Source organism: Rattus rattus, chromosome 4 (assembly GCF_011064425.1).
Source record: "Rattus rattus isolate New Zealand chromosome 4, Rrattus_CSIRO_v1, whole genome shotgun sequence".
NCBI lineage: Eukaryota > Metazoa > Chordata > Mammalia > Rodentia > Muridae > Rattus > Rattus rattus.
Window position 1 is genome coordinate 120,283,601 of NC_046157.1, and position 72,089 is coordinate 120,355,689.

Consider the following 72,089-nt stretch of genomic DNA (forward strand, 5'->3'; position numbering starts at 1 on the left):
TACCTTCCATGCTCATGGATTGGCAGGATTAACATAGTAAAAATGGCCATTTTGCCAAAAGCAATCTACAGATTCAATGCAATTCCCATCAAAATTCCTACTCAATTCTTTATAGAGATAGAAAGAACAATTTGCAAGTTCATTTGGAGTAACAAAAGCCCAGGATAGCGAAAAGTATACACATCAATAAAAGAACTTCTGTGAGAATTACTATCCTGACCTCAAGCAGTATTATGGAGCAATAGTCATAAAAACTGTATGGTATTGGTACAGAGACAGGCAGATAGACCAGTAGAATAGAATTGAAGACCCAGAAATGAACCCACACACCTATGGTCACTTGATTTCTGACTAAGGAGCCAAAACCATCCAATGGAAAAAAAGATAGCATTTTCAACAAATGGTGCTGGTTCAACTGGAGGTCAGTATCTAGAAGAATGCAAATCGATCCATTCTTATCACCCTGTACAAAGCTCAAGTTGAACTGGATCAAGGACCTCTACATCAAACCAGATGCACTGAAACTAATAGAAGAAAAAGTGGGGAAGAGTTTTGAACACACGGGCACTGGGGAAAATTTCCTGAACAAAACACCAATGGCTTATCCTCTAAGATCAAGAATTGACAAATGAGACCTCATAAAACTGCAAAGCTTCTGTAAGGCAAAGGACACTGTCATTAGGACAAAATGGCAACCAACAGATTGGGAAAACATCTTTACCAATCCTACAACAGATAGAGGGCTAATATCCAAAATATACAGAGAACTCAAGAAATTAGGTTCCAGAGAGCCAAATAACCCTATTAAAGAATGGGGTACAGAGGTAAACAAAAAATTCTCAGCTGAGGAATATCTAATGGCTGAGAAGTACCTAAGGAAATGTTCACCATCCTTAGTCATCAGGGAAATGCAAATCAAAACAACCCTGAGATTCCATCTCACACCAGTCAGAATGGCTAAAATTAAACACTCAGGGGATAACAGATGCTGGTGAGGATGTGGATAAAGAGGAATCCTCTTTCATTGCTGCTGGGTTTTCAAGCTGGTACAACCACTCTGAAAATTATTCTTGTGGTTCCTCAGAAAATTGGACATATTACTGCCTGAGGATGCAGCTATACCACTCCTAGGCATATACCCAAATGATGCACCAACATATAAATGGACATATTTATAATAGCCAGAAGCTAGAAACCACTCAGATATCCCTCAACAAAAAAAATGGATACAGAAAATGTATACTCATTTTTACCCAATGGAGTAATATTCACTGATTAAAACAATGACTTCATGAAATTTGCAGGCAAATGGATGGCACTAGAAAATATCCCCCTGAGTGAGTTCACCCAGTCACAAAAAACACAAATGGTATGTTGTAGTTTGATGTCTCTATGTAGATGAGGGCTGACACAAGTTAAAGCAAGGCCTGTGATTGGGCAGTGAAAAAGTAAGGTGGGCACAGAGTTTTGAAGGGAGGAGAGAAAGAGGAGAAGGATGAGAAGAATCAAGATGGAGGAGGAGAAGGATGACCAAGATCTGTGTGGCTTTATAGGGCCACAGCTGGTTATGAATATTACATGAGGGGTGGATTTTTATGGGACAATCTGTGTTATCTAGGTGGGCATTTTATATCATTATCAATTGGCTGTGAGTTCATTATGTGGATGCCGGATATGCGAGCAGAGTCTGCAGCAAGAAAGTTGTAAGAGGGCGGAGGCTGCAGGGCTCAGAGAGTGAAGCAGTGTGAGCTGCGGAGTTGGCTTGAGTCACTTTACTCTCTAAGATGAAAATACCCTGCAGATACCAGGTGGCCCAACAGAGCCAGCACTAGGGGGGATGGTAGATTTCTTTACATAATATTTACTGAAATAATATGTACTCACTGGTAAGTGTATATTAGGAAAAAAGCTTGGAATTCCCACAGTACAACTTACAGACCCTATGAAGCTCAAGAAGAAGGAAGACCAAAGTGTAGATGCTTCAGTTCTACTTAGAAGGGACAACAAAATAATCACAGGAGGTAGAAGGCAGGGAGGGATTTTGGAGGGAGAGAGGAGAGGAAAGGGTCAAAAAGGGGGGCAGTATCAGGTATGGGAGGAGATGGGGGAGATGTACAGAGGGTGAAGAAATTGGATAGAAGTGTGTAGCAATGGGAGATGGGGAACTGGGTGTAGCCACCAGAAAGTCCCAGATACCAGGAAAGCAAGAGGCTCCCAAGACCCAAGAGGAATGTTATTAGCTGAAATACCCAATAAAGGGGAGCAGGAACCTGTAGAGACTATATCCAGAGGTTAGGTATGGCCCCTGGTTGAGGAATGGGGCCCCCTACCTAGCTCGAAAATGTTAACTGAGAATTGCTCCTGTCTAAAGGAAATATAGGGACTAAGAGTGGCACACAGACTGAAGGAAAGGCCTTCCAGAGACTGCCCCACCTAGGGATCCATTCCATTTGAAGACACCAAACCCAAACACTATTGTTGATGACAAGGAGTACTTGCTGACAGGAGCCTGATACAGCATTGGACTGAGCATGTGGATCCCAATGGAGGAGTTAGCAGAAGGACTGAAGGAACCGAAGGGGTTTGTAATCCATAGGAGAATAACAATATTAACCAACCAGACTCCCCAGAGCTCCTGAGGACTAAACCACCAACCGAAGAGTATACATGGAGGAACCCATGTTGCATATGTAGCAGAGGATGGCCTTATCCGACATCAATGGAACGGGAGGCCCTTGGTCCTGTGAAGGCTCCAGGCCCTAACATAAGGGAATTCTAGGGAGGTAAGGAAGGAATGGGTTGGTGGGTAGTAGAATACCCTCATAGAAGCAATGTGGAGAGGGGATGTGATAGGGGGTTTGTGGAGGGGAAACCAGGAAACAGGATAACATTTGAAATGCAAATAAATAAAATAACCAATAAAACAAATAAAAAAAGACAATGCTGGCTATCAGGATGAAGGAGCTGGTGAAGATAGGATAGAGTCTGATGTGTGTCAGGGGGTGAGAGAGGGGATGTGAGTTGTAGTGTGTAAGGATATCCTGTGGTGTTTGAGACTGGTCTAGGCCCCTACGGGCCACAGCTCTAGCTGCCTTTTCAGATTATTTATTTCCCTTGGAAACAACAAAGTCCTCCGTCTGGTGGGATCTCTATTGGACCATTCCAATAGCTGTGGAGAGATGGGAGGCCTTTAGCATGGTCATAATTTGGTTTGCATTAATTTCTGATCCTCCTTTTGTCATAAATAACCTGTGCTCCTTCCAGATAGTGGTGTGGGACAGGAGGATGTGGAAAGCATTTTTGGTGTGGCTATAGACATTTAGGGATTGTTCCTGTGCTAATTGAAAGGCATAGGTAAGAGATTTTCGTTTAGCCTGTTATTTGGTGGTATGGGCAAAAAGGGCCCGTGCCTCAACCACCTATTTGTCTGACACTGTAGCATAGCCAACTCTTCTGGTTCCTTCTTGTAAGAAGGAGCTGTATACCAGGTACAGATGGCCTGAGGCAGTGTGCCCTCTGGTTTGTGTGAAGGATGAGGTAATAATTCCTCTCACGTTTCAGTGAATTAGGGAGTGATTGGTATTTGGACAAGGAAGAAGATTGTAAATGTTAAGAGGCACACATGATTAGAAAGTAAATGTGGTGCTTCTATTAGTGCAACCTGAAGGGAAAGAACCCTGGAGCGGGGTAGAGTTTGTAAGCCTTAAGTTAGGAGCTGTGATAGGTTATGAGAAGAGAAGACAATGATAGGTGACTCAAAAGTTAGTTCTATGGACTCTTGAGTAAGGAGTTCAGTGGCTGCTAAAATACATATACGAGGTGTCAATCCCTGGATGACTAGGTCTAGAACTCCAAGGGCAAATCTCTTTTTGGTTACATAGAAGGAGAAGGGTCCGGTCAGGTCAGAGAGGTGTAAGGCCAGGACCTGAAGGAGAGTCTGTTGGAGGCTTTGAAAAGGCTTTGTAACAGGTTTGAGAAGATTCCTGGTTGGGGCCTAACGCTGCTTCATATAAGGGACAGGAAAGGAGGGAAGAGGGAGGAACCCAGGACTTAAAAACCTAGCTATTCCAAGGAATTGTAAAATCTCTTCCTATGTAGAGGAAACTGTTAGAAATTGAATTAGATTCTAAGGTAATGGCCTTGTGTGTTGGAGTAATTGCTACTCCCAAATAGGTCATCTGAGAAGAGGACTGTTGGACTTTAGAAGGCAAGACTCTGTAGGCTTGACTGGACAGGACATTTAGTAGAGCAGAGGTGTCAATTTAGCTAACTTCTAGAGAGTGACTGCAGAGAAGATAATCATCTACAAAATGGACAATCTTAGACTTAGGAAGAGACAGAGAAAGTAAGTCAGAAGCCAGGGCCTGGACAAATAGGTATGGACTGCCTGGAATTTCTGAGGTAGAATAGTCCAGGTGAATTTGTGTAGAAAAGTGGGTGCTCAGGCCAGTTCTGGTAAAGGCAAAGATATTCTTTGACTGGGCATCTAGAGGGATAGGGAAGAATGCATCTTTAAAGTCTAGGACCAAGAAATGAGATGTTCCTGAGGAGTAGTGGAAGGAAGTATGTAAGGATTAGCCACAACAGGATGGAGAGGAGCCACTACAGAATTAATGAGCCTGAGATATTGAACTAGGCGATAGGTTTCATTAGGTTTCTTAACTGCTAGTATAGGGGCATTAAAGGGGGAAGAGGTAGGATAGAGGAGTGTTTTTCCTTAGGAGGCCAGAGATGATAGGCTTAAGTCCCCTGAGGCTTTGTAGGGAAAAGAGGAGAGGTGCGTCTCCAAAACTCCGTCAGGACCAAGTAAGTGGTTCAGTGTTCAAGAGGAAGAAGATGGGCTGCCCAGATACCATGATGAGTACCTGGGGCTCCCTGCTGGTGAAGAAAATGATTGGGTCAAGGGAGCTCAGGCCCCTTTAGTCATCCATAGCCAAGCCTAGATCAGCTGGAGGGTGACCTGAGAGTGATATCCTTCTGTCTTAAGAGGCATGAGGGCATTGACAGCTCTGATGGCTTGCAGTGGTCAGGACAAGCCTTTGTTCAGTAACCTGGTGGTTTCCAAACCTTGGAAAGCCAGGAAGCCCAGGCAGTGGGTATGGTATTTTTGTCTGAGGGCCTTTTCATATCTCTGACAGTACATTTTAAAGGCCAGCGCCAAGACTTCTGCCTATGAAGTTAGAGGCCCCCTGTCTAAGCATCTAAGTTTGGCCTTAATGTTGGGGCAACTTTGGAAAAAGAAGTAGGTCATCGGGAGTTGCCTACCTTCTGGATTTTCAGGGTCTAAATGAGTATATTGTAATAGGGCCTTTGTAAGGTGCTCTAAAAATCGAGATGGGTTTTCTTGTCTCAAAGTTTACTGGTTTTAGGGCAGCCCTATGGAGACCGGCCAGGAGGCATGTTGCGAATCAGTCTCTGGCTAGAATATCACATGAGGAATTATAATTCCATTGAGGATTCTGGTCAGGTACCATCTCAGACACGATCAGATATGCTGTTTGTCTGATGAGTCACATCTGCATCCTAGGCTGTTCCCCAACTCACCTGTGTTCATCAGGGAGTAAATTATCACTGAGAAACATACATGTATCACAGAAAGTCAAGTTAAAAGACTGAAAATTTTAAATAAAGGCGGAAGGGTTGGAGGTTTAAGATCCCAGTGTTTTTTCTATCTGAGAGAGTTCATTTAGTTGAGAACTCTAACTAGACCATTTGCTCCAGCAACTTCCCTTAAAGAAAGAGGCAATGCTGGGTTAGGTTGGATAGGGAAAGAAGTGCGGGAGTTGACTGCAGATTTATAACGAGTGATGGGAGTGCTGAAAGTAAATGCCAACATAGAGCCACTGGAGTGTCCTGTAGAGGAGCCCCTTCCCTTTAATAGACTTCTGGCAGTGGATATGAAGATTCTCTAGAATGGTAGAACCAAAAAGTACCATTAAGTGGTCACTTTGAGTTGTTATCTAATGGGTACTGAGGCCAGATCTGATTGCAAAGGTATATACGCTTGGACGCCTTTAAATCAGCACGAGTTTTAGAGGCTTGAGATTTTCCGAGAGGCATTCCAGCAGGTAGCCTGGAGGTACATCGGAAGATGAGATGCCGATTGGGTGGTAGACGTTATCAAAACATTCTTACCGGCATCCCGAGAGCAAATTAATGATAGATCAATCTTACCATGGCATCCAAGTGGCAGTAGATCAATGAAATATAATGAGCAGCCAAGCCTAGACTGAGTCGTCACGCTGAAGTTAGTGACTGAGGGCTGAAGGCCTAATGCCAGAATTGTGGGTACAGAGCCCAAAGGAGAATGGTTTACCAGCAGTGCGGCACAAGAAAGAAATCGAGAGAAAAAAAAAAAAAAAACAACAACAACAACAAAAAAACCACTTACGGACAGCGAGGGGGAGGTGGTTCACCCAAGGGTAGAAGTCCTAAAATGACGAGTCAACTAGAATGCCAGTCATAAAGTCCGTGGATAAATCCGTCCCTTAGACCGGTAGAAGGTAGCTAGTCTTTTCCTGGGACCGTGAGCCATGTCCACCAAATGGGGCAGAAAGCCTTCCAATCTGCCAGGGTTTGCATGTAGTTTTAGGGATCTGGTGGCCAGAAAGTGAGCTTATGTAGCAGGTGGACTGGAATGAATGACGTTCAGTCTACAGGGCTTAACCCACATGGCAGCGGCCACTCCACGTAGTAGCGGGCTCCTCGCCCCACACCGTGAACCTATCTGAACCTATATGGTGGGGGCCACAAACAGAACTTTAAAAAAATGCACATCTGGCACTTGGAACAGTCCCAGAGTGGTTCCTTAATGTAGACACAGTCAATAATGCTAATGTGTAGAGAAAAGAACATGCTTATAGTGTTCATAAATATTTCTTATGTTTTAACTTACTTTTATTTCATAAAAACTCTTTAATAACAGATCCACAATTGAAATAATTTTAAATATTTTGGATGACTCTGGTCCTCATGAACTCTCGATTGTCTCACAGAGTCAAAAGCCTCACCACAGGCTAAGAACAGAGAGGATCAGAGCTCATGGTTTTTAAAGCATGGCTGCTAAACTGGACAGTGTTTCTGTGTGCTACATTTTTTTTCTGTTGTTTTCTACTTTATCATTGTTTCTATTGTCTTACATATCTGAAGCTTTGAGACCAACATTAAAGAAAAGGAAAGGATTTCTACTGTTGAGTGCGTTCTCAAAATGTGTTCCCTCTGACTCAGACCCAGGCAAGAAAAAAAATATTCTTTCTTTTCAGTCCACAATCTGGCAGTTCAGGCAACTTAATCCCTGCCACCCACTATTGGTCCAAGGCAGACAGCAGGAGAGAACTTTATGCATGAATCATGGAAGAACATTGGGTGGTCTTAGGAAGTTAATACTAAAAAATTTCAAGGGTTCTTTTTTACTTTAAATAAATTAATGTGTTTGAAACGATAGAAAAACCAATTTATTATTTAGAATAAAGTAGTATATCTATATTTTGGTTAGGATTATGGCCATCATATACTGTTTTGGGTTGTCCTGAAGCAGTTTGTATTCTGATATTAATTCTGCTTCCTCAAGAAGGGTTGGCCCCGATGAGCAGTCCATCACATAATCAGATAATCTTATGTGAACCTTCTCCACATTTTAACTGGTCAATAAAGGTTAGAGCCCATGATTGAACAGTGAAGGGGAAATTTGGGACTGAAGGTTTGATAATAGGGGCAGACAGAGATGCCGAAGAGGGTGAAAGGGGAAGGAGAGAGGACTGAAGAAGAGGAAGAAGACACGATGGACCAGAACCATGTGGCCAGGAGGAAATCCCACAAGTAGCAAGGGGTCTTATAGCTAAGGAATAACTTAGTATCAGAATTACAACATAAAGAGAAATTAAAATTATAGAAACAGGGCCTAGAGCAGAAGATACAGGAATTTATAGAGCACATTGAACAGCAAAGAGAGAAATTTAAGACTTGGCAACATGGCCTAGAGGGAACAGTAGAACTAAAGGTACAGGAATTTATAGCTCATGATAAGTGACAGAGAGAGGAAATCAAGGTTGACCACAGGAGCTGGAGGAGACATTGGAGCAAAAGGTGCAGAATTTAATAGATGAGGCTGAGCCACAGAGAGATAAATTTAAGACACGGCAACACAGGCTAGAGGGAACACTGGAACGAAAGGTACAGGACTTTATAGGTCATGATAAGCAACAGAGAGAAGGAAATGAAGGTGGGAGACAGGAGCTGGAAAAGATATTAGAATAAAAAATGTAGAATTGCATAGATCAGACTGAACAGCAAAGGTTTAAAGAAATAATTCTATATCACTTGGCAACAAGCCAAGGAAATTGTAAGCCGATATCTTACTTTCTCATTATATAACCAAATTCCATTACCCACTGGAAGTAACCCTAAAGAAATGAAATGAAATTTGACAAATGAATGTGTTCCATTTTACAGAGTTTGATAAACTAAGATATGTGCATTACAGACTAGACCTCTATTCAGGATTTCAATGGGCAACTGCCTTCGTTTCAGAAAAGGCTGACTCTGTAATTTGTTGGAAGTTGTAATTTGTTACGGCCATTACGGATATACCTATACAAATATAAACAGACAATGGTCTGTCATATGTCTCCAAATAAAATGAAGCCGTTTTCTACATATTATAATGCAAAACATGCTACAGGTGTATTACATAATCCTACAGGACAAGAAATTGTGGAGAGATCTAATTGTACGTTAAAAGAGATGCTTAACAGACAAAAGGAGGGCAACAGAGACCCCCAGAGATAGATTACATAGTGCTTTATTAACCTTGTATATTTCTCAATGCTAGTAAACAAGAGAAAACTGTGGCTACTAAAAGACATTGGACTGTAGAAAAACACTGCTGAACTAAACCAACCTGTTTCAGGATCTTCTAACATCAGAATGGAAAACAGGAAATGTGTTACATTGGAGGAGAAGTTATCTGCATATTTCTATAGGAAAAGAAAAAATATGGGTTCCTTCTAAGTTGATAAAAATCAGACATGACAGAGAGTCCTTGAATATCTCCAAGGAGGAGATTGACAAGATCAACAAGATAGGTGAATCTGTACACAGAGACAGCTCTGGGACTAGCTAAGACTTAAATGTCTGTGTACAGCCAATAACTTTTATTGGGTACAAAATTCTCATGACTTAATATTACATGCCATTCTTTAAGATGACTTTATATTGTAGCTTGATTATGTGATCAAACTAACATCTAAGGAAAGGCAGTTGTCTTTCTTTATTGATCTTCCTTAATTAATCTGTGCACCCTGTATGTTCCATATTCATGTATTTATATAATAAATGTCTTTATTACATGTTGCTTGTAAGGTTTGCATACTACAGAATGGAAGATGAGAAAGACCGCCCTGACAGGATCCTAGCTCTGGGATGGTGAGATTCTGGGACCTTACATTCCAGCTTCCTGCTTAATCCTACCTCAATTACATCAAAGCTGTTTCTTCTAAAGGCTTGCTTTTAGGACATTTCCGGAATAGTTAGCTTGCCATTCAGCCTTTCAGACTGTTACAATCAGGACTTCAGCTAAGCCATGAATTGGAATAATGCCAGCTAGCCTTCCTTTGACAAAACCAATTTTCCTATTTCCCTTTGGAGCCACAGAAGGGAATTCTTCACCCCAAATCAGTAAGAAGCAAGCAAAAGAAGATCACCATTCCAGTCCTTTTGGTTGGGGTGGATAGTTCTGGTTAGTTTATGAATTATAGATATGTTGTCATTTTAAGGAATAATTTGTAAATGTTGTAGCTTTGGATTGGGAGGAAACTAGATAGCTTAGACTCAGGGACTTCTACCTTTCCTTTCACCCAATCTATCCTTCTTTTCTTATGTAAAGTGAGTGGGTGGAAAAGGAAAGGGGGAATATAGTAAATAGAAGTCAGACAAATAGTCAAATAGCGGTAGGATATCAAATTTACTCTTAAACAAAGCATTGTATGTCCATAATATTACATTAGTAGAAATCTTTATATTTGATGCAAAATTGAAGTTATAATTTCTTACATTTATACAGAATTTATATATTGATATAGACTTAATGTTTTCATTGATATAAATGTTTTGATACAAATTTTAAAATTAATATTGTTCCTCTTGTATAGGCATTTAAGAACATAAGGGTTAGATCTACTCCTTTTAATAGATGCTATTACAAACTTTAGGATGATTAAATAATGCAAGTTAATAGTTAGATGATGAAAGTCATGGTCATATTATATTCTAATTTAATTAATTACAATAAGTGTTTCAAAGTTTATTTAAATAGTGAATAGCTAAGAATAGTCAGTTTGACAACTGTTATGATATATATATATATTCTTAAGATTCACAGAATGTCATTTAATGTTATTTCATGATTAAAAGATCTTCTGAATAAGAGGCATGTTTGCTCTTGATATTACCCCCTTCCCCATTCCACTTCAAAGAAGATATTTAACATCATTACCTCCAGGCAGAGTTGCCTCAATTGTGGCAAGCTATCTACTGGGCAAGAAATGCCCCAATTTCATCTACAAACAAAGTACTATCCTAAAAAGGACAAACAGAGACAGGATAGTCGATTGCTAAGCTCTGTCAATACAGGGTAAACAGGTCCTTCATAATTCCTGCTTCACTTAAGGTCTGTCAGATGGTTCTGGGCCAGAAGGCTAAAGATAGATGCTCCAATGTTAGAAGGAATACTGGTGACTGTCCAGGAAGTCAGCCATGTCTGGTGATTTTATGGGGTTTGAAAGCTATGTTTTTGTATTTCCTATACATTTGGGTAATATTTAAGTCCTTCTCAAATATCTGATGGAGTTGAAGAGTAGTTATAGTCTCACAATTGAATTTATGTTGTTTAACATTAAAGAATATGTTCTAGATTTGAAGGGATGGATTTCAGATCTTAATACAAGCTAAGATCAATCATGAATGAGGTATGGAATTGTAAACTCTTTTAGTTAGGATAGGTGGTAAGAGACTTTCTTGATAGTCGAGTATAATGGACTGATGTTATAAGTGTAGTCCATACCTAATAGTTTTCATAATTGCTTCAAAATAGTTCCTACTATATATTATTTGTTACTATAAGAGAAGGAGTCTTTTTAATTGGACAAAAAGAGGGAAATGTTGTGGGCTGTCCTGATGCTGTTTGCATTCTATTTCCTCAAGAGGGATTGCTCCTAATGAGCAGTCCATTGCATACTCAGGTGATCTCAGGTGAACCTTCTCCCTATTGTAAGTGGCCAAGGAGGGCCAGAGCCTGTGATTGGGCAATGGGTGGGAAAGCTGAGAGTGGAGGTTTGAGAGTGAGGTCAGGTAGAGAGGCAGAAGAGGATGAGAGAAGTAGAGGACTGAAAAAGAGGAGGAAGAAACTATAATAGAGCAGAACCACATGGTCAGGAGAAACCACAAGTAGCAGGGGGTCTTACAGTTGGGGAATAAGTTAATAGAGTGTTAGATCTGCCCAGTTTAGGCTTATAGCTCATAATTATAATAACTGAATAGTATGTTTTTATATGGACTTCTTGGTATTGGAAATTTCAGCAACAATATAATTTATAAAGTAACCTTTCAGCTTCTTCTGTTTTCTTCTCATGCTTAGGAAATGGCGTTCCGTAGAACCTACTAGAAGCCTGGTGTTTCTCTCTTCTCAGTATTCATTTTGGTCCCCTTTTATTTTTGTAGTAAGTCACATTCTCAGAACAGTTTAGTCAACAAACTAAGTGTTAATTCAGCACTGAGGGCTTCTGTAGCAACCCATTCTTTCCAGAATCCTAGGCTTTCAGTAGTTGCTGGCTACTTTCCCAGCCCTAAATATCTCTCTAGTCCTGTGAGGTTCCCAAAGGTGTCTGGGATACTTGCGTGGTGTCCTTTCTCTGGCTCAGACTTCTTATTTCAACCAAGTAGGAGTTAATGTTTCTTAAAATGTCTAAAGGAAGCAGGAGGAATTATTTATTGGTATTTATGTTTGATTTGGTGACTTTATTCATACCATATGAATTCTGAAGCCAAAGGGGCCATAGAGGGCATTGGAACTGGAGATGCATTGGTTATGAGCTAGCATATGCGTACTGGTCATCCGGAAGGCCAGTAGCAGCTGTTAATTGCTGAGTCATCTCTCTAGCTCCAGAAAGGATTTGCTCTAATTCAGATTTTGAGGAGATAGAGTCTATTATGGTTGGGTGGGCCTGGTGGTAAAGGCTTACTCACACCTGGGCTGGTAAGAAAACTGCAGTTAAGCTGGGCTATAAACTTCAACCTACTTCCACTCCAATGGCAACCCACTTCTTCTCTTCTCTTCTCTTCTCTTCTCTCTTCTCTTCTCTTCTCTTCTCTTCTCCTTTTCTCTCCTCTCCTTTTCTCTCTTTCCTTCCTTCTTTTCTTTCAATTTTTATTATTCTCTCATAAATTACATTCTCGATGGAGTTTCCCCTCTCTTACCTTCCTCTAGTCTCTCCCTCCCACCTTCTTTCCTTTGTAGATCTACTCCCACTCTACTTCCCCTCAGACAAGAGCAGGCCTCTCAGGAACATCAACAAAACTGGAATATCACACATCCAAACTGCAGCAAGCATTAATCAGTAAATCCTAGAATTTTTAGCTGCTTTGATAGTGCTGTGATGTCATGAAGCAGAAGGGTGAGCATATGTATGTATGTATGTGTGTATACCTGTGTATGTGTTTAACATTTGCTTTCCTAATAGACACGGAAGCCTTCTGAAAGGCACAGCCAGAGGGGGATAAGTCTCCATGTACTCTTAAGCATAACAAATTATTATTGTCATTTTGGTTAATATAATTGACTTGGGAGTTCTGCACCTTGTAAATCTAGCATTGGGGGTTTGTGATCTTTCAATAACTCCTTGACAGAGGTAAATAATTTCTATTCATCAAGTCATTATTCATTTTTGTTTTAAACAGTCAAAAGAGGAGGGTGTCCTCTGACAAGAATTAACTGCCTATACATAGCAGTATGAATTCTGCATGGTTTTGGGATTCCAGGAATGTTTTACCTATAATATTTATTCTCCAAGTACATCTTATGTGATTTTTATAATCCTGTTTTAAAAATGAGGAAAGGTAAGAAATATAGTAGGTAAATAGCCCCAAGTCATAAGCAGTTACTGATATGAATAATGAAAACTTGGTTTTGTGATGCCTAGACCTCAGGTCAGTTCTGTGTACATCATGGTATAAAAGTATTTCTTGAAGTTGTACTCACACTCCTGAATGTGCAGTCTTGCTTGGCTTTGAATCCTCTTGCAGCATTAAGGCTGGTTATCAGAGAAGTGGAATTTATATGTGCCCTGAGATGTATGCTGCTATGTAGATGCTCAGTGAACCATGTCCTGGTTAGCCCCAGTGAGAAGGAAATGTCGTTATTTGATTCTTGGGTACAGAATAATGCTACACACATACTGACGTAGTTGTTGGATCCTAAAAACTGTGTTCACACCCTCATAACTGACATGAAAACTACATGGTGTCTATTTCATAGGACGTCAGAGCCACAGAATCTTAAAATAACTCTTGGCATCAGAATTGAAAACTGGGTTTGCTTCGTCTAAGGAGTTTATGTTCTCACTGCAGGAGTGGTGTCTATTCTTCCAAGCACTAGTTGTGTTCCCAGACAGTCATGGAACATTCTTACTGTTCTTCAGTCCTTGCTTCATGCTTTTCAATGTCACTGTTGTGCAACCAGAGGCGCAGAAACTGCTGCTGTCAGACTCTAATCCTTTCTGCTTGGGTTTGTTGCCAGGGTATACAGTAGTGAACGACAAGCTCTGAGGTCAGTCTTGCAAGCATTACCAGAGGCTTCAGCAGCAAACCACAAGCTGTGGATGCTCCTCTTTCACCTTCTGTAAACTCAGCTAACACTTTTAGGTATGTCCAGCCTTAACATTGACCAAATACTCATCTCTAGAAAGACAGGTATACTAAAGACTGCTTCCTTTAATAGGAAAAATGGAAAACTCAGAGGAAAATGTCTTGTTATTCTTTTAGCTCTATGATTTTGATGGTATTATGTAACTTCAGTTTTTATAGTATATAAATTGTAGGGAAATAGCTTGGTTTCTAACTTACAGAGGCATACTACAAAGAAAATTTGGTTATTGGGGAAAGTGTACAGGATCTTTGGAAGAAAGTTTTATATTATTACAGCAGTAGTGGTGTTGTCATATGAAGTCAAATTGAGAAACATCTAATTGTCGTTTTCAGAGACTAACAGTTTAATTACACTAATTTCAATTACATGCTCTAAGTACTTAAGCTTGCTATAAACCTTTGCCTGGGTGCTGTGGACTCATAAAGGTAGGAAGTACCTAAATCACCATCTGGTGGATAAGTTAATTGACATTAATTAATTGACATTAGTTAATTTGGTAATATTTTACTATAATTTTCTCAGCTGCATAAGAAGTTAAACTATTAGGTAAGAATAGTTACACTTACTCTACATTTTGAATTAATTATTGGCATTTGCTATTTTAGTGTATTATTTGCTTATTGTTCAACACATGACCAAGAAAACAGCAACATATTGCTATTCATTAATGCAGCATTTGATGGACCTCACAAAGGTAACCAACAGCATTACTCACAAAGAAACCCACAAAGGTAAATAATTTCATTTCCTGTAATTTGAACAATCATGGGTAGACAAACCATTAATAGACTATAACCCTTTCTTTTGCAGTCTTCATTAATGCCTTAAAGGGAACTAGGGCTTATTAATTGCATATTGTATTTTGGCTTGTGTTTACTAACTCAATGAATAATGTCAAACATTAATGCTCCTGATGATACATTAGGTATAATTTTGGCTGACAATAATAAATTAATTTGTAGAAGACATAAGAAGATTTTAGACTTTTTCTTTGTTCTCCAAAAATGAACATTTTAAAACAGATGCAATACACCAAACACATTATTATGATTATTTTTTAAAAATGTTTGAATGAGAGAGCAAAATAGTTCTATATAACAACTGCATATTTTAATGATGTTTGTGTGAAAGGTGAATTTAGGCTGCAAAATATCTCCAACATGTATTTATTGAATTTTTGACTGTTGATTGAAGGCAAAAATATATGACATAATTGGCTTCTAAATTTAAGAATTGAAATTTGAGTATTTGCAACTGGTCCACCATTTTTACAGTCTTGCATATGAAGTATGGCTTTGCATAGGTTACTACATATAATGATCTTTATTGAGATAAAAGTGCTAACTTTTGTGAACTAGTTTTAATACACATAAAATCATTTTCTATTTTCTTTCTGTCCCTCTTATTTATGTTTACTGTAGATGTTTTCAAATAACTAAAGATCTTTTTTTTTCTATGACCACACCAGGTTTCACAGATGCCTTCTACCCTAAGTGAGTCTATCTCATAGGCAGATAGAGTTGGACACAAATCCACAGCTGGCTGCCTACTTGGTTTAAATGTCAATGCTCTGCAAACCTAAAAGTGTAAATTGTAATATCATAGAGAGCTCAGCCCTTCAGATAGTTTGAATGCAGTTGTAATTTCTGTGTGGTTTACGAATAGAATTATGTAATTTTCATTGCTGCTAGTATCAATTCTTGGTTTTTAATTGTGTACGTGTTGATTTGACAAATTATAGCAGAACTGGAAGTATATCTGGATATGTTTGAGCCAGAGCAAGCATTACAATATTTTATTACAGGAGCAAACACACCTCATAATCATCTATGTAGTCAATTAAAAATGCAAAAGTATTTTCAGATGCAGAGTACTGAGGGGATAAAGTGTGTGTTTTTGCAGCCAAGCCAGATGACATTTTGTTGGCAAGACTTCTACCAAGTAAAGGAACACTGGGTTCTCAAGTACTGAAGGATGTTACCTATCCTCTTACACTTAATATCTTGGGCTTGGAAAAAATGGAGTAAGACCAAAAATTAGTCTTCGTACTTCAGATCTTGTAGAAAGATTTGAGAATTTTTAAGATGCCACATATTTATATTCAGATTGAAACTAGGACTAGGATGAGAACTAAAAATGCGTCCCTGTGTATGTCTAGTGCTACACTGTAATCTAAGTTCTCTAAAATGCCATTTATCCTAGCTATTCTAAGTACATGCCACAGTCCCAGGAGCTGCTTGTACAGGCAGTTGAGTGTTGCAAGATGGCAGCTCCTGAACTCTTCAGTAGTGGAGCAGACTCTATATCCCTACCTAATGTTCTACGATCCCCTTATATCACAATTCCCAAACCTGTTGCTTCAGCTGCTGGCTTGGCATTGTGCACACTGCCTGTGTCTATTTAGTTTTTTCCAGAAGTAATGCCAAAATGGAATTCGTCATGCAAGGGATTTACATGGAATGAATAGTTGTGAGGGATGAATGAACGAACAGAAATAAGGAATGTGAGAGTAGAAGGAGATGGCTAAAGAGTGGGAAGACCTGGGCTGGAGAGATGGCTCGGCGGTTAAGAGCACTGACTGCTTTTTCCAGAGGTCCTGAGTTCAAATCCCAGCAACCACATGGTGGCTCACAACCATCTGTAATGGGATCTGATGCCCTGCTGTACTCATATATAATAAATAAATAAATACATTTAAAAAAAAAAGAGTGGGAAGACCTGTCAACTGTGTCAACTGCAGTACAGATCAAAGAAAAGTATCAAATGGTTTGATACACAATTCCTTGAGCAAAGCTGATTGCTCAAGAAGGCAGTAAGAGTCTTCATGAAGGCAGCAGTCATAGCTGAGAAGCCAACTAGGAGGTGTGTATCTTTGAAGTGGTGATGTACATCACCTCTTGGGGACAGTAACTTGTATTAAATAGAGACATTCCAACTGGAGTTTTGGGACATCTGAGGTGGATTGGACTGATAAATTTAACTTCTTTTTTTTTTTTTTCCCCCGGAGCTGGGGATCGAACCCAGGGCCTTGCACCTGCTAGGCAAGCGCTCTACCACTGAGCTAAATCCCCAACCCCATTAACTTCTTTTTAACATCTTAAATGGATTGTGGGAAATTTGTTTATTTAGCATATATTTATTAAGGTTGCTTTTTAAACATTTAATATGTTTAAAAATGTTCTCATATTTTCATTGTGTCTCCAGCTAGTATAAAAAATATATTGCCCCATACTGTAGCACTACACCCAAGTCCAATCAGGCCAGTCTTGTACAAGGATTCTCTGAGTGTAAATGTCATTTTTCTTTGGGGTGCTTTTTCTTTTTAATTTTAATTTTATTTATTTTATTGGATATTTTATTTACATTTCAAATGTTATTCCCTTTTCTGGTTTCCCATCCTAAGCTCCCTATCCCATCCCCCTTCTTCTATAAGGGTGTTTCCCCTCCCCAACCACCCCCACTTCCCGCCTCCCTACCCTGACATTCCCCTACACTGGGGTGGGGGTGGGGTCCATCCTTGGTAGGACCAAGGGCTTCTCCTCCCACTGGTGCCCAACAAGACCATCCTCTGCTACATATGCAGCTGGAACCATGGGTCTGTCCATGTGTACTCTTTGTGTAGTGGTTTAGTCCCTGGGAGTTCGGGTAGTTTGATATTGTTGTTCTAATGGGGCTGCAAGCCTCTTCAGTTACTTCAACCCTTTCTCTAACTCCTCCAATGGGGACCCCATTCTCAGTTCAATGGTTTGCTGCTAACATTCACCTCTGTATTTGTCATGCTCTGCCTGAGCTTCTTAGGAAACAGCTATATCAGCCTTCTGTCAGTATGCACTTCTTGCCTTCAGCAATATTGTTTAGTTTTGGTGGCTTCATATATATGGGCTGGATCCCCAGATGGAGCAGACTCTGAATGGCTATTACTTCAGTCTCTGCTCCAAACTTTGTCTCCATATCTCCTCCTAGAAATATTTTTGTTTCCCCTTTTAAGAAGGACTGAAGCAGAGGAGAGGAGAGGGAGAGAGAGAAGCCGTGGTAGGACAATGGAGGCTGACATTAAGATTCAGCTCTGTGTATTTACAGGTTGTTATTTATGTTCCTATGGGATGGATGGTACTGGGCTTTGTATGTTTAGGTGGGCAATTATATCTTATCAACTGAATCTAAGGTTATTGTGTTGTGTGTTCATTAATGTGTAGATTTAAGTGTAATGAGTGTGGGGCGACTGGGCTGCCGCAGAATTGGGGTGTGTTTCCGACAAGATATCTAGGAGATATCTTGGGGCACTGAGGTGCTGGATCTAGCGAGGTAAAAGACAACCATACCCTTTATATATTTTTTATGTTTACAACAACAGATGGCGAACTAATGTGATGGGCAAGAATCCACTAGTAATCCTAAGAGTTGAGAGAAAGTTTTTATTTTCTAAGAGGAGGCCAGTGCCATGTTAAGTCATGTGATATCTCAAGCATGGGGAATTTAACAAAGAAAAGGGGAAGTGGCCTGGGCTGGCAGGCTGTAGGTCCCAGGCTGTGTGATAAGTAATGGCAGCTTAGAGAGTTAGAGAGTAAAAGCTGCTTTTTAAAGAAAGTTGTTTAGAAAGTCTTTCAGGATACTCATATTCTTTTTAACATGGGCTCCATGGGAATTTTGGTTGAAATCCTAGTTAGACAAGCTACTTCTTAATTACAGGTATTATTAAAAGGGGATTAAGTTTGCTTTTAGAAAGAAGAGAGTAAAGAGATTACCTGAATCAGGTGGGGATTTTCATCCACGGTTCAGAACTTAGACAGGAAAAAATTAGTCACTACCTCCAAGTAGAGAGTTGTGATCAATGTCTGTAACACCAGAGAGAGTGAATGCAGACATATATTATAGAAGTTATTAAGGTTAAAGAAAAATCTGTGGCTCTGGGTAGAGAGCTTAACAGATGAATATATTTTGATATGGTTTGATATGTTGCTTATTGATATTGGAATTGATAGAAGGTATTTGGTTTGTTTTATGAATTACCCCGCTAAGGCCATGTGGCTCATTGATGCCGGCTAGCAAGGGTTTGTGGTTATTTTTTATATCTACCACAACAGGAAGCTCAGGTTCTTTCAACATGGGCTCCACAGGAATTTTGGGCTAATTCCCTGATAACACAGAGTACAAAAGCCTATCAGGCTCATTGTTTAGCTTACTTCCTTTGTAAAAATTGTTTAATCTTCATAATGGGTGTGACTTTGAGTTTTATGGTTATATTATTACTCTGGGAGAGAGTACAAGATACAAGCTTTTCTGGTTACAGACTAAGGAACACAGTATTTTGGGAGAGAGATTTTGTCTTTGTGTTTTTAAAAAGTGTGATTAGGCTCTGGAAACTTCACAGAGTCATACTGATCAGATTTGATAGAGGTAGACTGCCTGAAAAATTTATTCAGGAGAATCAAACAAAAAGAGATTTAGATTCTAAACTTTTGTCTTGAGAGTTGTGTTTTACAGGGTGTGCCTACTTGGAATCCTGGTCTCAAGGACTTTCAGCTGGGTCCAGTCAGGACACATTAACTACAGTATTTGCTTCATTCTTCCTACCCCTTACTCCCTACCCCCAAGGATATCTCAACGCCCATGTACAGCTTGAAGAAGTTATAGAGGAGTCGTTGCCCCAATTCCCTGGACTTTGGGGGACTGAAAGTGGTTATTCTAAAGTCGTTTTTATGAGGAATTTAGAATTGGTTGTAATTTAATAGGGAGGAATTATCTAGATTGAGTTATATAGTCGTAATCTCATTTGTTAACTAAGTTAAAATCATATCTTTGCTTTGGTATAGAATTTATTTGTTAAAAATTTAAAGTACAAGGTTGAGAGCCAGTCCTTCTATTGATGTCATTATGAACTTCTAAGTTGATTATACATGTGAGTTAAGGGCCAAATAGCAAACATATTGCTGACTTTGTGAGAGTACTTTCAAGATATTATTAAGATATAAAGACAACAATACAGATTGTCTTATATAGGTAGATGGTTTTCAAAAATGTCAGAAATCCACAAAATTTGAGATTTAAAGTTATTTATCTTTTGTTGAGACATATCTGCTCCTAACAGTTCCCCTTTGGTGGATTTAATGAAGAATTTGAACATCTCTACTTTGTGGCTAGGTAGCTACTGGACAAAACTGCCTGTTTCATCTACAGACTAATGCTATCCAGAAAAGGACAAATTATGCAGAATAGTTGTCTGATAAGCTTTGCCAAGACAGGGTGATCAGCCCTTCAAAAATCTGCATTTCAACAGTCTGTCAGTTGATTTTGGGCCAGAAGGTTGAAGACTTGAGCTCACATGTTGCTAACAGGGAACTGTGCTAGTGGAGATTTGTCTCTACAACCTCTCAGTTCTAGAAGCCATGTTAGGCTTCCTATGTGTATAGATATTTGGTCATTCTTAGATTTCTGACGGGGTTGAAGACTGATTATAGTTTCATAGCCGATCAGGCTGTTTAACTCTGGAAATACATATTTTATTGGATAGTTATCAGATAGTATACAAGCTAGCCAAGAAATAATATAGATTTTAAGCCTTTCTTAAGCTGGAATGAATAACTAAGTGTTCTGTTTAACTGATATAGTGATGGACTGGGTGTTGAGTATATCATATGCTTTATAAATTGTAGAATGGTAATAATTGTACTCAATTTATATATAGGTGAAAGGGCTTTTTAACTGGACAAAAAGGGGGAAATGTTGTGGTTTGCCCTGGAGTTATCTGTATTTTGATGCTAATTCCACTGCCCAAGGACAGCTGCCTAGTCATGTACTCAGGAATCAGGTGACTGCACCAGAACCTTCTTCCCATTGAATTTGTAAAATACAGGTGAGGGGCATACAGGATAGAAGGAGGCCTGTCATTGGAGGAAAAGGAAGGATGGGCTGGAGAAAAGTTTGAAGGAAGAGGAGGAGACTGTATGGAGAGGAGGAGAGGAGAGGAAGAGAGAGAAACCGAGGCAGGACAATGGAGGCTGACGTTAAGATTCTGCTCTGTGTATTTTTACAGGTTGTTAGTAATGTTCCTAAGGGATGGATGGTACTGGGCTTTGTATGTTTAGGTGGGCAATTATATCTTATCAATTGAATCTAAAAAAAAAAAAAAAAGAAGAAGAAGAAGGTCTGAAGCATCCACACTTTGGTCATCCTTCTTCTTGAGCTTCATGTGGTCTGTGGATTGTATTTTGGGTAATTCAAGCTTTTGGGCTAATATCCACTTATCAATGAGTGCATACCATGTGTGGATTTTGTGATTGGGTTATCTCACTCAGGATGATATTTTCTTGATTGAACCAATCTATCAGGGAACCCCCATACCACTTCAGAGATGTTTCTTTTTATAATACTTACCAAATGTCATTGGTATTTTATTTTGATCCCAGTATCAATTTCTTAGTTCAACAAATTCTATTTTTTCTTTGTTTTCCACTTGCATCTTGAACAATGTTAATAAGAAAAGATTTTTTTCCTCTACTGTAAAGACATAAAATACACTATCGTTTGAGCTATTTCATTGAAACTAAGCGAACCAGAAGACTTGAAATATTCCTGGAATTTTATGAGGGTTCTGTTATAGTAAAAAAAAAAAAAACCCAAAAAAACAACAACAAAAAACAAGATTTTGATGCTGCCAAAGTATTGAGAATCGTATCTTTTATGCTAGTTTGTGACATTTTACTAATCTGAATACATTTTTAATAACTTTTCTAAAAGTGTACAGCCATGGAATTCTTTGGATAGAAGTCCATGGAGCTTTTCTTTACATAGAAGATTTAGTTGAATGATAGTCTATTTCACTTAGTAGGGTGGATTTTGTTTCATGACGGTCTTAAATGGAAGTTCAAATTCACTTGTCATAGCTATTTTCCTCTTTTTTGTGTGCCTCTGTGTTCTAACCTTCTTTTATTTTATTGTTTCTACTGACTTTAAAGATAGAATAGGGGATAGATACAGACTTTTGGTTCTGAAGGCTGCAGTCCAGCAGCAGAGATGATTCACTGCTGAATTCTTCTAAAGAAAAGCATCATTTAAATGTGGCAGAACTGTGCTATTTTTCACATCACATTTGTAATTTCTGGTGTTCTCAGGAGAACAAGAACACCTGGTAGATTTTTAAAACCCCATTAGCAAAGATTAATAGCTTTAAATTGGTACAGAATGTTTTGTATGAAAAATCTTTAAAGTAGATAAATCTAGGATAATGACATAATTGTAAAGCAATTCATTGATTATGTCTTTTTTTAATATATATTACTTCACTACTTTGGCTAGCCACTGTTCCCTGTGGATCCTCTGGGATTTTAATTTTTAATCATAAAATTATTTAATTTTAATTATAATAGAACATTTATATATGTTGCTAAAATTTCATATGCTTGTAGAGCTAGTTGATGTCACTATCAAAATGAAATATGTTCTTTTTTTTTCCAGAAAGACAAAGTGAAAAGTCAGAGACACATTTGCTGTCATTCACTTGTTAGATAACAGCACTAATATAGTCAACTCACCTTTAAAATAACACTAATGTGCAAAATCAGATACATCAGACTCTACAAGTAAAGTTTCACTAGTCAAATTTTTATATCAAAGGCTGGAACTCCTAGAGACTCCCTTCAGATTTGATGTGCTCTAACATGTACTGATCCCTGGTATCTTAAGTGATTTGTCGAAGGACTATGATGTTTATAAGGAGTAGACAAGGAGGCTCAAGAGGAGGAATTCAGCTAAGGTGAAGGAAGCAATTAACATCTCTCATTTTCCCTAATGAATGTCTACGGCAAATGTTGATGCTGTCACCATGTCATTCTCAGCAAACCAAGTGTATGTAGTGAGATGAAAGTTAAAGTTCACATAAAACATATTACCAGCATTATTTCGTTCCTGAATATAAATGGTTATGGTTGCTTAAGAAGAGTTTCAGATAAATATATTGAAAGACACCATTCTTGGTGAAGAATAGACATTGCTCATCTTTTTGCTTTCTATGCACTTCTATGTAGTAGTAGATGTTATGATGCTATGCATAGGACCAAAATAACAACGTATGAACACTCAATTATAAACAGCACAGGGGTATATTGTTGGGTAGAGTTAAGTATCTTTGTTTTTCTGAAGAACCAGAGATCATAAAGCATAGATTACTAAATATTATCGAGAGATTTGGAGTTTTACTGTGTAGTTGCTATAGAAGTCAAGATTGGTACTCCATCACCGACCTTCCTTTTAATCCAGTTTAAGCCAGTGAAGGCCCTTAAGATATGTTTTTTTCAAAAAGTATATCAGTTATTTTGTGCTTCATTTAGTGTTGCAGAAATGGATGGTGGTGATATCAATTCCAGTAAACATCATAGAGAAGATGAGCCCTGACATGTGAAAAGTTAGGTTAAATTGTCAACCATTTTTATTCTTATATTGTTTTTAAGTTGAGTGATGAGGGCATGCCACTGAGTAAGGTTTTGTATGAAGGCAAGAGGACAACTGGGGAAATCAGTTCTTTTTCTACTATGTGGATTCTATAGATTGAATTTAGGTCTTCAGCTTGGCCACAAGCTTATTTACCAACTGGGCCATCTTACTGTCCCAATAGTTTTAAGCGGTTTGCTATTTTATTTCATCTAATATCAATGACCATTCAGCAGTCCCTTGAATGAGAAAGACTACATTTTTCTTACAAGATACGTTTCACTGGGTTTTCTTTTTATAGACTTAAAAATACCGTTTTTATTATTTTTGTAAGCATTTAGGAAAATCTTGATTAAACCTTAAATCTAGATTCCTCATATGAGGAAAACCATGTAATATTTACCTTGTGGGCCTGACTTATTTCATTTATCATGAAACCACTGCTTTTGTTTTTCTTTCAGAGACCAGAGACAATGATGATGACAAGCAGGTGGTCACAGAGATCATGGCAAGAAGTTTTATTCCAACTCTGATAACGACAGTTTCTTGGGAAGGCTTTCACTTTGCTGGTCATGAGATTCAGATTACTGAAGGCAAAGATTCTTATGGTGCATTTGTCTGGCCATCGGTATAATTTCTTACAAATTTGCTGTACCCAATTACTTCCCAGGTTCATTCATTCTACTTGGAAGAGGGGAGCAGGTTGCAAGATTCTATTCTGTGATCTTAGACAACACTACAATTTAGTGTTGGAACAGTTTGCGTCCAACAATTAAATTTGTTTTTGACTTTATCAACATTTGTAGGCTAAATAAATAAATTTCTTCAGTTTTATGATTATGAGAGATGAGTAAATGTTTTTATTTCCCATTTTATTGGCTCTGTTTGAGTTAAGCAAGCATAAAGAATATCTATATTCAACTCATAAACAGGATACTCTTAAAGGGTACTACTCCTTTGTCAGTAATATCATGAAAGGTGGCAGACCACCAGTACCCCTATGCCAACCTCACACATTACTTAAAATTCTCTAGATTTGTTAAAGTTTAAAGATGGGTAATTTAAAACAACCATATTCTGTATTTTCACTCATTTCTGTATCTCTCTCTCTTTCTTTCTTATTAAACTTTTCTAGCAAGTCAAAATGTTGAGCCATTGGAGTATGTACTTCTGATGATATGATATGAACATTCATAAATTTCCTTATATCCACATATGCACACATGAAGATCATAATATTTATGGTGTATTTAATTTTAGTTTTAATTTTACTGTAATTACTCTTTCCTCTCAATTTTCACAGGCCCTTGTTCTGTGTTATTTCCTGGAAACACATGCCGAGCAATATAACATGGTTGATAAAAATGTGATTGAAATTGGAGCTGGGACAGGGCTTGTCTCCATTGTGGCAAGTTTGCTTGGTAAGTAGGTATGTTTTTATTGAATGAAATTGGTCAGAATATCAATGACAAAATATTAGTTACTTTTTTTCCCAAGTGTACTATGATTTGGGCTTATGTGTAACTCTTTAATTGTTTAAAACATACTTCATCAGGCAGGAAATAATCAAACTCAGAGCTGAAATCAACCAAATAGAAACAAAAAGGACCATAGAAAGAATCAACAGAACCAAAAGTTGGTTCTTTGAGAAAATCAACAAGATAGATAAACCCTTAGCCAGACTAACGAGAGGACTCAGAGAGTGTGTCCAAATTAACAAAATCAGAAATGAAAAGGGAGACATAACTACAGATTCAGAGGAAATTCAAAAAATCATCAGATCTTAGTATAAAAGCCTATATTCAGCAAAACTTGAAAATCTGCAGGAAATGAACAATTTCCTAGACAGATACCAGCTACCAAAGTTAAATCAGGAACAGATAAACCAGTTAAACAACCCCATAACTCCTAAGGAAATAGAAGCAGTCATTAAAGGTATCCCAACCAAAAAGAGCCCAGGTCCAGACGGGTTTAGTGCAGAATTCTATCAGACCTTCATAGAAGACCTCATACCAATATTATCCAAATTATTTCACAAAATTGAAACAGATGGAGCACTACCGAATTCCTTCTATGAAGCCACAATTACTCTTATACCTAAACCACACAAAGACCCAACAAAGAAAGAGAACTTCAGACCAATTTCCCTTATGAATATCGACACAAAAATACTCAATAAAATTCTGGCAAACCAAATCCAAGAGCGCATCAAAACAATCATCCACCATGATCAAGTAGGCTTCATCCCAGGCATGCAGGGATGGTTTAATATACGGAAAACCATCAACGTGATCCATTATATAAACAAACTGAAAGAACAAAACCACATGATCATTTCATTAGGTGCTGAGAAAGCATTTGACAAAATTCAACACCCTTTCATGATAAAAGTCCTGGAAAGAATAGGAATTCAAGGCCCATACCTAAACATAGTAAAAGCCATATACAGCAAACCAGTTGCTAACATTAAACTAAATGGAGAGAAACTTGGAGCAATCCCACGAAAATCAGGGACTAGAAAAGGCTGCCCACTCTCTCCCTACTTATTCAATATAGTTCGTGAACTTCTAGCCAGAGCAATCAGACAACAAAAAGAGGTCAAGGGGATACAGATCGGAAAAGAAGAAGTCAAAATATCACTATTTGCAGATGATATGATAGTATATTTAAGTGATCCCAAAAGTTCCACCAGAGAACTACTAAAGCTGATAAACAACTTCAGCCAAGTGGCTGGGTATAAAATTAACTCAAAAAATCAGTAGCCTTCCTCTACACAAAAGAGAAACAAGCCGAGAAAGGGAAACAACACCCTTCATAATAGACCCAAATAATATAAAGTACCTCGGTGTGACTTTAACCAAGCAAGTAAAAGATCTGTACAATAAGAACTTCAAGACTCTGAAGAAAGAAATTGAAGAAGACCTCAGAAGATGGTAAGATCTCCCATGCTCATGGATTGGCAGGATTAATATAGTAAAAATGGCCATTTTACCAAAAGCGATCTACAGATTCAATGCAATCCCCATCAAAATACCAATCCATTCCTTCAAAGAGTTAGACAGAACAATTTGCAAATTCATCTGGAATAACAAAAAACCCAGGATAGCTAAAACTATCCTCAACAATAAAAGGACTTCAGGGGGAATCACTATCCCTGAACTCAAGCAGTATTACAGAGCAATAGTGATAAAAACTGCATGGTATTGGTACAGAGACAGACAGATAGGCCAATGGAACAGAATTGAAGACCCAGAAATGAACCCACACACCTATGGTCACTTGATTTTTGACAAAGGAGCCAAAACCATCCAATGGAAAAAAGATAGCATTTTCAGCAAATGGTGCTGGTTCAACTGGAGGTCAACATGTAGAAGAATGCAGATTGATCCATGCTTATCACCTGTACAAAGCTTAAGTCCAAGTGGATCAAGGACCTCCACATCAAACCAGATACACTCAAACTAATAGAAGAAAAACTAGGGCAGCATCTCGAACCCATGGGTACTGGAAAAAATTTCCTGAACAAAACACCAATGGCTTATGCTCTAAGATCAAGAGTCGACAAATGGGATCTCATAAAACTGTAAAGCTTCTGTAAGGCAAAGGACACTGTGGTTAGGACAAAACGGCAACCAACAGATTGGGAAAAGATCTTTACCAATCCTACAACAGATAGAGGCCTTATATCCAAAATATACAAAGAACTCAAGAAGTTAGACTGCACGGGGTTGGGGATTTAGCTCAGTGGTTAGAGCGCTTGCCTAGGAAGCGCAAGGCCCTGGGTTCGGTCCCCAGCTCCGAAAAAAAAGAAAAAAAAAAAAGAAGTTAGACTGCAGGGAGACAAATAACCCTATTAAAAATGAGGTACAGAACTAAACAAAGAATTCACAGCTGAGGAATGCTGAATGGCTGAGAAACACCCAAAAAAAATGTTCAACATCTTTAGTCATAAGGAAATGCAAATCAAAACAACCCTGAGATTTTCACCTCACACCAGTGAGAATGGCTAAGATCAAAACTCAGGGACAGCAAATGCTGGCGAGGATGTGGAGAAAGAGGAACACTCCTCCATTGTTGGTGGGATTGCAGACTGGTACAACCATTCTGGAAATCAGTCTGGAGGTTCCTCAGAAAATTGGACATTGAACACCTGAGGATCCAGCTATACCTCTCTTGGGCATATACCCAAAAGATGCCCCAACATATAAAAAAGTCACGTGCTCCACTATGTTCATAGCAGCCTTATTTATAATAGCCAGAAGCTGGAAAGAACCCAGATGCCCTTCAACAGAGAAATGGATACAGAAAATGTGGTACATCTACACAATGGAATATTACTCAGCTATCAAAAACAATGACTTTATGAAATTCGTAGGCAAATGGTTGGAACTGGAAAATATCATCCTGAGTGAGGTAACCCAATCACAGAAAAACACACATGGTATGCACTCATTGATAAATAAATAAATAAATGCTTGAATTACCCTAGATGCCTAGAACACATGAAACTCTAGACGGATGATCAAAATGTGAATGCTTCACTCCTTCTTTAAAAGGGGAACAAGAATACCCTTGGCAGGTAATAGAGCGGCAAAGATTAAAACAGACACAGAAGGAACACCCATTCAGAGCCTGCCCCACATGCATATACAGCCATCCAATTAGACAAGATGGATGAAGCAAAGAAGTGCAGGCTGACAGGAGCCGGATATAGATCTCTCCTGAGAGACACAGCCAGAATACAGCAAATACAGAGGCGAATGCCAGCAGCAAACCACTGAACTGAGAACAGGACCCCCGTTGAAGGAATCAGAGAAAGAACTGGAAGAGCTTGAAGGGGCTCAAGACCCCATATGAACAACAATGCCAAGCAACCAGAACTTCCAGGGACTAAGCCACTACCTAAAGACTATACATGGACTGACCCTGGACTCTGACCTCATAGGTAGCATTGAATATCCTAGTAAGAGCACCAGTGGAAGGGGAAGCCCTGGGTCCTGCTAAGACTGAACCCCCAGTGAACGTGATTGTTGGCGGGAGGGCAACAATGGGGGGAGGATGGGGAGGGGAACACTGATAAAGAAGGGGTTAGGGGGATGTTGGCCCGTAAACCGTGAAAGGGAATAACACTCGAAATGTAAATAAGAAATACTCAAGTTAATAAAAAAAAAAAACATACTTCATCAAGAAACTCCACCAATGTTAATGTTTCTTTGCTGGATTCTTTCTAGCATTTTGTGTTTAAGTAATTTTAAATTTTCCTGTGGAATGTGAACTTCAAAGTCTAGGTAGGGGGTGAACTTAATGACCCTGCTAGATTCTTCGGGAGTCTTGGAGTCCTACCATTTTATGAATATGTTAAAATAGGGAAGGAGTACTAGAAATCACATGAAGCTATAGCTCTCCTTTGATTTTTTTAGAATCTTGTCCTTGGATTTGTTTTTACATTTCCATTTTCAATTTATGACCTCCGGTTCTCTCACCATCATCTTTTCCAAATGAATGAGCAGTACTATCTTTTGGCATGGCTTTCGTGGTTTAGCTCAGTATTTGTTGTTCTTATATATTTCATTTTCATTTGAGTGCCTTCTCTGAAGTTCACTGCCCCAATCTATCTTAATTACTCTGGTCTTCAGAAATACAAACCCATGGCTTTAAAATCTTGAGAGGAATTAAAGATTTAGTAATTTGCAACTTTCTAATTACAGAAGAAATACAGGACCCTTGACATCCTTCCCAATACTGAAATAAAAATTTCTTCTACCTGCATGCTGTTTCCGATAGTGTGGTTAGAGTCAGGGACTCTATTCAGTATCAGTTGAATCCCTCCTGTTCTAGGAACAGAGTCTGTATTTTGGGGAAGCCATTTGGTTCCTTAAGAAGAATTGATTTCTCTAGTGTGTTTGTTTAACTTGAGACAAATATAAAAAGGGATGAGCTTCATTTGATCAGTATCCTGAAATTGGCAATGTCTGTGTCTGTAAAGACAAAGGTACTTTCAACACATTATGGGCAAGATGAATTCCTTACCTTGGGATTTTAAAAAGGTTTGTTGAAAATTAGATTCAGCTACAATAAAATGTGAAGGTTAATATTTCTAGAATTCTATCAATGACTATTTCCCTTCCATTTTAATTTCCACAAGTATATTATTGTAACTGATGTGAAGAGATATCCAACGTGTGACTGGTAAATGGTTCTGTTCATTCTGAGCAAACTTCTTATTCAGTTGTGGCTTCCCATCCCTTATCCTAGTTTGTACTGTGTGTTACTATGGTTTTCCCCAATTCTAGCTTTATTTATAAGTTACTTTTAGGTTCTGTTACTGTTCAAAATTCACTTTAAGAACCAAATTTCTAGAAATTAGCTGCTGCCAAGGTCCTTCCTGAAAAGGGCACTGATCTTCCCTCACACCTCAGAAACCGCTTCTGACTTCTTCCTGTAAGCATTCTGTCCTGCCCCTAGGACCTTTGACTTTAAGACTGTATGTGTATATATCTCCTGGTAGGAAGATTTATGCTTAGAATGGAGGCAAAGTAAAACTGGCCATAAACATCCCTGTACTTTTTCATGGGATAAACTGAAAAAAATTGTCATTCCTTCCTCTACTCATATGAATACCTCCTGTTCAGCCATAGATTATCCTATATTACATATATGTCTTTGTTCCTACGTGAAAGGTTCAGAATTTTTTCTTTCTGACTCTTGATGATCACATTTATTAGAGGGTTGGAAAAAATATAAATCGACTTTTGGAAGAATCTTTTTTTAAAGTTTTATTATTTATTTAATGTATATGAATACATTGTAGCTGTCTTCAGACACAACAGAAGAGGGCATCAGATCTCATTACAGATGGTTGTGAGCCACCATGTGGTTGCTGGGAATTGAACTCAGGACCTCTGGAAGAGCAGTCAGTGCTCTTAACCGCTGAGTCACCTCTCTAGCCCGACTTTTGGAAGAATCTTAATATCAACATGTATACACACCCCTCTCTTTAGATGTCTTGTACACTTAAAGAAGTGATTGTTCAAAGTTCTCTATTTTCTTGTACAGGCTAAATCCTGTGCTTCAGACAACTCTTAGTGGAAGGATGACTAATGGAATACCAACTTTAGAGACAAAGAATATTGGAATATTCCACTTTGTTGAATTACTTATATCTTTATATGTCTTTACATTGATTTCTATAGCAGCAACCATTCTTTACAAGTCATCCAGTATCATATTCTACCAGTGTTTATTAGTAGGTGATCTGCTTGTAAGTCCTGACTCATTTCTCCACCTAGATTTGTTCCTCTAAATTGCACTGAGGGATTCCAGGAACAACTTTGTGGTACTTGTCCTAGTTAAGGCTCTGTTGCTGTGATAAACACCATGACCAACAACTTGGGGAGGAAAAAGGTCATTTCATTTACAGCTCTCAGGTCACAGTTCATCACTGAGAGAAGTCAAGGATCAGAACACAAGGCAGGACACTGAGACAAGAACTCATAAAGAGGCCAGGGAAGAGAGCTACTTGTTGACTTGGTAGTCAGAGCTTGCTTAGCCTGTTTTCTTACACAACTAAGGACCACTTTCTCAGGGGTGTCTCCATCTACAGTGATGGAGATTCCTACATTGATCCTTAATTAAGAACATGTCCCCACAAACCTACTCACAGGACAGTTTTCTGGAAGCATTTATCAAGTTGACAGGAAACTAGCCAGCATAGTATTGGTAGTTTGTCACTACCCTATGTCATTCACCGAGTTTCAAAGCATGCAAAATCTTAGGACCCTTTTCAAAAGTATCTATTGGTTTTCAGCAGTGACCTTGAGATATTCTTTTTCTTGCGGTCATTTCCCCCTGTTCTGTAATAGCTAAATGGAGAACGGTGATTGGCTGGACAAAAACTCAGGGGTTCAGCAAAATAGAGAAGTACTGTGAGATTCTAATTTGTTGTTCTTTTAAAAAGAGGGGCACAGAAGTATTTTGGAGTCCATTCTGAAAAGCATATTTTTTCTGTATGTGCTTCCAGTCTTTTCTTTGGATCTAGCAGTTGTGAAGAATCTCAGAGTGCATATTGGTTTGAAACCCGGCTGACATTATTCCAGGAGGATCATCTTTCATACAAACCTCTTTTTCACAGGTGCTCGTGTGATTGCTACAGACTTACCTGAATTACTTGGAAACCTGCAATATAATATTTCCAGAAACACCAAAACAAAATGCAAGCACTTACCTCAGGTCAAAGAATTGTCCTGGGGAGTAGCATTAGACAGGAATTTCCCCAGGTCTTCCAATAACTTTGACTACATCCTGGCAGCAGATGTTGTCTATGCCCATCCATTCCTGGAGGAGCTTCTCATGACCTTTGACCATCTCTGCAGAGAAACTACCATTATCCTTTGGGCTATGAGATTCAGGCTAGAAAAAGAAAATAAATTCGTAGATAAATTTAAGGAACTGTTTGACCTGGAAGAAATTTCTAGTTTCCCTAGCTTGAATATTAAGTTGTACAAAGCTATGAAAAAAAATTGGAGGCGTGCATAATGCATCAGGACTGTGAATGAGGACATGAGCATGCCAAGGTAGTTTCTAGTAAATCATTAGTTTAAAGAAGACACACACACACACACACACACACACACACACACTATTGGGAAAGTAAAAAGTAACTCTAAACTTACCTTGTTGTAGGCAAGAATGTTTACATACACACAGTAGGTGTAGGATTAAGATAATTTGTTCCCGAGGCTGCGTCTGGCTCCCGCTCTCATAGCCATTGCAGTACATTGAGCTCCACAGAGACAGCGCCCTGGCAAGCGAGAGCCGGACGGGCACTGGGTGACTCTGTGCCTCACCAAGGAAAATCAACTAAACATGGGCAAAGGAGATCCTAAGAAGCCGAGAGGCAAAATGTCCTCATATGCATTCTTTGTGCAAACCTGCCAGGAGGAGCACAAGAAGCACCGGATGTTTCTGTCAACTTCTCAGAGTTCTCCAAGAAATGCTCAGACAGGTGGAAGGCCATGCCTGCTAAAGAAAAGGGGAAAGATATGGCAAAGGCTGATAAGGCTCGTTATGAAAGAGAAATGAAAACCTACATCACCCCCACCACCAAAGGGGAGACCAAAAAGAAGTTCCAGGACCCTAAATGCCCCCAAGAGGCCTCCTTCAGCCTCTTCTTGTTCTGTTCTGAGTACTGCCCAAAACCAAAGGCGAGCATCCTGGCTTACCCAATGGTGATGTTGCAAAGAAACTAGGAGAGATGTGGAACAACACTGCCACGGATGACAAGCAGCCTATGAGAAGGAAGCTAGGCTGAAGAAGTACGAGAGGGGTATTGCTGCCTACAGAGCTAAAGGAAAACCTGATGCAGCAAAAAAGGGCGTGGTCAAGGCTGAGAAGAGCAGGAAAAAGAAGGAAGAGGAAGACGACAAGGAGGATGAAAAGGATGAGGAAGAGGAGGAAGAAGAGGAAGGCGAAGATGAAGAAGATAATAATGAATAAGTTGGTTCTAGCACAGTTTTTTTTCTTGTCTATAAAGCATTTAACCCCCCTGTATACAACTCACTTCTTTTAAAGAAAAAATTGAAATGTAAGGCTGTGTAAGATTTGTTTTTAAACTGTACAGTGTCTATTTTTGTATAGTTAACACACTACAGAATGCGTTTTTAGATAGCCCTGTCCTGGTGGTATTTTCAATAGCCACTAACCTTGCCTGGTACAGTCTGGGGGGTGTAAATTGGCATGGAAATTAAAGCAGGTTCTTGTGCACAGCACAAATTAGTTATATACAGGGACAGTAGTTTGATTTTTGGTTTCTTTCTTCTTCTTCTTCTTTTTTTTTGTTCTTTTCTTTTGGTTTTATATATATTTTTTCCATCTTCAGTTGTCTCTGATGCAGCTTATATGAAGATAATTGTTGTTCTGTTAACTGAATACCACTCTGTAATTGCAAAAAAATTGAGGCTGTTTTGTTGACATTCTGAATGCTTCTAAGTAAATACATTTTTTTTCTTAAAAATAAAAAAGGATAGTTCGTTCCCAAATTTTTTCAGCCTTCTAATTGCATGGTAACACAAACTTTCAGCAACACTACACTATTCTCATTGAAAAATGGCAATTTTCAATAGTGATGTCTCTAAACAAATGCTACTAATTTTATTTCTTTTTGAAAACTATAACTTAGATTGGCCTTGAACTTGAAATCTTGCCTCAGCCTCCTTGAGTTCTACAGGTAATACCACACCATCCATGTTATTAAGCCTTTTAAATCAATCAGAAATGAGACTGGTAAAACTCTCAACAATAAAAAAGGACTTAAAGGAATCACTATCCCTGAACTTAGGAAGATAAAAAACTGCATGGTATTGTACAGAGACAGACAGATAGACCTTTTGAAGACCCAGAAATGAACCCCACACCTATGGTAATTTTTTTTTTGACAAAGGGCCAAATCCATCCAATGGAAAAAGATAGCAGGCTTTGAGGTCAACATGTCCAGATCGATCCATGCTTATCTCATTCAAAAATGGAAAAAATTTCCTGAACAAAACACCAATAGTGATGCTCTAAGATCAGAATCGACAAATGGGATCTCTCAAAAACCAAAGCTTCTGTAAGGCAAAAGACACTGTGGTTGGGACAAAAAACAAAACCAACAGATTGGGAAAAACAGATAGAGGCCTTATATCCAAAATATACAAAGAACTCAAAAGTTAGACCTAATTTAAAAATTGGGGTTCAAGCTAAAAGAATTCTTTTGAGAAACACCCAAAGAAATGTTCAACATCTTTAACTGCTCAAAACAAGATTTCACCTCACACCAGGAGAATGGCTAAGATCAAAACTTGAAATCTTGCCATTGTTGGTGGGGTTGCAGACAACCATTCTGGAAATCAATCTGGAGGTTCTCAGAAAATTGAATATTATTAAACTTGAGGATCAGCACCTCTCTTGGGCATATGCCCCACGTGCTCCCACATATGTTCATGGCCAATACAAACTACTTCAACAGAGGAATGGACACATCTACACATCATCAAAAAACAACGAGTTTATGAAATTTGTAGGCAAATGGTTTGAACTGGAAAATTCATAACCCAATCACAGAAAGACTTTGTTAAATGGCTATTAGCCTAAATCTTGTTTCAAATGAAACTCAAGGCGGATGATCAAAATGTGAATGCTTCTTTAAAAAGGGGAACAAAGAATACCTTTGGCAGGGAAGAGAGAGGCAAAGATTAAAACAGAGACAGAAGGAACACCCATTCAGAGCCTGCCCCACATGTGAAACATATACAGCCACCCAATTAGACAAGATGGATTCGCTCTGAGAGACACAGCCAGAATACAGCAAATACAGAGGTAATGTCAGCAGCAAACCACTGAACTGAGAGAATAGGACCCCGTTGAAGGAATCAGAGAAAGAACTGGAAGAGCTTGAAGGGCAATATGTACAACAATGCCAAGCAACCAGAGCTTTAGGGTTCCTACCTAAAGACTATACATGGACTGACCCTGGACTCTGACCTCATCAAATGAATATCCTAGTAAGAGCACCAGTGGAAGGGGGAAGCCCTGAGTTCTGCTAATACTGAACCCCCAGTGAACTAGACTGTTGGGGAGGGCGGCAATTAAGGAAGGGGGAGGGGGAGAGGATGTTTCTGAAACCGGGAAAAGGAATAACACTGGAAATGTATATAAAAATATTCAAGTTAATAAAAAAAAAAAAACAAAACAAAAAGAAAAGAGACTGGCTTAGTGCAAATAAATCTGAAAAGGCAGATATATGATGTAATGGTCAGTGCAAGATGTCTGTGGTTCCTACCAGTCCAAACTTAGAGGTGGGCTGCCATCTCTGTTTGGCAGTTTGTACCTCTGGAATAACTACTGGATAAACTAAACATGTGGATCTGGGGTTACAGGCAAGAACATTTTCCTCTAATAGATGAAAAAAATGGATGGAAAGAGCATAAGAATACCTCAGGTTAAAGTGGACTCTGGTAGAGCATTCTTTTAATCCCAGCACTTTGGAGGCAGAGGCAGTGGATCTTTATGAGTTTGAGGCCAGCATGGCCTACAAAAGAAGTTTCAGAGTAGCCAGGGTTACACAAAGAACCCCTGTCTAGAAAAACATACAAACAAAACCACACAAAAAGAATTCCCGAGATTATTGTGGTTTTGTTTCACAGAAAAGGAAATAATTATAAGAACTTTGGGTTGGAATTACATAAGAAGATTAAAGTTCCTAGTCTCAAATAAGCAATTTTGGCATGTTTTAAGCTTTAAGGCTCTTCTGATAAGCACAGATATACCTAGATATTTGAAATCCCCTTAGGTTTTTTTTTTAATGTGGCCCTTTGAGATTAGAATTAGGTTTAATGCAAGTAAAGTCAGTGTGGAAAGAGTAAAGAATTAGCTCTTTATGCCATGTTACTGTCTGGATTGTGTTGGTTGGCAACACTGCAGTGTCCTCTGCTAGGCTATCATGTGCACTTGGTGACACTTGCTCCTCCAGAATTAGCTCTGTCCTTTTGGCTGAATATTGTCATGGTCAAACACATCTACGATCATCTCCAGGGTCCCATACTGTAAGCTGGAATGCAGATACAAGGTGCATGGCTTTTCTTAGGACTATGTCTCAACAGGTTTCTGCTTGAATAGACTTTTGGCCTCATGTTCACCATGTTGTGTTCAGCCCGCACAGGGCAGTGATATAATTATTCTCACTTCACAGATAAAAACGAAAGCCTAGGCTGCACAGCTGCACAGTGAGAATTAGGAACAGTCAAACCCAGGTTTGAGCATAGAGTCTGTCTTTATAACTCTAGTACTGTCTTTATCCATTAAAAATTAACTTTCAAAGACTCTTAAACAGCTGAGGTCAGTTCCTCAAAAGGAAATAGATACTCAGCAAAAAATAACAAATATATATATTAAAAAATAAGATTTGCTTCTCTTAACACTGTCTCTAGACTTTTTACCCATGGTAGGAGACATAAGAGAAGGCTTGGGTGAAAGAAAGTGATGAGAGTTGTGCCTTAGGAAAGAGGAACAGCCAGGAAGGAATCTGCAGGCAAAGGCATGCTTATCTACTTGGGCTAGGGTCCCCACATCCAGGCTCTGGGAGGGAACATGATGTTTAGTAGTTACGATGTTTAGTAGTTAGTCTGTGCAACCATTGTTTACTTTATGTGGCCATTGGTTAGACTGTATGCTGGTTGGTTAGGTTGTGCAGTTGTGATGGAGAATTGAAGAAAATAATAAAGGCCAGTCTTTGCTGACCCATTCAGTTCTAGACTTTGAATGGCCTGTTTCAGGGGTAATTCTGGTCAAAGAAAGGCATTTAGCTCTTTATACATTTTTCAATCTGTCCTGGGAAGACTGGGTGGAGATGGCTGTGAGCTGTCTGGCTGCAGCATTCACAGATGCTTAGTGATAAGGTCATTTACCTGGGAAGTTCATCATCATATCTACCACAACATTGTGGGATCCTGAAATAATTCCGGCCTTTTTCTCTGCTGAAATGGAAAATCACTGGATGGTTCTAAGTAGTGGCACAGTGCTGTTGCCTGTAAAGACTGCTTGGCCTGGGAGTGGAGAGACCAACTAGGAGCTGTGGTAGCCATTCCAGCAGAGGGCATCAAGAAATGTATGTGGGGGAGTTGCGATCAGCCCCTCTGGCTGTACTCCGAAGTCAGAGGCAGCAGAGTATTTCTACCAAGTGAAGTGCAGAGTAAGAGCAAGGAAGTCAGGGCTAACTGAACCTTCCTGTGAGCCATGGCACAGCCTTCTATTCAAAGAAGGCTTGTGAATTTCATTCAATCAGCAAGAGTTGGTAAGAGGACAGACTGAGCCCTGAGTCTCACCAGCATCAAGGATCAGATGTGAATGTGTTTTCGGAATAGTTTTGGAGGCTCTGTGCCCTTCCTAAGTTGTAGCTGGATATGTGCATCCTGAAGAATACGGGTTTAATGTCTCAGACTTCTAGATCCTGTCACTGGACTTTCTGAGGCCTATAAGTTGTCTCAGAGGAGTTTAAAGATCTGAATATCACAGGTCTGGCAGCGAAAATATTGTTGTAATAAATGGGGCAAAACCAACCTAACCTGATTCTTGCTAAAAAAGTGTTTGAATACCATTGTGAAATACTTAAGGAGGGAGGATTAAGTGTCCTTTCAAAGACTGTTGGGAGAAACTCAGTCATTCTTTAAATTATTCTTTCTCTTATGTTACCATGTCAAACACAACTTTTCCATATCCGTTGTCTTCTGTTTATTACTTTCACTTGAATTCTAACATTACCCTCTTGCATGATGCCTCTGTCCTTCCATTTCATTCAGTGTCTTCCTTCCCCCCTCCTCCCTCCCTCCCCTCCCCTCCCCCTCCCTTCCCTCTCCTTCCCTTCCCTTCCCTTCCTTTCCTTTCTCTCCTCTCCTCTCCCTGCCTTCTCACCTCCCACCCTTCTCCCCACCCCCATCCCCCAAATGCTTCTCTAGGCTTAGTTTTCTGGTAATTGAATTTCAGAAATGTAATTTGAGGAAGCCTTTTCTATCTCACAGTTTCCCCTTTAAAATGTGTAAGAATCCACTTGTCAACTTTAATCTGAACAATTGTGAAGTTTTGGACATGTGAGACTGTTTTGAATGATATAGGTTTTTGTAATAATTCTTTGGGTTTCTAATTGGAGTGCTAGCTATCAAAGTTTTAATTCAGGTGGTTGCAGAGTAATTGCATCAGAGACGACAAACTGACCTATAACTAATGTTTTTCAGCAGCATAAAACGGCACACTGATAACTGGGAAAGTGGCTTCCCAGAAAACTTTAAACACTACATGAAAACTCTGCCTTAGAATTTAATGATAAATATTTTCGTACCTGTTTTTTACTAGAACATTGAAAACATGTTTTAGTTCCATATTCATGTTCTATTTTTCTCTCCTCTTTACACATGACAAATGGGTGGCATTGAATAACCTCCTAACATTTTCAGCAAACAGGGTAAACTCATTAATATGGAAGGAAAAATGTCAGGAAAACACCAGAAAGTGAAACAGATCCTTTTCCTTTAAAAACAAATTCCAAGAAGTTGGTATTCTGGAAGAATGGTCCAGCTTCAGAGACCATGCCAAGTATTTTACACAGCTACATTTACATATAAACAGGTCAATTCCAAATATTCTTTGGAAGTGAAATAAACCCACTGGGTAGGATTTTGATACAAGAAAAGGTTTATATGTAATAGCTTTGAAAATAAAACAGGAGTTCTGGCTTCTAAGTAGAAAGGGTGAAAGCATGTCCACTATAGCAAATCAAACAAGTGAGCTTATAGTTAGAACTAAGAAAGTTCATATAAGAGTAGATGAACATTGTCCACTATTTTTGAATTTATGATTTTAGAGTTTTCTTTCCACAGTCTTAAGGGTTGTCCTGAATGTGACAACATTTACTCTTTTGCTGAGACATTAGCCACAAACACACGTTTGCCTTGTGGACGCATGCTGTTCCTGATTATCATGAAGTCACTAATTTTAACAGGAAGGACATTTCTTGGAGGAATATGAAAATATGTTTATTATTATACAAATAAGCCTTATGCCCATGGCAGATACTTGTGGAGTCTGCTGGTCCTGTCCCAGGGGCAGGAACTGTGCCATTCTGTCCCCATCAAGGCCATACTGGACCTGGCAAATAAATGTGACTACCTCATTTTTCTTGGAGTTTGGCTTTTCTTCTTTAGTGCTTGTCATTCATTTATTCATTCACTCACTCATCCGTTTCTTATTCATTCATTCATTCAGTATTAAAAACTCACAATATACCAACCCAAGGCTGCAGACACAGCAGGTGTCAGAGTGGACACTTCTCCTGGAGACTTTCAGATCTGTGCAACAGAGGTGAATCAAGGATGTCAGTGGCAGGGGAGGGGAGAAGTGCAAGCAAGGGGGTGGGCAGTGCCCTAATAGCAGCAAAACAGAATTAAGTTCACTGCCAGAGAGGAGTGAAGGTGACTGAGCAACTGCCTGTCCCGGGCAAAGGAGCTGGAGGATGAGGGCATTAGGGGAAAATGACAGGTTCCAGCACAGCAGCCTGTGTGCCATGCTGTAAAAACAGGAGAGTGACCTGCTTGAATTACTCATTTGGAGAATTGTCATGTCTACCAACTTGTACTGTCATCAGTGGTCAAAGTGCTGCTTTAGGGCCTGGGTTAAAGATTTCTCACATAGTACCTTTTCCTGAACCCCTAAAGGCATCTGTCTAGTGTACATAAGTACCTAATGAAGCATGGTGACCCAGTGAACATGGGCATCGTCCCTAGAGTTACACAGATGTCATCACTTGGATGGGAACTCTGACCTCTACAGTTCTGAAGCATGTGCTCTTTTCTTGAACTCTGCAGGAAAATCTGAATTTAAATTGCCCTCCTATTAATGGGCTACCAGTTAAATAAAGAGTATTGTGTTTGCCTGTCTCCTGAGAACAAGTTAGCTTAAATGGGGTACTTTTGAGATAGATCTTGGAAAGATGATCCCCCTCCCCATATGAAAGAACATGCCTATGGCATAGATGAGAGAACCAGCAAAGAGTCTAAGTAGAAAATACATTTCTGTGTGCAAAGATGATACGGCATTTGGAATAGTCAATTTAAAGAAATATGATGATTTTAACTGCAACCATTCAAAGAAACAAAAGAGAAGTTGTATAAAGGCTCTGAGAATGGGCTAAAGCTGGGAGATGACCAGGAAGGAGCGATGTGGATGAAGTGTACAGTGACATCAGAGAAGGGTGGGGCTGAACTTTAAAACATCACCTGATATGTTCCTGACTAGGCTCAATGGTTGATGCTGGTGTTTGTTGCCCAAATACTAGGAGTCCCGGGATGTTCACTGTGTCAGCAGAACAGAGCAGAGCTGTGGGGTGAGCTGAGGACAGCAACTCTTGGATACCACTTTCCAACTAGCTTTTTTTTTTTTTAACCATTAAGACAGCCAATGACAAGAACAGAGGCACCCTGCAGAACCGACTGGAACTTATTCCAGTAGAATGGTTCACATAAAAATCACCCCCAGTGTCTGTTAGCCTGAGATCCATCTGATATTAGGCACTTGGATTTTAGAGTGAATTACTCAGTCAGCCTCACTTGTCTGAAACCCTTCACAGGGGACAGCTAATACAGGAGTGGGTAGCTCTGTATGCTTCAGTGATGTCAGAGAAACTATCCTGTGCCTATCAGGTTCCAAAGACTGTGCCAATGTTTATACAGAGCAGTGGACAGGCCTCATAGTTATAGAATTTTCCAGAGTTGAAAGAGGAAAAGGCAATTTTTTTTTTTAAAACTTCTAATGGCTGCCCTTGACACTTTCAAGATAAGGTGGGAGAAACCTGATATTTCTGACAATATTCATATTGCGCCTGTTCCTGAACAGTTTTTAAGTTGACCAGCAGAATACGAAGCTTCTGCACTATTGTCTCAACCAAGCAAGAACTGTATACGGAGTCTGGTAAACATATGAGACTGCAGCCAACATCAGGAGATATTTTAGCTTGAATGTGAATATTGCATATCTTTAGAACATTCTTGTTTTTATTTACTTTTTTTTTTACTTCTACTGACTATTTGAAAACAAAAATTTGCATACTATTTTCCCATCGATAGCTCTGAACATAAGCTGAGTTGGAATTGCATACACTTGCCATATTGAGGACCCCATGATCTGCACAAAGAACTTTTTTTCCCAGATAAATCAATGAAAATAAATAAAAGCTTTGACTAAATAAGTGAGTTAAATTATAAAATATTTTATGTAAAGTCATCGCAATAAGAAGTAAATGCCCAACATTATAATTTGATACTGATACTGATACATTGGTTGAATACATTGTTTGCTAACAGTGTCATTTTTAATTAGGAATTGTTTAAATTCTACCCATGCACATAGTATAAAAGAAATGCTTCAAGAAAAGAGAAAATAAAGACTAGTTTCCAGTTTGTTAAACAACACACATGCATGTGAATGACTCCTCTCTCTCTCTCTCTCTCTCTCTCTCTCTCTCTCTCTCTCTCTCTCTCTCTCCTCTCCCTCCCCTCTTCCTCTCCCCTCCCTCCCCTCTCCTTCTCCCCTCCCTCTGTTATTGGACTTTTTATTTACATTCTTCCCTTTCCCGGTTTCCCATCCATAAGCCCCCTATCCCATCTCACCTCCTCCTTCTTTTATAAAGGTGTTCCCCCTCCCCAACTACCGCCCCCTTCCCACATCCCTGCCCTGACATTCCCCTACACTGGGTGGGGGCGGCAGGGGGTGTTCAGCCTTGGCAGAATCAAGGGCTCTCCTCCCATTGGTGCTGAATAAGGTCATCCTCTGCTACATATGCAGCCATGGGTCTGTCCATGTGTACACTTTGGGTAGTGGTTTAGTTCCTGGGAGCTCTGGTTGGTTGGAATTGTTCCTATGGGATTGCAAGTCCCTTCAGTTCCTTCAATCCTTTTTCTAATTCCTCCAATGGGGACCCCATTCTCAGTTCAATGGTTGACCGCTAGCATTCACCTCTGTATTTGGCAGGCTCTGCCTGAGCCTCTCAGGAGACAGCTATACCAGGCTCCTGTTAGCACGCACTTCTTGGCTTCATTAATATTGTCTACTTTTGGTGGCTGTGTATACATGGGCTGGATCTCCAGGTGGGGCTGGCTCTGAATGGCCATTCTTTCTGTCTCTGCTCCAAACTGTGTCTTCATATCTCCTCCTAAGAATATGTTTGTTACTCATTTTAAGAAGGACTTAAGCATCTGCATTGTGGTCTTCCAAGTTCTTGAGCTTCATGTGGTATGTGGATTATATATTGGGTAATTCGAGCTTGTGGGCTAATGTCCACTTATCAGTAAGTGCATACCATATATGTTCTTTTGTGATTGGGTTACCTAACTCAGGATGATATTCTCTAGTTCTATCTGTTTGCCTATGAATTTCATGAAGTCGTTGTTTTTAACAGCTGATTAGTACTCCATTGTGTAGATGTCCCACATTTTCCATTCCTCTGTTGAAGGACATCTTGTTTTTTTCCAGCTTCTGGCTATTATAAATAAGGCTGCATTAGTCTTTGCTATATTTTGGTGCATCATTTGGGTATATGCCCAGGAGAGGTATAGCTGGGTCCTCAGGTAGTACAATGTCTAATTTTCTGAGGAACCTCCAGACTGATTTCCGGAGTGGATGTACAACCTTGCAATCCCACCAGTAATGGAGAAGCGTTGCTCTTTCTGAACATTGTCGCCAGCATCTGTTGTCACCTGAGTTTTTAATCTTAGCTATTCTGACTGGTGTGAGGTTGTATCTCAGGGTTGTTTTGACTGGCATTTTTCTGATGTCTAGGGATGTTGAACATTTCTTTAGGTACTTCTCAGCCATTTGATATTCCTCAGCTGAGAATTCTTTTTATAGCTCTGTACCCAATTTTTAATAGGGCCATTTGGCTCTCTGGAGTCTAACTTCTTGATTTCTTTGTATATTTTAGATATTAGCCCTCTGTCAGATATAAGATTGGTAAAAATTTTTTCCCAATCTGTTGGTTGCCATTTTGTCCTAATGACAGTATCCATTGCCTTACAGAAGTTTTACAGTTTTATGAGGTCCCATTTGTTGATTCTTGATCTTAGAGCATAAGCCATTGGTGTTTTGTTCAGGAAATTTTCCCCAGTGCCCATATGTTTGAGGCTTTTCCCCAATTTTTCTTCTATTAGTTTGAGTGTATCTGGTTTGATGTGGAGGTCCTTGATCCAGTTCGACTTGAGCTTTGTACAGGGTCGATTTGCATTCTTCTACATGCTGACCTCCAGTTGAACCAGCACCATTTGTTGAAAACGCTATCTTTCACCACAGAATGGTTTCATTTCCTTTGTAAAAGATCAAGTGACCATAGGTGTGTGGGTTCATTTCTGGGTCTTCAATTCTATTCCATTAATCTACTTACCTTTCTCTGTACCAATACCACACAGGTTTCATTACTATTGCTCTGTAATACAGCTTGAGGCCAGGGATGGTGATTCCCTCAGAAGTTCTTTTATTGTTGAGGACAGTTTTTGTTATCCTGCATTTTTTGTTATTCCAGATGATTTTCTAAATTGCTCTTTCTAACTCTATGGAGAATTGAGTTGGAATTTTGATGGGATTGCATTGAATCTGTAGATTGTTTTTTAGTATTCGACATTTTGCCCATTTTTACTATATAAATCCTTCCAATTCATGAGCATGTGAGATCTTTCCATCTTCTGAGATTTTCTTCAATTTTTTCCTTCAGAGACTTGAAGTTTCTTGTCATATAGATCTTTCAGTTGCTTGGTTAGTGTCACACCGAAGTATTTTATGTTTTTTGTGAGTATTGGGAAGGGTGTCATTTCCCTTATTTCTTTCTCAGCTTGTTTATCCTTTGAGTAGAGGAAGGCTACTGCTTTGTTTTAGTTAATTTTACACCCAGTTTATCAGGCTTAGTAGTTCTCTGGTGAAACTTTTGGGGTCACTTAGCTATACTATCATATCATCTGTAAATAGTGATATTTTGACTTCTTCCTCCAATTTGTATCCCTTTGACCTCCTTTTGTTTTCTAATTAATTGCTCTGGCTAGGATTTGGAGTACTCTATTGAATAAATAGGGTGAGAGTGGGCAGCCTTGATCCCACTTGATTTTAGTGGGATTGCTTCAAGTTTTTCTCCATTTAGTTTGATGTTGGCTACTGGTTTGCTGTATATTCCTCTTACTATGTTTAGGTATGGGCCTTGAATTCCTGATCTTTCCAAGACTTTTACCATGAAAGGGTATTGAACTTTGTCAAACTTTCTCAGCATCTAGTCAGCAGATCATGTGGTTTTTTCCTTTGAGTTTGTTTACATAGTGAATTATGTTGTTGGATTTCCATATATTGAATCATCCCTACATCCCTGGGATGAAGTCTACTTGATCATGATGGATGATCATTTTGATGTGTTCTTGGTTTCGGTTTGCAAGAATTTTATTGAGTATTTTTGCATCAATATTCATAAGGGAAATTGATCTGAAGTTCTCTTTGTTGGGCCTTTGTGTGGTTTAAGTATAAGCATAATTGTGTCTTCATAGAAGGAATCGCATAGTGCTCCTTCTGTTCCTATTTTGTGGAATAGTTTGGACAGTATTGGTATTAGGTCTTCTATGAAAGAATGTCTAATAGAATTCTGCACTAAACCAATCTGGTCTTCAGCTTTTTTTGGTTGGGAGACTTTTAATGACTTCTATTTCTTTAGGAGTTATGGGACTGTTTATATGGTTTATCTGATCCTGATTTAACTTTGGTATTTGGTATCTATCTAGAAAATTGATCATTTTGTCCAAATTTTCCAGTTTTTTTTAAATATAGGCTTTTGTCGTATGATCTAATGACTTTTTGAATTTCCTCAGATTCTTTTGTTATGTCTCTCTTTTCATTTCTGGTTTTATGCCTGGTTTTATGTTCACTTTTTATTTCATGTCTCTCTTCATTTCTGTGCCCTCTAGTTAGTCTGGCTAAGGGTTTATTTATCTTGTTGATTTTTCTCAAAGAACCAGCTCCTGGTTTTGTAGATTCTTTGTATAGATGTTTTTGTTTCTATTTAGTTGATTTCAGCCCTGCGTTTGATTATTTTCTGCCTTCTACTCCTCTTGGGTGTATTTGCTCCTCTTTGTTCTAGAACTTTTAGGTGTGCTGTCAAAGTACTAGTGTGTGCTCTTTCCAGTTTCTTTTTGGAGGCACTCAGAGCTATGTGTTTTCCTCTTAGCACTGTTTTCATTGTGTTCATAAGTTTGGGTATGTTGTGCCTTCATTTTCATTAAATTCTAAAATGTCTTTAATTTCTTTTTTCTTTATTTCTTCCTTGACCAAGTTATCATTGAGTAGAGTGTTGTTCAACTTGTATGTGTATGTGGGCTTTCTGTTATTATTGTTGTTATTGACGACCAGCCTTAGTCCGTGGTGATATGATAGAATGCATAAGATTATTTCAATATCTTTGTATCTGTTGAGACCTGTTTTGTGCCCAATTATATGATCGAATTTTGGAGAAGTTACCATGAGGTACCTGAAAAGAAACTATATTCTTTTGTTTTAGGATCAAATGTTAAATCCATTTGGTTCATAACTTCTGTTAGTTTCTCTATGTCTCTGTTTCGTTTCTGTTTCCATGATCTGTCCATTGCTGAGAGTGGGGTATTGAAGTCTCCCACTATTAATGTGTGAGATGCAATGTGTACTTTGAGCTTAGTAAAGTTTCTTTTATGAATATAGGTGCCCTTGCATTTGGAGCATAGATATTCAGTATTGAGAGTTCATCTTGGTGGATTTTGCATTTAATGAATATGAAGTATCCTTCTGTCTTAGGGTTTTAGTGCTCTGGACAGACACCATTACCAATGCAAATTTTATAAAGGACATTTAATTGGTGCTGGCTTACAGGTTCAGAGGTGCAATCCATTATCGTAAAAGCAGGAGCACAGCAGCATTCAGGCAGGCATGGTGCAAGAGGAACTGAGAGTCCTACATCTTCATCCAAAGGAAGCCAGGAACAAACTTGGCATCCTCAGGCAGCAAGAAGGGGGTCTCCAAGCCCACCCCCACAGTGACACACTTCTTCCAACAAGGCCACACCTTCTAATAGTGCCACTCCCTGGGCCAAGCTTATGCAAACCATCACAACTTCCTTATCTTTTTTAATAAGTTTAGTTGAAAGTTGAATTTATTTGATATGAGAATGGCTACTCCAGCTTGTTTTTTGAGACCATTTGCTTGGGAAATTGTTTTCCAGTCTTTTACTCTTTTACTCTGAGGTAGTGTCTGTCTTTGTCACTGAGGTGTGTTTCCTGTGTGCAGTAAAATGCTGGGTCCTCTTTACATATCTAGTCTGTTAATCTATGTCTTTTTATTGTGCTATTGAGTCCATTGATGTTAAGAGATACTAAGAAATAATGACTTGTTTGCTATTATTTTTGTTGTTAGAGGTGGAATTCTGTTTGTGTGACTCTCTTCTTTTGGGTTTGTTGCAAGAAGATTACTTTCTTGCTTTTTCTAGAGTGTTGTTTTCTTCCTTGTGTTGGAGTTTTATATCTATTATCCTTTGTAGGGCTGGATTTGTGGAAAGATATTGTGTAAAAATGGTTTTGTCATGGAATATCTTTATTTCTACCTCTATGTTAATTGAGAGTTTTGCTGGATATAGTAGCCTAGGGGACATTTTTGTTCTCTTAGGGTCTGTATAACATCTGCCCAGGATCTTCTGGCTTTCGTAGTCTCTGGTGAGAAGTCTGGTGTAATTCTGATAGGTCTGCCTTTAAATGTTACTTGATGGTTTCCCCTTACTGCTTTTTTTTTTTTTAACTGCTTTTAATATTCTTTCTTTGGTTTGTGCGTTTGGTGTTTTGACTATTATGTGATGAGAGGAATTTCTTTTCTGGTCCAATCTATTTTAAATTCTGTAGGCTTCTTTTATGTTTATGGGTATCTATTTCTTTATGTTATGGAAGATTTCTTCTATAATTTTGTTGAAGATATTTACTGGCCCTTTAAGTTGGGAGTCTTTACTTTCTTCTATACCTATTATCGTTATGTTTGATGTTCTCATTGAGTCCTGGATTTCCTGGATGTTTTGGGTTAGGGGCTTTTTGCGTTTTACATTATCTTTGACAGTTGTGTCAATGTTTTCTATGATATCTTCTGCCCCTGAGATTTTCTCTTCTGTGTCTTGTATTCTGTTGGTGATGCTTGAGTCTATGACTTCTGGTGTCTTTCCTAGGTTTTCTATCTCCAGGGTTGTCTCCCTTTGTGATTTCTTTATTGTTTCTATTTCCATTTTAAGATCCTGGATGGTTTTATTCAATTCCTTCACCTGTTTACCTGTTTGGTTTTCTTTTCCTGTAATTCTTTAAGGGCTTTTGTGTTTCCTCTATAAGGACTCCTACTTTTTTATCTGTGTTGTCCAATATTTCTTTTAGGGAGTTATTTATGTCCTTCTTAAAGTTCTCTATCATCATCATGAGATGTGATTTTAAATCCAAATCTTGCTTCTCTGGTGTGTTTAGATATCCAGTATTTGCTTTGGTGGGAGAACTGAGCTCTGATGATGCCAAGTAATCTTGGTTTTTGTTGCTTAGGTTCCTGTGCTTGCCTCTCACCATCTGGGTTGTCTTTTGTGTTAGCTGGTCTTGTTGTCTCTGACAGTGGCTTGACCCTTCCTAAAAGCCTGTGTGTCAGCCCTCCCATAGACAGGCTTTCTTCCAGCAGTGTCAGGGTACAGAGAGCTGTAGGACCAAGTCACCTCTGGGTGCAGGCACAAACCAGAAAGGTCTTGTCCCAGACTGCTCCTGGGTTCCTGTGTCCTCCAGGCGGGTTCCCCAGAGCAGAAGTGGTGGTCTTAACTCTGATCTCAGGTGTGACAGCATTCCTATTGACTGGCTCTCACTTCTGGGCTCAAGCAGAGACTAGAAGCATCCTGCTCCTGACTGAGCCTAGGTTCCTATATCTAGAGGACTCTAGGTGGGTTGCTCTTGGGCCAAGAAAGTGAGCAGAAGTGGCAGTCTCCCCGAGCTCTCCGGATTGTTTGCACTTCTGAGCATCCAGCTCTCTCCCCTAGGGCATTTGGGTACAGAAGGCTGTGGGACAGTGTCAGCTCCAGGAGCAGGCAGAAACCAGAAGGGGTTCATAAGGAAGGCCTCATATTTTAATAGCATATTTTATGACTTAACAGCTGAACTGTTCCCCGAGTCTAATGATGGCTATTTTAGCTTTGTATTCTTGAAAATTAGCATAAACCATTTTCTTTTTTATAAGTTTAAAATGGTAAAAAAAAAAAAAAGGAAAAAGGAAAAGAAAACCAGACACTGGAAGGTCCATGTGAATAGGAATACAAGATTGACTTATACAGAAAATTGGAACTCTGTACCTACTTTTTGTGCTCAGGGATGCCTCCTTGAATTCACAAAGTGCTGACTCAATCTGCTTTTCTCGTTCTTACACTGCATGAGGGAGCCCAGGTAAGACTCCAGTATATCCCCTATGCCCACCAACTCTCGTTAAAGTATACCCAGTGGCCATAAACTACACCCCATCCTCTGAGATCCATTTTTCTAGTCCACATTTTGGCAGTCGATCTCTGCTTTCCTGGAGCTCACATCAATTTTATGTCTCAAAGTCAATGATAGGACCCCAAACTCTAAAAGCCATAAAGGCTTCAAAATCTTCCAACAGAGATAACTCACTGGACCACAAGACTCACTGGCCATCACAACTCCAGGCCACTCAGACCAGAGGCCAGAGACAAAACAGAAACTATGGGGAAAAACATCCAAAAAAAACCCACACCCAGCTAACAAAGATAAACTCAGAAATCATGCCCTAAACCTATAATAACCTCAAAATCTAGGTGACTACTTACCAGCATGAGAACACAATCAGTACCAGCTAGGACAATATGGCACCACTAGTGCACAGCTATCTGACTACTGAAGGCCTTGGATATTCCAACACATTTGAAGCATTAAAAAAAAAAAAAGACCTTAAATTAAATGTTATGAAGATTCTAGCGGCATTTAAAGAAGGAATGAATAATTCCCTTTAGGAAATACAGGTAAATACAATCAAACATGTGAAGGAAATGAATAAAACTGTTCAAAACTTGAAAATGAAAATAAAGAAAACACATCATAGAAATGGAATATCTAAGTAGTAAACAGGAAGTACAGACATGAACATTGTTGAGGTCTTTCCCTCTAGCATAGCTATAGCCATTTTGTTCCCCACCTGCCAGCTATTTTATATTGTTGGTATAATATGCCTGCCAGTCGTTGACATAGAAAAATAACTTGAATCAAAGCAGGGTCATGCTGACCACATACCCTGTCATGTTCAGTATTAAGGTGTGTGTTCAATAAACCACCCCTGTTTGACTGCTTTCAGTGTTTGTGTGACTTGGGGGTGACTCGTAGATTCCAACAAGCATCACCAACAGAATATAAAGGATAGAAGATAAAATCTCAGAGATATAAGATACAACAGAATACATTGACATATCAGTCAAAAAATGTTAAATCTAAAAGTTACTTGTAGAGGAATTTTAATCTAGCAACATGCTGATCTTGCAGGGCCTCACATCCAAAGACCTTTTAGGTCTGTGTGAATCAGATGGAATCAGACAAGTCTGGTACAACCACTCTGGAAATCAGTCTGGAGCTTTCTCCAGTTGGACATCGTACTACCTGAGGACCCATCTATATCTCTCCTGGGTATACAAAAGATGCTCCAACATATAACAAACACTCCTGCTCCACTATGTTCATAGCAGCCTTATTTTAATAGCCAGAAGCTGGAAAGATACCCTTCAACAGAGGAATGGATACAGAAAATGTGGTACATCTACACAATGGAGTACTACTCAGCTATCAAAAAGAATGACTTTATGAAATTCATAGGCAAATGGATTGAACTAGAAAATATCATCCTAAGTGAGGTAACTGAATCACACACACACACACACACAAAAGGATATAGTATGCACTCACTGATAAGTGGACAGTAGCCCAAAAGCTTGAATTACCTTAGATACAATCCACAGACCCCATGAAGATCAAGAAGGACAATCAAAGTGCGAATGTTTCAGTCTTTCTCAAAAGGGGGAGCAAAAATATTCATTGGAAGAGCTATTGAGACAAAGTTTGAAGCAGAGACTGAAGGAATGGCCATTCAGAGCCTGCCCCACCTGGGGATCCAGCCCATATACATACATCCACCAAACCCAGACAATATTGCTGATGCCTAGAAGTGCATGCTGACAGGAGCCTGATATAGCTGTCTCCTGAGAGGCTTAGCCAGAGCCTGACAAATACAGAGGTGAATGTTAGCAGCAAACCCATTGGAGGAATTAGAGAAAGGATTGAAGGAGCTGAAGGGGTTTGCAACCCCATAAGAACAACAATACCAACCAACCAGAGATCCCAGATTTTAAACCACTACCCAAAGATTACACATGGACAGGCCCATGGCTGCAGATGCATATGTAGCAGAGGATGGCCTTGTTGGGCACCAATGGGAGTAGAAACCCTTTATAGGGGATTGTCAGGGCGGGGGAGGCAGGAAGAAGTGTTTTGTTGACAAACTGAAAAGAAGGGAGTGGTTGATTCCAAGAGCCAGTGCTGTTTAGCTGCTTTAATGTTGTACACTTTTAAAACTTCTAGAAGGCAAAATCAAGCTTTAACACTACAATTCCTAACAAGTGGGTTATTTTCATGTTGCAAAGTTTGGTTGCCACCAAGAAAAGCTTTCACATATAAGAACTTTTCTTATATTTGAAACTCCACAACATGAAGTTGCAACTTTAATACTTCTTTAAAGAAAAAAAATTAAATGCTCTTTAGAAAGTTGATTTTTATTACAGGAATTGTATGAAAATATTAACCCAATTTAAAGATGACTTTAAAGACCTGTTTCTTTGGTTGGGTCATTCCATTTGTTGTTGTCTAGAATGGCTTTAACTCCGTAATTACTTGTTTTATGCCTTGTTATTGTTGTTGTTGTTACAGATGTTATAAATTTGTAACCATACCCAATTATGTATAAGCCAATAGCATATAACCAAGACATTCAGAACATAGTAAAATACATTTAAGACTGGTCAGAAATTAAGAAGTATTGGCCACATACATTTGTAATAGACAGGCAATTTTTAAAAATTTTTCTCCAGCTATAATTTTAAAGGAGGAGTACCTTGCTACCTGTTGGATTCAATTTTCCTGGGCACAGAAGTTCTGTAGCAGAATTTAGCCATCAGCTTCCTTACCACAGAGACTGAAAAGCTCCTTGTGTTTCTTGAAAAGCACCTTGTACCAATGATGATCAAGCACCCTCTGCTTGCTGTCACCTTGATTCATTGTCAGAAGTGGGGCTTTTTTTCCCCAGCAGTGTTTAGCTCCTAGCTGCAGCTCTTTTAAGAGCTGCACCAGCTTAGAAATCCTGGTGTTGATTTAAGACTGAGTTAAAGGGTGAACAGCCAGCAGATTGTCTCAACTTTAGTGAGTATGAAACACGAGGCAACGATCAGACCAAACTAAGGCTGGTGTGTCTCATACTGTAAATAAATTAGACAGGTTAAATGAGCTCCCAGTTGGCCAGTTTGGAAGTCTGGCCATTCAAGGTGGCAGAGCAATGATGTGTAAAATGTGGAAGTGCCCAGTGCTCACGCCAGGGCTGGGAAGGGTAAGGGATGGAGTCATATCAAGGAGCTGGGTATGCCACAGAGACCTGCAGTGAAAACTCTTATCTCCTTTAGAAATTTAGGCCGTGGAGGGAGGCTATATTTCTTTAATACTTTAGAGAGGTATTAGAGGAAGAAGGCATTAATAAACAAAATGGAAGTAAGGCATAAATTCAACAAAGGCATTGTCAGGATTTTAAAGACAGACACTGAAAATTTCAGACAGATGTGAACAAGGTTTCACAGGGCTGTCCTTAGGCCTTGGGCCTGGGGTTGGGGTTGGGGTATGGAACAGACTAGACCAGATTTAAAGTGAGGAGATAAAAAAACTGTCTTTCTATACCAGGGAAAGAACAAATTTTCTTTTGCCTCCTGACTCAGGAGGGCAATGTTGAGTCCACCTTCTCTCACTTGAGTCCCCAGATGTGTAGTCAACCATAAACTAGAACTGTACAGGTACAAGAACTTACCTCCCTGTGGAGGGAGGCAGCTGGCATGGTGTTGCTCACTATCAGTAACTGAGGAGTGTTCAGAATGGGGCTTCCTGGCCAATGCACCAAATGTTGAGGTCCAGGAATTATGTCACTAACCATATAAACACCAAACTCAGTCAGACAGGGAGAGTTTATTAAGCATAAGCCCCAGGACTTGTTGACTAGGGCCGTGGTCCAGATTCTAGAACTAAACCATGACCCCAGGATTTTTAAGCTGAAAATCCACAAACTAGTTTCACTAGTCAGGATATAGGGATAGGGGATTTCATTAGGAGCTTGCCTTTATTATACATTTATCCTGCTCCCATTGGCTGGGGTATTCACCTATGGCAGGTGATTTGTCTTGTCTAAATTGTTTACCAGGATGGACTTGACTAACATTCATGTCTTCAGTTGATAACTAGGACGTCAGTTACCCAAGTACATGTCTCTACCGAGTAGAATTTCTGGGGAGGTCTTTTAAACTTAAACTGGACCACTACTCAAAATGGAAGTTTTTTTTTGTTTTTTTTTTTTTTTGGTTCTTTTTTTTCGGAGTTGGGGACCGAACCCAGGGCCTTGCGCTTCCTAGGCAAGCACTCTACCACTGAGCTAAATCCCCAACCCCAAAATGGAAGTTTTATTCTTACATTGTGCAGGTATCTCTCTTATGTTGGAGTCTATCCTAAGGGCAGTTTATACTTTAAACGCTTACACACAGGTGCAGGAAGTGCTGTTGGGTGGCTGATCTGGTTCCAAGCTTTATTGTGTGTAATGATAAAAAACAGTCCTATTGGCTTTTATTTTATTGTGATTGATTTCCAAGAGCACAGAATGTAACAGAATATGTACTCAATCTTGGCCTTAGAAAGTTCCCTACTAACAGCCAAAACATATAAAAAAGTTCCCTTTTAATGGCAGGCTAGTCAAGTAACCATTACCTAGACCTTAACATTTTACATAGGCCTTAACATTTCATCTAGGCCTTAATATTTTTTCTTGTTTTTTTTGTCTTTATTTTCTTTGATGGACGTGTACTGTCCTTTCCTACTTCTCTGATTAGTTTTGGTTTGAAGTCTATTTTTAGTTACTACAATTGCTAAAAGTGCTTGTTTCTTAGATCCTTTTGCTTGCAATAATCTATTTACCACACTTCATCTTCAGTAATATTTACCCTTGATGTTGAGGTATATTTTTTAGATGTAGCAGGGGATGAATTTTATTTTCATATCTATGTCTTTGTATTGAAGAATTGTGGTCAACGATATTGAGAAATCATCAATGACCAAAGACTGTTGATTTTTATTATTTTGTGTTTTCTGTCACTGTTGTTATTGTTGCTGATAATGGTAGGTGTGTGTGTGTGTGTGTGTGTGTGTGTGTGTGTGTGTGTGTGTGTGTGTGTTTTCCTTCTTTTGATTTTGCTGGTCTGAAATATTTTAGTACTTGAGTTTTAATGGTCATAGTTTGTGTTTCCCTTTTAGCATTAGAAATATTTTCTAGATACATTATTTTAAAGCTCTATGAATGATCAACTATTTATTGATTCAAAATAAATAAAATCGCTAAGGTAGAATTAAAATAGACTAAACTAAAATTTTTGAATCATTCAATGAAATGACTTATATAAGTCCATTATATAAACATATGTCATAGGTAGATGTGGAGTGAATATGTTTGCCTCTTTCCATGGCAGAATCCTTGAACCCTTTTCCCCTATAACAAGTACTATATGATCAAGAAAAAAGCATCCATATTCACTCAAATTAAGTTCTCTATGACATTTGTCAGAAAACGAAGGTACATAAAACTGCTAAACTTCATTGTTTTCACAGCTGGTTTGAGAAACAAATATAAGGAAGATTTATTTATTTATTTATTTATTTTTATATTCATTTCTTTTTTTTTTTTATTAACTTGAATATTTCTTATATACATTTCGAGTGTTATTCCCTTTCCCGGTTTCCGGGCAAACATCCCCTTCCCCCCCCCTTCCTTATGGGGTGTTCCTCCCACCCTCCCCCATTGCCGCCTCCCCCAACAGTCTAGTTCACTGGGGGTTCAGTCTTAGCAGGACCCAGGGCTTCCCTTCCACTGGTGCTCTTACTAGGATATTCATTGCTACCTATGAGGTCAGAGTCCAGGGTCAGTCCATGTATAGTCTTTAGGTAGTAGCTTAGTCCCTGGAAGCTCTGGTTGCTTGGCATTGTTGTACATATAGGGTCTCGAGCCGCTTCAAGCTCTTCAGTTCTTTCTCTGATTCCTTCAACGGGGTCTGGTTCTCAGTTCAGTGGTTTGCTGCTGGCATTCGCCTCTGTATTTGCTGTATTCTGCTGTGCTCTCTCAGGAGCGACATCTACATCCGCTCCTGTCGGTCTCACTTCTTTGCTTCATCCATCTTGTCTAATTGGGTGGCTGTATATGTATGGGCCACATGTGGGGCAGGCTCTGAATGGGTGTTCCTTCAGTCTGTTTTAAAAAGGTATTCTTGTTCCTTTAAAGAAGGAGTGAAGCATTCACATTTTAATCATCCGTCTTGAGTTTCATTTGTTCTAGGCATCTAGGGTAATTCAAGCATTTGGGCTAATAGCCACTTATCAATGAGTGCATACCATGTATGTCTTTCTGTGATTGGGTTAGCTCACTCAGGATGATATTTTCCAGTTCCAACCATTTGCCTACTAATTTCATAAACTCGTTGTTTTTTGATAGCTGAGCAATATTCCATTGTGTAGATGTACCACATTTTCTGTATCCATTCCTCTGTTGAAGGGCATCTGGGTTCTTTCCAGCTTCTGGCTATTATAAATAAAGGCTACGATGAACATAGTGGAGCACGTCTTTTTTTTTTATATGTTGGGGCATCTTTTGGGTATATGCCCAGAGAGGTATAGCTGGATCCTCAGGCAGTTCAATGTCAATTTTCTGAGGAACCTCCAGACTGATTTTCCAGAATGGTTGTACTAGTCTGCAACCCCACCAACAATGGAGGAGTGTTTATAAGGAAGATTTATGATCTGGCAAAAGAAGGATGTTGTTATGGTACCAAACTGGAGAACTGAAGGATATTTTGCTGAGAAATTTTTTGGTATTTCTCTGTCACTGGGGATAAGGACCAATTTTTCCTTTTAAATTCAAGTTGTAAAGAAACTTCTCTTTCATCAAGGACTGACCTTCTTGAGGGCAAGATCAAAAATATTTCCATATCTCAAGATCTGTTTCAGAAGAGCAAGGCAGAGGAAGGTTAGAGAGACCTTTAGACAGCAATTCTCCCAAGTTTCTGTAAATATCCCATGAGCAAGTTGCTAGATTTAATGGCAATGTGTCAATATTTTAGAAGCATATTTTCAGAAAACTTAATGTAGTCTAAATAGCAAGACAATGTAAACTATAATTGCTATATTGGATATTTTTTCAATTTTTATTTTATTAAGTTAATTTCAGTTTTGCAAAATGTTTTACAAACATATTTTATACATTTCCTTATGCTCATAGTAACTTACATATTCAAAATACATCTTTTGAGGTTTCTGGATAGATTTTTAAGAATTGGTATTTCATATGATATTTTATAAAAAGAATTTTTGACCCTTCATTAATCTGCCAAGAGTCTATTAATTTCATCTTTATGATATCTTCAGTCATAGGATTTACTTAACTAATATGTGCTATGCTTGACATATTTATTTTAGTTTTTATGTACATAAGTGTTTGCTTGTTGATATATCTGTGTACCTTGTGCATTTCTTTTGCCCACAGAAGTTAGGAGAAGTATAAGATTCCCTGGAAATGGAGTTAGAGATGATTGTGAGCTGAGAATTGGACTGTGTCTAGTGTAATGAGAGCAGCAATTCTTTTTTTAATTGGATTTTTTTATTTATATTTCAAATATTATCCCCTTTCCCGGTTTTCTTTTTTTTTTTTTTTTTTGTTTTTTATTAACTTGAATATTTCTTATATACATTTCGAGTGTTATTCCTTCCCGGTTTCGGGCAAACATCCTTCCCCTCCCCTTCCTTATGGGTGTTCCCCCACCCTCCCCCATTGCCGCCCTCCCCCAACAGTCTGGTTCACTGGGGTTCAGTCTTAGCAGGACCCAGGGCTTCCTTCCACTGGTGCTCTTACTAGGATATTCATTGCTACCTATGAGGTCAGAGTCCAGGTCAGTCCATGTATAGTCTTTAGGTAGTGTCTTAGTCCTGGAAGCTCTGGTTGGTTGGCATTGTTGTACATATGGGGTCTCGAGCCCCTTCAAGCTCTTCCAGTTCTTTCTCTGATTCCTTCAACGGGGGTCCTATTCTCAGTTCAGTGGTTTGCTGCTGACATTCGGCTCTGTATTTGCTGTATTCTGGCTGTGTCTCTCAGGAGCGATCTACACTTCTGCACTTCTTTGCTTCATCCATCTTATCTAATTGGGTGGCTGTATATATATGGGCCACATGTGGGGCAGGCTCTGAATGGGTGTCCCTTCAGTCTCTGTTTTAATCTTTGCCTCTCTCTTCCCTGCCAAGGGTATTCTTGTTCCCTTTTAAAGAAGGAGGAAGCATTCACATTTTGATCATCCGTCTTGAGTTTCATTTGTTCTAGGCATCTAGGTAATTCAAGCATTTGGGCTAATAGCCACTTATCAATGAGTGCATACCATGTATGTCTTTCTGTGATTGGGTTAGCTCACTCAGGATGATATTTTCCAGTTCCAACCATTTGCCTCTGAATTTCATATAAAGTCGTTGTGTTTGATAGCTGAGTAATATTCCATTGTGTAGATGTACCACATTTTCTGTATCCATTCCTCTGTTGAAGGGCATCTGGGTTCTTTCCAGCTTCTGGCTATTATAAATAAGGCTGCGATGAACATAGTCCTTTCCCGGTTTTCTGTTCATAAGCCCATTCTCCCTCCCCCTTCTCTGTGAGGGTGTTCCCCCTCCCCAACCACCTACCCCTTCCCACCTCCCTGCCCTGACATTCCCCTACACTGAGGGGTGAGAACAGCAATTCTAACTGCTGAGACATCTCTCCATCCTCCCGTTTGATAAACTTTAAATAGCTTTCATTTTTATCATTGGATTAATTTAATAATGTATGTAATACTATTATGTTAGTAAACCTTAAAACAACAGATCTATACCTTCTAAAGAAATTGATGTCTATAAGACAAAGAACACTGTCAATAGGACAGAACAGCAGCATACAGAATGGGAAAAATCTTCGTCAACCCTGCATCTGAAGAGGGCTAATATCCAAAATATATAAAGAACTCAGGAAATTTAAAAATGGGGTACAGACAAAGCTTAAGTCCAAGTGGATCAAGGACCTCCACATCAAACCAGACACACTCAAACTAATAGAAGAAAAAGTGGGGAAGAATCTCGAACACATGGGCACTGGAGAAAATTTCTTGAACAAAACACCAATGGATTATGCTCTAAGATCAAGAATCGACAAATGGGATCTCATAAAACTACAAAGCTTCTGTAAGGCAAAGGACATTGTTGTTAGGACAAAATGGCAACCAACAGACTGGGAAAAGATCTTTACCAATCCTACAACTGATAGAGGGCTTATATCCAAAATATACAAAGAACTCAAGAAGTTAGACCGCAGAGAGACAAATAACCCAATTAAAAGTGGGGTTCAGAGCTAAACAAAGAATTCACAGCTGAGGAATGCCGAATGGTTGAGAAACACCTAAAGAAATGTTCAACGTCTTTAGTCATAAGGGACATGCAAATCAAAACAACCCTGAGATTTCACCTCACACCAGCAAGAATGGCTAAGATCAAAAACTCAGGCGACAGCAGACACTGGTGAGGATGTGGAGAAAGAGGAACACTCCTCCATTCTGGAAATCAGTCTGGAGGTTCCTCAGAAAATTGGAATTGAACTACCTGAGGATCCAGCTATACCTCTCCTGGGCATATACCCAAAAGATGCCCCAACATATAAAAAAGACACGTGCTCCACTATGTTCATCGCAGCCTTATTTATAATAGCCAGAAGCTGGAAAGAACCCAGATGCCCTTCAACAGAGGAATGGATACAGAAAATGTGGTACATGTACACAATGGAATATTACTCAACTATCAAAAACAATTACTTTATAAAATTCACAGGCAAATAGATGGAACTGGAAAATATCATCCTGAGTGAGGTAACCCAATCACAGAAAAACACACATGGTATGCACTCATTGATAAGTGGCTATTAGCCCAAAGCTTGAATTACCTTAGATGCACAGAACACATAAAACTCAAGAAGGATGATCAAAATGTGAATGCTTCACTCCTTCTTTAAAAGGGGGAACAAGAATACCCTTGGGAGGGAATAGGGAGGCAGAGTTTAGAACAGAGGCAGAAGGAACACCCATTCAGAGCCCGCCCCACATGTGGCCCATAGATATACAGCCACCAAACTAGATAAGATGGATGAAGCAAAGAAGTGCAGGCCGCTTGAAGGGTCTTGAGACCTCAATCAAACTTGAGCTTTCAGAATCCTTCTTGCATCTTGTGTTAAGAGAAAGACATGGACAGATGTGTTTACACTTATCAGAGTTCAGAAGTTCAGAAGCAAGGAAAAATAGCAAAATAAGAGTAACACCCTTAAGAAAGAACATCACAGAGGAATCCGGAATGATTAGCGTGGAATGATGTTTAATTCAGAGGAGAATGGGAGTATAAATTTAGGAAGGCCCATGCTCAGAGCCTATTCTGAAGGCTTTAGTTGATTGTATTTTTTAACTGAGTCTTTGGGAATTTCACATCACACAGCCTAATCTCACCCATTTTCCAGTCCGTCCATATCTGCCCTCCACCCTTGTAACCTTTTTCCCCAAAGAAAATTAAAAATTAAAAAATAAGAAATAAAAGTATAAAAGAAAGGAAAAACATCTCACGGAATCCTCAAGCCAACGGCTTGCTCCTTTATCAACTGCAGCCTCTTGTGCCTGTACCACTCTGCCTCTCCAGCACATATTCCCTCAGAGTGAAAGGTGTGGTAGGTCACACTGCACACTTTTGCCCAAATAGTTTCACTTGCGAATGCTCACTGCACTGACTTATTAGCCTAGTTTAAGGCCTCTGCTATATTGTCACTGCTAAACCCTCATGGAGACCCTCAGAAACCTGCTTTTGACCTGAGTGGTGAAGAACCTGTGGCTATAGATTTATAACACTGGCCCCTTCCCATGCTATGGCAGCTCATAGATGTGGTAGATGTTGGGGTGGGCCAACTCAAAGTCCTGGGTGGTAGCTGACCCTGCCAGTTCTCCCTCTCACTCATGCATAGACCTCCAAGGTTGGCTCTCCCCAGCAGCCCTAGTGGGTGGGGCCAACTTCCCTAAGCCCCTCTCTGCTGGAACCACCTTGCCATGGCCAGTGAGGAGTGGATCCAGCTTGGTGCAGCTCTTGAATATCAACATGGCTTCAGGGTACAGTTCAGAGCATGGGCTTCTGCATAGCCTTAGGTGATAACATGGGCCACTGTCATCAACACAGTCCCCTAAAGTAGGACCACAGCCTCAGTCATAGCCCTTGGTGTTAGCATGGGCCCAGATATGACTATGGTCTCAGTTGTTTGTTCAGGGTTCTCATATCAGGGTACTCCTTGTCCACCTTAGCATCTCCAGTTCTACCTTTCTTTGTATTGCACAAACTGCTCTGCCTCTTTCCCTCCCTCCCTCCCTTCCTCCCTCCCTCCTCCCTCCCTCCCTCCCTCCCCTCTCTCTCCCAAATGCTTACTCATTATAGTGAGGCTGTAGCTGTCTTCTACCACAGCACCATGGCCTCTGGGTGATTTCTGCCATCCACCTATTTTGTATTTCTTAAGAAGTGAAATGCTATTCTTTTTATTAAAACATTTTTATCTGGACATGTAAAAAAATGGGGTACAGAGAATTTTCAACAGAGGAACCTCAAGTGGCTGGTAAGCACTTAAAGGAATGTTCAACATCCTTAATCATCAAGAAAATGCAAATCAAAATGCAAATCATTCCTGTCAGAAAAGATCTTTACCAATCCTACAACTGATAGAGGGCTTATATCCAAAATATACAAAGAACTCAAGAAGTTAGACCACAGGGAGACAAATAACCCTATTAAAAAATGGGGTTCAGAGCTAAACAAAGAATTCACAGCTGAGGTATGCCGAATGGCTGAGAAACACCTAAAGAAATGTTCAACGTCTTTAGTCATAAGGGAAATGCAACTAAGTATACCTAAGTACAAGTCCTGATCTTCAAAATCACTTCACTTTGGGAACTTTCATATAATGTGTGTTGTAACAATTTTATTTTTGATGCTGTTTCTATGAGAGATAAGTAGAATGTCACAATGCACACTATTCAAGTAAAAATGAGTGATTTTAGGTTTGTTCCAAAACAATTAATAGAAACTAAAACAAATAAAAAATGAATGTTAAGTAAAGCAACATAACACACAGACACACACAGATGCAGAGAGAGAGAGAGATCTTCCATATGATTTTCTAAAGATTTTACAGTCCTGATTTAGTCTTTTGAAAGTTGGCTTTTACCAGAGATACACAAATCCCTCTGTCTGGCAGATGGAATTTTAATGTTTTCTCAACGAGAGAGGAAGAATCCTCAGCAAATTGCTTGAAACACAATCTGGAGAGTAACCATCATTATGTTCTTTAATGTTACACTGCAGGTCATTGAGGCTGACACTGTTATTTAGCCAAAACAATGAGTTATTAGCCAAACTACGGTGCATCTTTCATCATCTGGAGACTTCCAAGAAGCAAATTGATTAAGTAAATATGCTACAATATGGAAAAGATATACCCCACTCTTTGATTGAAGATCGGTTCTTAGCTACAAATTAAGATATTGTGGCTTAAAATTTCTTTTTTGATTATGATAAAATTGTCCAGCCTAAACATATGTGCAAAACAGTTATGTATTAACTAAAATCATAGCTCTAAGATGCACCCTTTTAAGACATTGGCAAAAATATCAATATTCAAAGATGATTATTCATGAGAAGCAGCTGTCTAAAATCATCTAGCAACTCTGATTAGTCAACAAGTGTGTTCCTGCCGGCTTCATACAGCAGCAACGCATTCTGATTGCTCAGTAATTATTAAAATCAATGTGAGAACCAAGAAAAAAATAAAGAAGGCATGATTGGGAGGACTGATGATTTGACTAGAGATTTTATTTAGGCTCATTTGGCCCATACAACAAATAAGGAAAGAAGACATTTTCCAGCCCAATGGAGACAGCCAAGTATCATCGATTTCTGAAAACTGCTTGTGATTTTTTTTCCAAAATACTACTGAACTAGTTTTTGAAACATATATTATTTAAAAATTAATCATCTAAATTTACAAAGAAATCAAAGTCATAGCAACCACACGTACAGTATAAAGTATACTTTATACTTCTAGGATCACGTATTCTACTGAATCTATAGAAGAATATGCTACACAATAATACTTAGATATGTGTACATTTCCCCAATGCTGAGATCATCAGCAATTCACTGCTACTGTAACAAGAGTCATAATGGAAATAAGAAATTACAGCAGTTTGGTATTTATATAGGTCTGAGAAGTCACTAAGGCCAACAACAACAACAACAACAACAACAACAACAACAACAAGAGCAATAAGAATTGGTTGTATTACTGAAACTACTTATAAATTATTATATAGGCTATTTAAAGAAATTTATATATCAGGATGAAAATATGAGGCCTTTTTTTCCTTTCTTTCCTTCATTAATCTCATCTTTGTAATTAGCTTGAACATTTTTCTTTAATCTCATCTGGATTTAATATAATAAATATTATAAATTAAAAGCAATTGAAACTACAGATTAAAAGTTGTTCCTAAGGACATAAACCTTGCTGAATTTCATAAGTGGTGTTAGTACCACTGTTATAATGATGTGTTTTAGACAATTCAGCAGGATGACTTAAAGAGCTAAAATGAATTCCATGGAAGTAACTTGGTATCGTGGGACAACGTTTCTCTCATAGGTAAAAATATCTTTGAATAATTACTACACTAGTATTCCTTTTTCTCTCCTCTTTCCCCGTTTAATTGCTATTTTAAATTTGATCCTACTCAAGTTTCCCTGAATATTGTCTTAGAATACTGGAATATTTTAGTGTTGTTCTTGTCAGTTATTCAAGATCTCTTTGTTGACAACATAAGGAGGAAAGAATGCTCTCTGTAAGGCAGAAGGAACACCCATTCAGAGCCTGCCCCACATGTGGCCCATACATATACAGCCACCCAATTATATAAGATGGATGAAGCAAAGAAGTGTGGGCCGACAGGAACCGGATGTAGATCTCTCCTGAGAGACACAGCCAGAATACAGCAAATACATAGGCGAATGCCAGCAGCAAACCACTGAACTGAGAACGGGACCCCCATTGAAGGATTCAGAGAAAGAACTGGAAGAGCTTGAAGGGGCTCGAGACTCCATATGTACAACAATGCCAACCAACCAGAGCTTCCAGGGACTAAGACACTACCCAAAGACTATACATGGACTAACCCTGGACTCTGACCTCATAGGTAGCAATGAATATCCTAGTAAGAGCACCAGTGGAAGGGGAAGCCCTGGGTCCTGCTAAGACTGAACCCCCAGTGAACCAGACTGTTGGGGGGAGGGCGGCAATGGGGGGAGGGTGGGGAGGGGAACACCCATAAGGAAGGGGAGGGGGAGGGGTTAGGGGGATGTTGGCCTGGAAACTGGGAAAGGGAATAACAATCGAAATGTAAATAAGAAATACTCAAGTTAATAAAGATTAAAAAAAAAAAAAGAAGTAGGGGGAGGAAGAAGGGGATATGGGAAAGGGGATAAAGGAGATAACATTTGAAATGTAAATACATAAAATAGCCAAGAAAAATAAAATTAAAAAAAAGAAAATTAAAATATTAGGTTACGAAGTTTCTAAAAGAGAATGCTCTCTGTAACCTATTGTTGTGTGTGTGTGTGTGTGTGTGTTTAATTATTAATTAAAAATACACAGCATAATTATCACCATTGTTTCAAAAAGGCATAAGCTATAGTTTTATTTTCATTTCAAATTTTTTTCTGGAGGTTAATGCTCCTTTGCAGTTTAAAACTGGCTAAAATAAATTCTTAGTTTCAAATGTTTAAAAATCTTGTTAGTGCCAAATAGATTCTATTCTATAATATTAACTTTAGAAAACAAATTGGGCAGGACAATTGAGAATTCGTTCTGAATTTGAAGACAATTCAACAGAGTGGAGAGGGTTATGCTGGAAAGGAATAGCCTTAGTTAGGGTTTTTTTTTTTTTTTACTTTTTTTCTGCATCAAAACACCATGACTAAACATCAAAAACATCAAGTTGGGGAGGAAAAAGTTTATTCAGCTTATACTTCCACATTGCTGTCCAACACTAAAGAAAGTCAGGGCAGGAATTCAAATAGGGCAGAAACCTGCAGGACGGAATTGATGCAGAGACCATAGAGGGTGCTGCTTACTGGTGTGCTTTCGCTGGCTTCCTCAGACTGCTTTCTAATAGAACCCAGAACCACCAGTGCAGGGATAGACAGCGTCACATACAATGGGTTGAGCCTTTCCCCATTGATCACTAATAAAATGCCTTACAGCTGGATCTCATGGGGGCATTTTCTCAACCGAGGCTCCTTCCTTCTAAGGATTCTATTGTGTGTCACACTGACAGTGATCTAGAATGAGGATAATTTTCAGGGAGGTGTTATGTACAGCTGAAAACATCCAAGGAAGCTGTTCCTCATGGCAGCAGAGCATGTAAATCTGATAAGAAACTTAGAATTTCATGGAAGTTGGGATCAAGTTTGGTCAGCCAAGACACATGGGGATATTTGCTCCCCATCTTCTCTACATCCGTTCTCCCTTCTCATGGTCTCTTACCTACTCTCTCTCTCTCTCTCCCTCTCTCCCTCTCTCTCTGTCTCTCTCTGTCTCCCCTCCCTCAACACTGATTCTTGTAAAATAGAGATTGTGTAATTTTGTTTTATGGGTTTGTATTGCCTCACTTAATATTTCCACCCATTTCTCTGGAAATTAATTGAATTATTTCATTTTCTTATAGCTGTGTAACATTCCATTGTGCTAACATACCATATTTTAACTATCTATTGATGGTTATGAAGACTGGTTCTATTTTCTTGCTCCTGTTAATAATGTAACAATAAATATGAACGTGTAAATCCCTCTGAAATAGTACAGAGTCCTTTGGGCACATACCCAGAAAAGGTCATATAGCCATCTCTCACAGAAGTTCTACATTTAGATTTTCAGTAAACTTTCATACTAATTTCCATTATAGTTATATTAGTTTATGTAAAGGTCTTCTTTCCCCGCATTCTCATTAATATTTGTTCTCATTTGATTTCTTGAGGATAGCTATTCTGGCTGGTATGACATGGAAACAACATAGTTTTCAATTTTATTTCTTGATGACTGAGGCTGTTGATTGAATGCTGCTGTAGGTACTTGTTGATCATTTATGTTTTATTCTTTTGATAACTATATATTTTTCATTAGCCCACTTTTTGCTTGACAGTTTTGTTGATGTTTAATTTTTGTAATACTTTATATAGTCTACATTTCAACTCCCTGTCCATTTTCTGTGTTTATAGTTCCCCTTGCTATACATAATTACTACTAATAAATGAATTTACTTCTTGATTACTTATTGGCAACACCATATTTTTTTCTATGCTCAACATTTTTGTCCCAACTTGGCATGCTATGTTACAGAAAACTAGATTGTTTGAGCATAGGATTATTTTGAGAACAGAAATAGGAATGCAACAAAACTCTAATATAGATTGTCAAAGCTCAATTGTTGATTGTTCAGCATTTGAAAATACTTTGCTCTTTGTACACTCTTCTCAAACATGACTTCCTACTAAATAAACAAAATTCATTCTATTCTGTCCCTTTAAAATGTGGATTCATTAAAAGACTCTTTAATAGATACTTAAGCAGATAAACTTCTACACCATGTGCATGACAAAAGTGTCTGAATCCTGCAAACTATGGAACTTGTTAGGTTTTAAATCTCGGCCTATGCCTGGACAGAACACACCCAGATACCATGGTTCCACGTGGAGAGGTTTAATGAGAGAAGAGTAGAAGAGCAGAAAGGCGGCCGGCCATGGGCACATGGAGGGAGAGATGGGGAAGGGGGAAAGAGCATCGAAGAACAAAGAGTAAGAGAAGAGAGGGCAAGAGAGGGCAAACAGCCCCTTTATGTAGTTAGGCGCAGCTGGCTGTTGCTAGGCAACTGTGGGGCAGATCATACATGACTGTTACCAGGTAGCTGTGGGGGTGGAGCTTAGACAGAATACCAACAGTCGGTCCTGTCAAATGTGTGTTAATTTACATCTAATAAACTGAATTGATGTAGAAGGCTAAAACCAACTCTTTATTCCTCCTGCAGATGGACACCAATATAGGTCACCACACACTGACAGTATTTAGTGTATTTTTTAAAGTATCATTCTATTTAAGAATTGATAAAGGAAGGTAACCGAATTATATGAACATTTTGGCTTTTGGAACTTCTTAGAAAGCATCCACAACCGACATTTGTTCTGTCTACCTTAAAGTTTGACTGATGCTCCCAAGGTTAACAATTAAAGTGCTAAATAAATTCTTTAGAAATCATTAATATGATAAATGTAATACCTCTGAGGGGGAAAGGTATCCTAGCAGTCAGAATACAAGAAACAGCAGAGTCGTACAGCACAGCAGATTTCACATGAGAGATGTTTTGGATTCTTTTAGGGAAAGAGACAGAAAATAATTGAGCAGGACACAGGCTTTCTACAAGACTGCTTGGTTCAATAGAAGATTCCCAGTATGGCATTCTCAAAGCCTGTATACTCTAAGACTTCAATGTAGGTGCAGGTCCTGGCCCTGGAGCTCTCTATTTTGGTAGAGACTAGATTAGATCTCAAAGCACTGCAGATGGGCCCAGGTTTGAGAGAATTTCCTTTATCTAAACCATTTCCTCCTGAAAAGATGAATGGTTGGCATATCATTTAATGGAATCTTTTGTTGTCTCTACAGATACAAAATCCACTTTTAAGACAGTGCTTGGATAGTCTAACTTTCCAAAGCTCAGGCTTTGATGACAGATTATCTGACATTCTCCTGTAATGAGGTAACATAGGCAGATGTGGGCCCTAAAATACATCTTTCACTAAGAGAAAGAATTGAATTCCAGGGTAAAGGGTATGAGCAATTTATCCAGCATACAGATCCTATACCAGTCAGTAGTAGGTTTAGGTGCAAGAGTCTCCAGTATACAGCATCCTTATATGTCAGTTGAGACATTAAGGGAAGACTAATTGCCATTTGTCTCCTTGTTTGAGATATGTAGGATGTGTGTACAGTCTCTGTACGGGGAAGAAAGGATCACCCTGCAACATGAGACATCAGGAATAATTCATCTTTACACAAGGGGAATGATATTTTTATTGTTTGTCCTATAATGAGACTAGCATGTAATTTACTATGATGGAAGGAGCTTGTGTTTCATGTAAGGAAATGAGTCTCGGGAGTTCCTGCTGACCAAGCCAGCTCAGTCAGTTAACAGATTCTCCAGGGGAGGGGCAAGGATCAAAAAGAAAAAGGACAATTAGACAACACTGTAGCATGACCCTAGCCAGTTCTGAAGCAGAAGCAGGTTAGTTATTTTCCAGTCTGTTTTTAGGCCACTTTAAGTACATGCAAATAATAAGATCAGTTCTGGGTCAAGGAACAAGCAAGGCAATAAACAAAATCCCATAAACACCTTTCTAGGGGCTAATCAGGGTGACCGAGACAAAAGAAATGCCACACGTGCTTCAGCAAATCCTGCTCTGAGCTTTGCATTAACTCAAATGTAAATGTTCTTAATTTGAGCCTATTTCTTGAGTCCTGGCCCGAAGTCAGATTCCCACCTTGTGCTTACTTCTTTTTTAAGAAAAAAAAATTTAAAATTTTTATTGGATATTTCTTTATTTACATTTCAAATGTTATTCCCTTTTCCGGTTTCCCGGACATAAGCCCCTATCCCATCCCTCTTCCCTTCTCCTATCATCCCCTGCTACATATGCAGCTGGAGCTATGGGTCAGTCTTTGTGTAGTGGTTTGGTCCCTGGAAGCTCTGGTTGGTTGGCATTGTTGTTCTTATGGGTTTGCAAGCCCCTTCAGCTCTTTCAATCCTTTCTCTAATTCCTCCAACAGGGGTCCCGTTCTCAGTTCCATGGTTTGCTGCTAGCAATCGCTTCTGTATTTGACATGCTCTGGCTTTGAGTCTCAGGAGACAGCTATATCCGGTTCCTGTCAGCATGCACTTCTTAGCTTCGTCAATCTTATCTAGTTTGGTGGCTGTATGTATATATGGGCCATATATGGGGCAGTTGAGCTTCTTTTTTTCCTGGCCCAATGTCAAATTCCCGCCAAGTTTCTTGAGCCTCAAAAAGTTTTCCACATCCTACCATGCAAATGTAATGGAAGTTTAATCCATTTTACTCAAGCATTCAGTATTTTAGAGCTAATTTTTAAAGTATAACTGATTTGCAGTATTATTCTACATGTAACAAACTGTAAGTTTGTCTTAAATTTATTTTGACCAACTTAACTTTTCTAACATATGAAGAAATTGATGATGGGCAATAAAAATTAGTCTCTCCCACCAATCTTATCCCTGTAAATGAATTACATTACTGAGCATGACTGACTAGTAACTTGGAAATAGTAATTATCTTTATATATTGCCCCGGCCTGCGGGGGTTCAAGAGACACGGGAGGGGGTGAAAGAATGGGGGACAGGAGGCACAAAGAAGGAGAGCAAGTCTAGGTTCTGATCAAGCTCTAAAACTTTAATTATAAAAATAGCGGCTTATAAAGACAAGCAGACAGGAAGGTCACTCAGGACCCAGGATCAATTTCAGTACCATCGCCACCCTCCCTATAGCCCTAAACCATAAGTTGCAGGTATAGACTGATAAGAACAGACGGCTGGAGACAGAAGCTGTAAAAGTGATAAGAACAGACAGCTGGCTAGGTGTCCCAGAGGGTGTAGGTGGACTTGACATTCCTGAAACATTCCTGAGACAGAGGGTGTGTAAGTGGCTTGGCTCCTGGCAATATATTTCATTATCTTTAACAGATTACAATTGGTAAGTAACGCTTTTATAAGATTAGGATTTTTACAACCATATCTCTGTTAAATTTGAGCTTTAAAACTATAGCTATTGAACTAAAGATCACTTAGTATCAAAATAAACTTTAAACCATGACTACAGTCTGTTGGCTTCAAGAACTGGCTTTACAGTAGGAACTGGCTTTATAGTTGCAGGTCACCTCTGAATCCAGGGATGATGGTGACATTACCCATAGTTGACAGGGACCTGTGCATCGGTTGCCATGGCAATTGCCATACATTCCCACATTCCCAGCATCCACCTGGCTAACCTCCTACCCTTACCTGAGAGTAAAATAAAAGGCAAATAAATAAATAAAAGGCAGACTCTTCCTGACCTTCACCCCTTTTTCTCCCTTTGCCTCCCTTCCCCCACAATAAACCTCTTTGACGTGAAACTGTATTGGCCTGATGTGGTCTGTTCGGATGTTAGATGTGCTTCTAACACAACACAGTCTACAGATATACTGGCCTTTTTCAGTATACTTTTACAAATTTCAGTATACTTTTTTAGTATACTTTTCAAAATTTTTATATGACTCAGTTTCTCCAAATAACTAAAGCTTAGCAAAAATAGTCAAAATATCACAAATTTTTATATGACCCAGTTTTAAAAGAAAGCACCTGAGAAGCCTGGCATTGCTTTCTTAGTCTAAAAAAACGAGAAAATCATGTTTAATAAAAGGATACCATGTGATCATTGTATCCGAAATGGCAGTAAAGTCACCAGATATGCTCCCATCCTATGAGGTCATAAGCCACAATGGTGCCAAGGCTCATGGTTTCTAGGTCATTAGCCAAGAATATTCTGAGGCCCTAAAGTGGCCAGGCTCCACCCCAAGACTACTCTAACAGCCTTTTCCAGCCCCTCAGGGCCAAGAGGCCAAGCACAGGCACATGAGAGAAGAAAAGGCTACAAAATTCCACCAATCCCTGAACTTGTCTCAAGATGAGGCCACAAAATCCCACTTATCCCAGACCACCCTAGAAATCTTCCCTTGCTCCAAGAAGCCCTGTAGAAAGCCCATGTCTTGCTCAATCATTTTCTGTTTCCCTCTTTAAAAGAGGCCAAAACATATCTCATGTGAAATCTGTTGTGCTGTATGACTTTGTGGTATTCCTTGTATTTCAACTGCTAGGATACCTTTCCCCTCAGTGGTGTTACATTACACTTATAATATTAATGATTTCCAAAGAATTTATTTAGCATTTTAACTATTGACCTTGGAAGCATCAGTGAACTTAAGGTAGATAGAACAATGGTGCACTTGGAAGAAACAATGTTTGTTAGTAAACTAGTCAGCTTCCTGCTTCCGTATTAAACACATGAGAAAAACAAGTTGTGAAAAGAGAACGATTAAGTCCATAGCTGATTGGCCCTGTTTGAAGCCAATTTCATGGTTAGAGTTGACAGGGCAGGCAAACCATTAACCTGATAAGCCGTAAGGCAATAGGAAATAAAGGGCTAGGGTGCTATTATCATCTTCAAATGCATATCTCCAATCACTTATGATTTTGAGGTAGGCCCTGACTTTTAAAGCTCTATCGGCTTTATTATAATACCACAGGTTCAAGATCAGATCAAATATTTTGAAAAGGATCTTTGGGAGACATTCCAAACCAAAAACATAAAAATATTTTCAGTTTCTTTTAAGGAAAGCAAATTCTAATACAGATTAAGTTGTCTGAGACCATATTCACTATACAGAAAAATAAATCACAAAATGTTCATCAGTGTCCCTATCACTTCAGAGATTTGCATTAAGAAATGTACTTCTTGCTTCCGTTTCCCATCTGTGCCTAGAGCCAAGACTGTTTCACAGCCTTCAAACACAAAATCTGTCCACAGAGATCTGGTCTGCCAACCTCCTAAGCCCACAGGAGAGACCCCACGTTCTCCCCATTGACTGTCCAAAAAGAGACTCCAGGAGCACATGGGGAGCAGAAGCCTAAACATGGCCTAGGCCAGGACCCTTCCAGTTTCCATCTGTACTCAGAGACAGGGTTGTCCCACAGCTCTCTGACCCAAAACCGGCTTATGGAGAGCTGGTCTGCCAGGAGCACTCTTACTCCAAAGATCACAGGCTCACAGGCCCTCAGGCTCACAGGGCCCACAGGAGAGACAAGTTCCAGTCAGAGACAGAAAGACCAACTAACATCAGAGATAACCAGATGGTGAGAGGCAACCACAGGAACCTTAACAACAGAAACCAAGACTACTTGGCATCATCAGAACCCAGTTCTCCCACTACAGCAAATATTGGATATCCCAACACACTTAAAAACAAGATTTACATTTAAAATCACATGTCATGATAATGATAGAGGACTTTAAGAAGGACATAAACAACTCCCTTAAAGAAATACAGGGCAACACAGGTAAAAAAGTTGAAGCCCTTAAAGAGGAAACACAAAAATCCCTTAAAGAATTACAGGAAAATGCAACCAAATGGGTGAAAGAATTGAACAAAACCATCCAGGATCTAAAAATGGAAACAGAAACAATAAAGAATTCACAAAGGGAAACAACCCTGGAGATAGAAAACCAAGGAAAGAGATCAGGAATTCAAGGCCATACCTAAACATAGTAAAACAATATACAGCAAACCAGTAGCCAACATCATATTACATGGAGAGAAACTTGAAACAATCCCACTAAAATCAGGGACTAGACAGGGTTGCATTGTCTCCCTACCTATTCAATACAGTACTTGAAGTCCTAACCAGAGCAATTGGACAACAAAAAGAGGTGAAAGGGAAACAAATTGGAAAGGAAGAAGTCAAAATATCATGATTTGTAGATGATATGATAGTATACTTACATGACTCCAAAAATTTTACTAGCGAACTCCTACAGCTGATAAACAACTTCAGCAAAGTGGCTGGATGTAAAATTAACTCAAACAAATCAGTAGCCTTCTTCTACTCAAAGGATAAACTGGCTGAAAAAAATTTAAGGAAATAACACCCTTCACAAAAGCTACAAGTAATATAAAATACCTTGGTGTGACACTAACCAAGCAAGTGAAAGATCTGTATGACAAGAACTTCAAGTATCTGAATAAAGAAATTGAAGAAGATCTCAGAAGATGGAATGATCCACCATGCTCATGGATTGGCAAGACTAATATAGTATGGCCAAACGCAGTCTACAGACTCATTGCAATCCTCATCAAAATTCCAACTCAATTCTTCATAGAATTAGAAAGAGCAATTTGCAAATTCATTTGGAAAAGTAAAAAAATCAGGATAGCAAAACTGTTCTCAAGAATAAAAGAATTACTCTGGGAATCACCATCCTTGACCTCAAGCTGTATTACAGCGCAATCATGATAAAACAAAACAAAATGAAACAAAACTGCATGGTATTGGTACAGAGACAGTCAGGTAGGTCAATGGAATACAATTGAAGACCTGTAAATGAACCCACACACCTATGGTCACTTGATCTTTGATAAAGGCGCTAAAACCATCCAATGGAAAAAAGACAGCATTTTAAATGAATGGTGCTGGTTGAAATGAGGTCAGTATACAGAAGATTGCAAATTAACCCATTCTTATCTCTTTGTACAAAGCTCAAGTCCAAGTGGATCAAAGCCCTCCTCATAAAACCAGATACACTGAAACTAACAGAAGAGAAATTGTGGAAGAGCCTTGAGCATATAGGCAAGGGGAAAATTTCCTGAACAGAACATCAATGACTTAGGATCAAGAGTCGACAAATGGGACCTCATAAAATTGCAAAGCTTCTTTAAGGCAAAGGACACTTTTTTTTTCTCCATCTTTATTAAATTGGGTATTTCTTATTTACATTTCAATTGTTATTACCTTTCCCAGTTTCTCGTCTATAAGACCCTA

At 39.0% G+C, this 72,089-nt stretch overlaps 2 protein-coding genes across 2 annotated transcripts; both read left to right on the plus strand.

Annotated features, from left to right (window-relative positions):
- The first annotated feature begins 14,560 nt into the window (after positions 1-14,560).
- On the plus strand, positions 14,561-31,879 carry LOC116898161 (protein-lysine methyltransferase METTL21E). Its single transcript, XM_032899537.1, has 4 exons — positions 14,561-14,649; positions 23,806-23,972; positions 24,648-24,765; positions 31,476-31,879. Exons 1-4 carry the CDS (start codon positions 14,586-14,588, stop codon positions 31,877-31,879), a joined length of 753 nt encoding a protein of 250 aa, XP_032755428.1. The 5' UTR covers positions 14,561-14,585.
- A 479-nt stretch (positions 31,880-32,358) lies between these two features.
- Positions 32,359-32,839, plus strand: LOC116898486 (high mobility group protein B1-like). Its single transcript, XM_032899732.1, has 2 exons — positions 32,359-32,571; positions 32,642-32,839. The coding sequence occupies exons 1-2, from the start codon at positions 32,359-32,361 to the stop codon at positions 32,837-32,839; spliced, it is 411 nt and encodes a 136-aa protein (XP_032755623.1).
- The last annotated feature ends 39,250 nt before the right edge of the window (positions 32,840-72,089 follow it).

Bases quoted from the DNA above. Each gene is read 5' to 3' on its own strand.
- LOC116898486 (XM_032899732.1), top strand. From the start codon at position 32,359: ATGCCTGCTAAAGAAAAGGGGAAAGATATGGCAAAGGCTGATAAGGCT. The intron at 32,572-32,641 runs GTGATGTTGCAA...GCCTATGAGAAG, and splicing joins GCATCCTGGCTTACCCAATG to GAAGCTAGGCTGAAGAAGTA.
- LOC116898161 (XM_032899537.1), top strand. From the start codon at position 14,586: ATGCAGCATTTGATGGACCTCACAAAGGTAACCAACAGCATTACTCAC. The intron at 14,650-23,805 runs GTAAATAATTTC...TTTTTCTTTCAG, and splicing joins TCACAAAGAAACCCACAAAG to AGACCAGAGACAATGATGAT. The intron at 24,766-31,475 runs GTAAGTAGGTAT...TCTTTTTCACAG, and splicing joins CATTGTGGCAAGTTTGCTTG to GTGCTCGTGTGATTGCTACA.